At 38.6% G+C, this 60,948-nt stretch overlaps 2 pseudogenes; one reads left to right on the top strand and one right to left on the bottom strand.

Moving 5' to 3' along the window:
- The first annotated feature begins 9,207 nt into the window (after positions 1 to 9,207).
- Positions 9,208 to 20,837, top strand: LOC143271621 (vomeronasal type-2 receptor 116-like; annotated as a pseudogene).
- An 11,865-nt stretch (positions 20,838 to 32,702) lies between these two features.
- On the bottom strand, positions 32,703 to 47,660 carry LOC107400356 (vomeronasal type-2 receptor 116-like; annotated as a pseudogene).
- Between the last annotated feature and the right edge of the window lie 13,288 nt (positions 47,661 to 60,948).

Below are 60,948 nucleotides of genomic sequence, written 5' to 3'. Positions count from 1 at the left end.
CCTGCTTTGAAAAGGAAAATCTGTTTTCTCCAGTGGAGTCTCACTGAGTATATTATTAGACAAATTTTGGGTCCAGTTACATGCACAGGATTGGTTGAATAACACAAAATGGACAGAATGGTATTTTTGTAGACTTTTTTCATAATTTGCTTCCCTTGGTCTTCTTTGTGTATTTGTTTCTTTTTCATTTTTTGTATTTATTATTATATTTTAATTTATTTTTTTTTTATTTTACATTCCACCCAAAGTTTCTCCTCCATTCCCTATTTCTAGGTCCCCCCTCCTTTATCCTCCAACCTCACAACATCGAAATGAATCTTCCTTCACTGTTATTTTTTAGATACAGGCAGGAATCCCGTGGATATCAGTGAGTCCTGGTATATCAAGCTGCAGTGAGAGCAGGCACCCATTCTTCTACCAAAGTTGGATGTAGATGTAACAATCTTATTAAATAAGAAACACAGAGCCAAATGCAGAGTTAAAAGCCCAAGAGGTCAGAGCAGTAGCTAAGAACTGATACTAAAATCCCTTTCTTACCCTTCACTGCTGCTGCTGTCCTTCCCCTCAGCAAGAGACCTACTTCCTGTGTATCTGTCTTTTTATTGACTTTCTGTTGTGCTTCTCATTGGCTGTAAACCCAACCACATGACCTCCAAATCACTGCCTGTCGATACAGACCTTCAAGTCTTCTATGTTTGGTATGGAGATTAAAGATGTGTATCTTCATCCTGGCTGTGTCCTTGAACACACAGAGATCTGTCTGTATTGTGATCGGGATTAAAGGTGTGTGCCACCAAAGCCTGGCTCTTGCTATGGCTTGCTATTAGCTCTGAACCTGAGGCACCTTTATCTATTAACATACAAATAAAATCTCATTTCAGCACATGTAAAATATCACTGTATTTCCCCATTTCTATTTTAATGAAAGGAAAAAAGTTATAACTAATATAAGAAAAACTATATACAAAAATACAATAACTATATTCCATATATACAAGCAATAAATACCCCAACAATGTCTAGTCCATTTGCATTTGATAAATTCAGAGAAAATAATTCCATTATCTCTCCTATTTTGGTAAGTTCAAAATGTACCTGATTCACTTTCTATCCAAACTTATATTACTAATAGAAGTATCTTATAATGTCTTTCAAATTTATAAACTTACTCTTCAGTGAGTTTCATTTCTAAAATCCTTAACAAGGAAAACTGCAACTATCTAAACTGTAACTATAACTCCTTCAGAGACCTAAGAAGGAAATATTACCTAACAGAAATAAAAACAGGAAATGCATGCAAGCAGCTTCCAAAATAAAATGTGAGTTGACAGAAACAGGCAGCGGCCTGGACAGTTACCCAGGGTTTCTCCACAGCATTGGGGCATCAACTTCAGCCTATAGGCTTAGCGTATCTGACAGAGACTCATTTGTGAACCAGGATATACACAGGGTCAACAGTTTGACCTCACATTTGGTGAGAGCAGTCCATGTACCAGAACCACATAAATTCCAGTAGTGTCATGTCATGATTCATGATTCTAAATTCTGGAAATTGTTGATGTTTTTTGCATTCGGCTGTCCATTCTTGTTCTCTCTCTCTCTCTCTCTCTCTCTCTCTCTCTCTCTCTCTCTCTCTCTCTCTCTCTCTGTGTGTGTGTGTGTGGCTTTTTCTCAGCATCCCATTCTTCCCCACATCCCTCTATTAAATGTCAGTCTACTATTGAGAGGCATGAGTTTAGTTACTCTTCAAGAATAACTGTTTCAGCTGCTCTTCCACTGCACATCAGAAGTCATCAGTCCACTGCCTGTTCAGCTGCCTTAGAAGAAAAGGGCACTGTGCCTTTTCGGATTGCAAAGGCCACTTCAGGCATGGTGCCATATTGTCCTGGCCTCAGAAGATGCCTTTTGTTAAAGCCACAACCACACTTGTTTTGGCAAGAATCGGTACTCCTCTATTTTATGTCCTGTCTGTCCTGTTTGTCAGCAGTTGATTCGAGGATACTTTGTTGTTCAGTGGCTAACTTTTGCCACAATGAAAGTTAACTCCATATGCAGTTTCTTCAATGCCCATATTTTCTCTGAAGTAGGGTGGCCCTGCCAGGAGCCAACATGTCTCATAGTCAATAACAAAATAAGAAAAATTTTCTAAGTTACTAAAACATTTTAAATGCCATAATTTTTAGATCACTGAAGGGTTTGAAGATGACCTTTCTGTCTAAAATATATCCGTTTGATCTTGAAAACACACCTAATGTGACTACAAGTCCGATTGTATTGTATAACTACTAACTTTCATTTCTTTATATCCTAATAGTTGGTAATAATTAATATTCAAGGATCAGCAAATTGCATTACATTGTTAAATGAATGATATAAGTACAATATCTTGAACAAGATTGGAAATATACGTATAGCATTTTCTAACAATATCAATCTCAATATATATAATTTGTATTCAATATAAAAAAATCCAATCCAATGTAAAGTATTTAAAACTAGTAACTGTCCTTTTTTTAAAAAAATACAAGAATCTTAAATCTATTCTCTTTTGCTTCGTCCTATTCCTAACCTTTAACAAGAACTTGTATTCAACCTTCCTAAAAAAATGAAAATTATCCCATACCCAAAACCCATTTAAAGACCGAAAATCCATACCACCTCTTTGGGAATATGGGTGTCATAATCTAAAAATTGCTTCTTGCTGGATATGGGTGAAGATATCTTTATTCTGAAAAGAAAAAAATTTGGATTAATTGTCAAATTCTCATTAATGTTCTGTATGTAATCAATCCTTCCTAATTTGCACTTTTTGGGGTCTAATTTTTGTAGACCTATTTTATATCCTAAGTAATTAATAGAATCTCCTCTTTGTATCTTTACAGTTGCAATATGTAATCCCCAGCAAGGCAAAATTTTCTTTACTTCCTCAAACATTTTTTCTAAAGTATCTGTATTTGGGTCGGCTAGTAAAACATTATCCAAATAATGATAAATTATAGATTTAGAAAATTTTTTAACCTATCACTTCCAATGATTGTTGTAGAACATATTGTCACAGGGTTAGGCTGTTCAACATTCACTGTGGGAGGACCCTCCATTGATATCTCTTAACTGGTTGAGAATTATTACAAGTAGGCACTGTGAAAGCAAATCTTTCTCTGTCTTTTTCTTGTAAGGGTACTGAAAAGAAACAGTCTTTTAAAACAATAACTATGAGAGGCCATCCTTTTGGTAACAGAGTAGGCAAAGGCCTCCCAGATTGTAGAGAGCCCATAGGCTGAATTGATTTGTTAATTGCTCTAAGGTCTGTTACTATTCCCCATTTACCAGATTTCTTTTTAATAACAAATACAGGAGAATTCCAAGGGCTGGTTGATTCTTCAATATGCAGAGCATTTAACTGTTCTACCAGCTCTTCTAAAGCCTGGAGTTTCTCTGTTGTTAAATGGCATCGCTGAACCCATGCAGGCTTGTCTGTTAACCTTTTTAAAGGTAGAGCTGTTGGTGTGTCTGGAAGATCATCAGTTGTTGTGCTCTGTTCTTGTATAATATGGATGGCTGGTGACCACTCATTAGAACAATATCTTCTAACATTTCTCTCAAAAACATGTGCTAGTTTATGATTTGTTTCTGAGATTGGAGGGATGCTAATCTGAGTATTCCATTGTTGCAACAGGTCTCAACTCCACAGTTTCATAGCTATGGTAGCCACATATGGTTTTTATTTTCCTCTCTGTCCTTCTGGACCTATACATTTGAGCCATCTTGCACTTTTGTTTCACTTGTAATAATGTTCTACTCCCTAACAGCTGAACTTTTACCTCCTGAAGAGGCCAAGTTGAATGCCAAAATTTTGGTTCAGTTATGATCACATTAGCACCTGTGTGTAACAGACCAGGCAACAAAACACCATTTATTTTTATCATTAATTTTGGTCTTTGTTCATTTATGGAAGTTTGCCAAAAAAAATTTCTTCACGGTTTCTCCTGAATTTTCTGTTCTCTCTGTCTCAGTTGTTCCATACCCTGAGCAGGCTGGTTTATTCCAATAGGCATTGGGTTATTTAATTGCTCTGAGTAGGAATTTCCTCTATGACTGCAGGAAAGGTCTGAGCTGGATTTGCTGATGGGGTCTGCCTTAGGCCCCTCTGGGAGTTACCCGAAGCCTGAGGCTACGTATTACCTTGCATGTTCCTTGTTGATCTACATTCCTTGGTCCAGTGTTTTCCCTTACCACACCTTCTGCATAATCCAGAAGGAAGGGGAATGCTGTTGCCATTGTTACTTGAAGAAACATTGTTTCTAGGAATGCCTTGTTTACAGTCCCTTTTCAAATGTCCTTACTTTCCAAATCCAAAAGTTCTGACTTGCCTCAAACCTCTTGAAATTGCTTCTCCTATCCACATATCATCATTGTCATGAGCCTCAACATTAAACATATCCCTAATCCAATCTTCCAGGGGTGCAGACCTTGCCTTTAACAGCCTAATTATTCTCTTGCATGCTGTATTCGAGTTCTCAAAAGCCAAAAATTTTATTATTATCTAGCTAGCTTCTGAATTCATGACCATTCTCTTTTCTGCTGAAATTAGTCTTTGTAAGAAATCCATGAAGGACTCTTTTGGGCCCTGTATAACCATTTTAAATGACTCAGTTTTCTTTCTTGGTTTCTCAATTCTGTTCCATGCATTCAAGGCTGCCATTCAACATAGAATTAGGGTTTGGAGATCATATAAACATTTTGTTTGTATTGTGTCATTTTGGCTTTTTTCAACAAGCTGATCCTGAGAGATTTGATTACCTTTAGCCCTCCACTGATTTTCTATGTTTTTATCTACCTCTTTGAACCACATTTGCCAGTGCAGCTCTGCCCCGGATACCAGAACAGCATTTATCAACTCTCTCCAGTCCTGTGGTATAATCTTATTTTAAGTCGACTGGGAGTTTAACATTTGCTTTAAAATGGGGAATGCATGCAATAAGATAGTACTGCCTCCTTAAACCTTTGTAAATCTAACATTTCAATTGGAGACCAAATATTTTGTGTATTCACTTGACCAGGTAGCCGCTGTATGATTACCGGATAAATTAAGGGTGATTGTGTGAAAACAGGCTTTCTTTCTGTAACCTTATAATCCAATCCTGAAACAATTTCACTGTTAAGTTCTTCTGTCTGAATCTGAATTTCTCTATAATTCATTTTAACAGGTTTAACAGGATTTTCTAAAGCTTTTATCCTGGCACTTAAGTTGACTATTTTTTATACTAAAGTAAGAATAAGTAAAGTATTAATATGCATAGTCCCATCAGCATTAATTTTCTCATATAGTTGTTGTATTTTCAGACTGCCTAAAATGTTTTCAAACAAAGTCCAGTTTTCTTCCAATATACACATAAAACCCATATTTTTTAATTTGGAAAAAATTCACTTTTAAATAGTTTTTCCCTAAATCTATCTGATATCTTAATTGAATTATCAAGTATGCATAGAACTGTACAAATGTGAGGGAATTTCATACTAGCTACCTAGCATCTGCGGTGTGAATCCAGAGAGAGAGAGAGAGAGAGAGAGAGAGAGAGAGAGAGAGAGAGAGAAATGAATCAAGCAAAAAAGCATAGCCACGAGTTCTAGTAAAAGCTTAAATCCAACAACATGTTCCTGCTTGAACTGAGTTGAGCCTGGGCTCTGGCTTCCTTAAGCTCTGACCACATACTTCACGTTTCAGCCAAAAGCAACTCTATTTGCAATTGCATTCGAGTGCAGCTGGCTGGTAGCTCCAGCAGGCCTGACTAGTTTGTAGCACCAGCTGCTGGTAACCGCTTGTAGCTATGGTTGGTCTACTAGGCCGAGGTAGGCCCAGGCAGGGAGCTGGGCCCGCTGAGGTGGGAAACCAGGCAGCCAAGTTAAGCCAACCAAGTAGTTTTTAATAAATTCTTACCACATGGGTGCCAAATGTAGATGTAACAGTCTTATTAAATAAGATACACAGAGCCAAATGCAGAGTTAAAAGCCCAAGAGGTCAGAGCAGTAGATAAGAGCTGATGCTAAAATCTCTTTCTTACCCTTCACTGCTGCTGTTGTCCTTCCCCTCAGCAAGAGACCTACTTCCTGTGTATCTGTCTTTTTATTGACATTCTGTTGTGCTTCTCATTGGTTGTAAACCCAACCACATGACCTCCACATCACTGCCTGTCTATACAGACCTCCAGGTCTTCTATGGTTGGTATGGAGATTAAAGGTGTGTGTCTCCATGCTGGCTGTATCCTTGAACATACAGAGATCTGTCTGTATTTTGATCAGGATTAAAGGTGTGTGCCACCAATGCCTGGCTCTTGCTATGGCTTGCTATTAGCTCTGAACCTGAGGCAACTTTATCTATTAACATACAAATAAAATCACATTATAGTGTAGCTTGAGAATTTCTCTCAAACTCCCACAAAGTCACCGCAGCTCGACAGCCCACTTATAAAATAAACATGCAGACTCTTATATTATTTAAACTGTTTGCCCTAATGCTCAGGCTTCTAGCTATCCAGTTCTTACATCCTAAATTAATCCATTTCTATAAATCTATACCTTGCCCTGTGGCCTATGGCTTACAGGCATCTTCACATGCTGCTTGTCCTGTTGGTGGCTGGCAGTATCTCCTCCCACCTTCCTGTTCGCTCTATTCTCCTCTCAGTTATTCCCGCCTATACTTCCTGCCTGGCCACTGGCCAACCAGTGTTTTATTTATTGACCAATCAGAGCATTTGACATACAGACTATCCCACGGCAGTATAGGACAAATAAAATATCACCTTGGTTGGATCAGGAAGTCCAACAGGAGAAAGGGGTCCGAAAAGCAGGCATCAGAGTCAGAGACATCCTCCTGCTGTGTAATGAAGACCAATTTACACAACTGTAACAAACAGGCAGAGAGTCTAGGTCAATCCTATGTAGGCTCCCTGGTTGTCCTTTCAGTCTCTGTGAACTTCTCTGAGCCAAGGTTAGTTGATTCTGTGGGTTTTCTTGTTGTGCTCTTGACACCACTGGGTCTTACAATCCTTCCTCTTCCTCTTCTGCAGTATTCCCCACGCTGTGCTCAATGTTTGATTGTTACAATTTGTCCCACCTACAAGGTATGTTGGGGTACAGATGGTGCAGGAATTGTGCGAGTGACCAACAAATGACTGGCACAGCTGGAGACCCATTCCATGAGGGGAAATCCCCCATGAGGACCAGGACTAAGAATCAGGATATCCCAGAGACCTGGGATAGAACAAAACATGAATGGGAAAAAAAGCCAGTGAAATGATTTCTAATGATATTCCTCCATACTCATAAACTGATATCTAAACCTATTGTCATAAGAGACACTTCACATAGCAACTTATGGAAAGAGATGTCTATTTGGTTTTAGATGTTTATTTTAATTTTTATTTTTATGATTTTTTCTTTTTTTTCTTTACAGAACCAAGAACCAAATCCAAGGCCTTGCACTTTGCTAGGCAAGTGCTCTACTAATAAGCTGAATCCCTAAACCCCCTTGCGATGTTCTCTGCATTTTTCTCTGCTTTTTGGTTTTGTTTTTAAAGAATAATAGAGAAAAAAACAATATAAAGTAGGTAGGTAGTTGAGGAGGACCCAGGAGAAACTGTGAGAAGAGAAAAACATTATCAAAATACCCTCTGGGAAAAAATTCAATTTAAGAGTAGGCTATCCCCCCATATATAAAATGGAGAAGACATAGCCTACTCAAGAAATGCTAGTGGAAAATTTGCCAACCAGAGGTTGAAAAGAAGTATTTTCCAACCATTGTCTTGTTCCAAAATCAAGTCCAAATTGACCAAAATTTTTAGTGTAAGTCCAGAAAGCATGAATCTGATAAAGAAAACATCTAAATATATAGAATAACTCAGGAAATAAAACCATATTTTAACAAGTGTGATTGCGTAAAACTATTTTTTTTGCATTAAAAATGTTATTAGCATGTTAAGAAGCAGCCCACATAGATGGAAAAATATCTACTGGCTATACTAGACTGAAGAATATCTAGAATATAGAAAGTAGTAATAAACTGGGGCTGTAGACACAAGTCAAAAGTTAAGAGCACTTGCTGATCTTTCAAAGGATCTGAGTTCAGTTTCAACCACCCATATTGGCAGGCACCTCAAAACCACTTAAAATCCCAGCTCTGCAGGATCCAGCTTCCTCTTCTGGCCCCCATGAGAACTGCATTCTCAAGCTTCCTACAGATACACACACACACACACACACACACATATCATCTATCAAATGTGCATCCGGTACTCAAATTGCCAAGATGAAATTCTCTGTCAAAGTGGACAAGAACACATTTCTCATTTTTGTGACATCCACTCTCATCAACATTTTGGGTTTTTTTCAAGCTCTCAAGCATCTGCTGTTTTTCCAACCTTACAACACAGGGGAATTTGTCAAGCTATATCTGAAAATGCCATCGAATGCATGATAATCCTTGTATTAACTACAAAGCTTTCATCTATAGAGCCTTATCTGTACTAAATTCTGTGCCCTTATTTTCAGACTAGCACCTGAAAACTACCAGTTTGCTCTGCCTTTGGCTTTTGCAGTGGAAGAAATCAACAGGAATCTATATCTTCTACCAAATATGTCTCTCACATTTTACATCATCACTGACACAGATCATGATAAACAAGCATTTCAAAATTTTGTAGAATGGCGTATATTTCCCCTTAACTACATCTGTAAAGAAAAGAGGCCATGCTGTGTAATGATTACAGGACCAATGTTAGCACCATCCTTGAGCCTGGCACATTTTTCGCAGTTCTGCAAACATCCACAGGTGAGGTTGTTTGGGTGGGAAAGTATGGAATCTTTCTCATTGTTTGGCTAAGCGTGATGCTGAGGAGAGTATAAGGGGGGAGATTGGCTTCAAATTAATGTAAATCAAGTTCAACTGTAATTAATCAGCCACTCAATGGGACATTCCCAATTCATTGTTTGGGATATGGATGAGAAGAAGAATTAGTAGTCAAGGGGATATTCCTTGAACAAACTGTAGAAAGTGATTTTTTTCATGTTTCTAACAGTGTAGTATAACTGTAGTAATAGGGAAAAATTGCCCTTCCTGTCCTTTAAACTGGTGCTTCACACACCTCAGGGCTCTCATTGAGATTTCTGACATTGCTCTTCCTCATGCTGCTCCCTGTGTTTTATGTCCTTCAGCTCACCTATGGACCTTTCCATCCTATCCTGAGTGATCGTGAACAGTTTCCCAATCTGTATCAGATGGCCCCCAAGGACACAGCTCTGGCCCTGGCCATGGTCTCTTTGGTGCTTCATTTCAACTGGAACTGGGTTGGGCTGGCCATCTCAGATGATGACCAGGGTCTCCAATTTCTCTCAGATCTGAGAGGAGAGAGTGAAGTCCAAAGAGTCTGCTTAGCCTTTGTGATCGTGATCCCAGTCAACATGGAATTATACATGTCAAGACCTGAAGTGTATAACAACCAAATTGAGACATCATCCACAAATGTTGTTATCATTTATGGTGACACAGGCAGTACTCTAGCTGTGTGCTTTAGAATGTGGGTATCACAGGGCATACAGAGAATATGGGTCACCACCTCACAGTGGGATGTCACTACAAGTAAGAGAGACTTCACCCTTGACACATTCCATGGGACTCTTGCTTTTGAACACCACCATGCTGAGATTTCTGGTTTCAAAAATTTTGTTCAGACACTGAACCCTTCCAAATACACAGACATGTTCCTGGCAGGACTGGGGTGGGTGTACTTTAGCTGTGAAGCCTCAACTTCTAACTGTAAGACACTGGAGAACTGCTTATTGAACGTCTCACAAGAACGCTTAATGCTACAGAGTTTTGACATGGCCTTTAGTGATGATGCTTATGATATATACAATGCTGCGTATGGTATGGCCCATGCTCTCCATGAAATGGTTCTTCAACAAGTAGAAAAACAGCAAATCAACACTCTGAGAGAACTGGATTCTGACTGCTCACAGGTACTGTATCTTCCAATGGATGGTACTTGGTGTCATCAATGTTATAATCCTTAAAGGGTCTCTCACATGCTGAAACCAATATTTGTCATGTATGTGGTGTTTGTCATAAGGAATGTTGTGTATAAGTGTACTCATCTGATTCTGACACCACTGTAGGCTCTGGGGACCATATCCCTGATGATTCTCTGAGAGCTATATTACAGGAAATAGTGCTGATTCAGTTCAATATCTACTTGTGTACCTGTGTGTGTGATTATACTTGCGTCTGATTTCTGTATGTCTTTGTGTTTGTGTCTTTGTGAGTGTCTCAGTGCATTTCTGTGACTTTGTATGCATGTGTATAGATGTGCTGCTTTGCATGTATGAATATTTCTCTCCTGTGTTTGTTCGTGGCTGTGTATATGAGCATATATTTGTTGTGTGTGTCTCTTTGTGAATGTTTTTTTTTATCAATGTGTCTCTCTGTGTGTGTTTTTTATCTTTATGTGCCTATGTGTTTCTGTGTCTCTGTCAGTACTTGATTGCTTAGGTCTGTCTGTACATGTGTGTTACTGTATATGTTTGTGAATGAGTGTGTCTCTATTATGTGTGTGCCTCTGCATGGGTGTATGTGTGGAAGTGTTTGTGTGTGTGTGTGTGTGTGTGTGTGTGTCTGTATGGTGCATATTTATATTTGGTGTTTGTGTGTATTTCTGTGTCTATATTTGAGGGTTTCCTCTGAGAGAACTAAAATTCTAGGAACACAATGACTTTATTTATTCACATGCTTTCATTGAGTTTCTCCCTTGGGCACCTTCAATAAATTTACCTTAGGATGAAATAAGAACATATTTTCAGACCTAAAATAAGGTAATATAGATTGAAGAGTGTTGTCTATCTTTCAGCTTCACCAATTTCTGAAAAATATGTACTTTGTTAATCCTGCTGGAGATGTAATAAATATGAATCCGAAAGAAAAACTGCAAGCCGAGTATGGCATTTACCACATTTCTAATTTCCCACATTGTGTTGGATTTAAGGTGAAAATAGGAGAGTTTAAGCGATATTTTCCATATGGTCAACAGCTTCATTTATATGAAGATATGATAGAGTGGGCCACAGGAACTAGATAGGTGGGTCTGACCAAAATGTACTGTTGCACACCTCACAGTTTTCACCAGTGTCAAGAGGGCCATTTGGGTTTCCATGTGACTTAGTGAAATTAGATGGATGGTCGTGTAAAGACTCAATTTTAAACTTCTAGTTGGTGTTTCTAGTTTTTTAAAATATGATTTTTTAAATAAATTTTTTAAAATATAAGACACACATATTATATATTTTATTGTATCAGAAACTCTCTGATTTATAAACAAATATAAAACTAGATGACCAATGTTTGATATTATTCCCAGTAAAGTTATCAATATTCTCTTGGTACCATTCCGATTGCTGCCCATTGCCTTTCTTCTCTTCTGCTGAATCTATAATCTGCATGCTGAAAATACTGAAGCTAATTGTAAGAAAAGATTTTGATCTAGGAACAGTTATGCAAATCATTAATTTATATTCTATAATTTTATTCAAGCACTTTGACCAGGATGTCCTAAATTCCCCACTTCTCTAACAATATATCACATTTTCATGGTCCACCTTAGATCTTTTACTAATTATAACTTTTTTTAGACTATTTTTTGTATGTAGATGTTTTGCCTGTATATATCTGTGTTCCATTTGAGTATGAGGTATCTAAATATGCCCAGAGAGGAATTAAGATAACGAGGAACTGAATACAATTTGACCCTAAGTGTAGGAGTGGAGGATTGAACAGCAAGTGTGATAGATTGCTGAGCCACCTCTACTGTCCTGTATCATAAATTCTAAAGGAACCCCTCAATAGAAGATAATTTATTTGCACCTTAATTCTTGCATAACTCATTCAAACAAACAAATGAACAAACAAAATATTTGTATTGTTTCCTTATCAGTTTGGACAGGCGCTCATAGTCATAATAATTTGGCTTTGAGAAAATTTGTAAATAAAATATCACATTATGTGTCCCCAGATATATATAGGTATTGATTCTGATGTGTCTGGTTTCATAATATCTGAACTACATCGCCTACTACAATGTTGAGTTTGAAAGGGGTTTACATAGAAAGTGTGCAAAGTTAATCTGAAATGATATCTCAAGTTGCTCAGATAGAGTTAAATCAAGAGTTAATTTTTTATTTTTACAGTGATGAGAAACTTATGCTCAAAGAAGAAAGCAAATGGGTTAAAGTTTTAGCTACTGGCCTGTTCCCCTAGATCAGAGGACAGCAATGAAATCACAAGTCTGCTTCTATCAGGCCTAACTTGAACATTATAAAAACATCAACCAAAAGGATAGGGAGGACTAAAAACAACACAATATATATCGTATTCTAGATATGCAAATTTTAAGCAGAAATGGCACTTGCAAACAGTGAGGCAGCAGGAGAATCATAGGCTCACATGACAGTGAACTCAGTGACATACTAAACAAAGACTTCAAATAATAATTGTAAGAAAGTTGCAGAAATCAAAGAGCATAAAAATAACCTCTAAGGACAAACCAATTAGACCACGAACACTTGCAAATAATAAGAAACTGAGTGAAGATGTGACAAAAATTCAATAAAGGTACAATAAAAATGAAGAATTCATAATAACTTTCTGAAAATGAAAGACATAACAATTCAAATAACAGACTGTCTAAAACTTCTTACTAAGAGAATGTCTCAAGTAGAAGACAGGCTATTGGGACTTGAAACAAGACAGATAAATTTTAATTTAAACTCTGACAAAGATAAAACAATAAGGAAGGATGAAGAAAACACAAGAGACTTCGGGGACATCAGTAAAAGACCAAAATAAGAAAGCACAGGCACAAGAGGAGGACAACATGTTACAGGCATCATAGGTATTTCTCATAAAATGACAGCCAAAATTTTACCAAATGATGGGGAAATATGGCCACCCAGATACAGGAGGCAGTCAGAAGGCCTAACAGACAGGTTCAGAAAAGGAGAGTTTGAATTTTTAATATTACTTAAAATCTCAATTATGCGAAATGAAGAGGAATTTTAGGTTACAAGAGAAAAGGTCAATTTCATTGCAAGTCCCCATCATAACCACAGTAGCTTTATTCATAGACAGTTTAAAAGGAGAGAGTATCAATTATGTTTTTAAAACAGAGACAAAATTTCCAAGTTCAACTACTATACCCAGCAAAGCTATCCTTCTTAATTTTAGAAAGATAGCAAAACTTGTAATGGTGACTACAAATTGCAGGAATATATAGCTACTGGAACATCACTAAGGAAGACAATTCCACAGTGTCTTTACACTTCACACTTCTTCACACTGAATATTAAAATAAACAGTAGATGTCACAGGAATGTGTAGACTACACTAGATCACTAGACAGAAAAGCAAAGTTTTGAAATACATCAAAACTTACAAAAACACAAATTGACAATAATCACCAAATAGTTTTAATTAATAACTGAATTTGAAGAATCTCACTCTCTAATCAAAGGACACAGACAAGGAATTTTTTTTAAAAAAACAAAGAAACAAACAAACAATACTGTCTTGCTACTGCACTCATAAATAAGAATAGATTCTCTACAGTACAGGAAAAAGACCATTCTAGGTAAAGTGAGTCAGAAAGAAGAAAATTGCACTCTAATCAATGAACATGGATGAAGAAATTCTCAAGTAAATAGTGGCAAACAGGTCTCAACCGCACATCAAAAAGATCAGTCCCTATACACAAGATGACTTTATTAAAGGGATGTAAGGCTGGTTCAACATATGCAAATCAATCAAGTATAATATGTCACATAAATATATGCTAGGATAAAAATTGTAGGCTCATTGAAAAAGATGGAGAAAAGGTGTTGAACAATGTCCAGCATCCCTTTAGAGAAAGCAAACAAAGAAACATTAAAAAAATCCCTTGAAAAATTAAAAGGACATTTCTTGACAAAATAACTTTGTATAAGACAAAACATGGACAACATTGTACTATATGGAAAGAAACTCAAAGCATTCCCATTAAATTCAGAAAAGGAACCAAGTATGGTGGTGCTTTCCAGAATTAATGAGCAAATACATAAATAGATCAATAACATGACCAGAGGCCAATTAGACAGAGACAACTTCTCAATTTAGTTTCTCTTTTTTTCTTGTATCTCTGCTTTGTGTCAAGTTGACAAATCTAAGCTATACAATGGGTGGGTAGGGTGATCAGTTCAGGCATTCCAGTGGTCACACAACATATACTCCTAGGTCTTCCTGAACTTTTAGTAGTTCAGAAGCACCTCAATATTTCATCAATTTGTTCTCACATATTCATGTGTGGCCTTGTACAAAGTACTGAAAGAAATGTGTTCACTCAGGTTGTGTATAGAAAGAAAACTTGTTAACTTCTCAACATGATGTGATGCTATAACTATTAAAGGAGTAGTCAAACTCCTGGCCCAGCATCTGTCTGCTTTTCCTCAGATACCCTCTGCTGTGTGCAGTGTTGATTGTCACCCTGGATTCAGAAAATTCCAACAAGAAGGAATGGCAACCTGCTGTTTTGATTGCACCCCCTGCCCAGCAAATGAGATTTCCAATGAGACAGGTAAGTGTTGACTACAGGGAGAAATCCTTCAGACTGATTGACTTCTGCTATCCACACTGCACTTTCGAAGGGGCCTGGAATGGGGCTGCACTGCTCTGTGTTATTCACCACAGAAGACTACTGGGACATAGGTTCAAGCCAAATAAAGTCATCATTAGCTGGATGTCAACTACAGTTGATGTTCAGGAACCCAGTGTAGTACTGAGCCTTTCTCAGGGTGAGATTTGAAGCAAAAGAACCATGTTCTGGGTTGACATACTTCATTTACCAAGAACAGTGAGCCAAAAGTAGATCCATAGATGCTAAATAGCAAAGTTAGTACATTTTGAGACTTTCCCAGAGCTATAAGGGCTATGATGGATTAGGCCTTTGCTTCAGTTTGGCAGGTGGTGCTGCTAGGTGGTGAGTTTTATAGTCTGAGTGGTACTTCTATCATGGAGTCTGTTGAGCTAGGGCATGTCTGTGGACCTACTAAGTTCTGTGGCCCTTTTAGAGCACAAATAAAATCTACTCCTTTCCTAAGTTTGTTTTACAAGTATATGATCAATAATAATGTCCTTATAAATAACAACCTGTGCCTTCACATACACCTTTGACTCAGTGTAAAATAATTGCTGGTAGTATTTTGTAAAAGAAAGTGTTTTGAAAAATCAAACAGCCTTGTGAGGAATTCTACACTATATCTGTCCGATCATTATATACCTGCAAAGGTACATGTAGACTGGATTGTAGTCACAAATCTTTGTAAATTGTTGGTTATTCATTTATCCTCCTTGAGTGTATCTATGTGTTTCTGTGTGAGTTTATGAGCAGGAGATTGTGGAGGCCAAAATAGTGCATACAAGCCCCTTGAATTTGAGATATAGACAGGTGTAAGCTTGCACATGGATGCTGAGTCCAAACCCTTGTTCTCTGCAGAGCTGTAAGCACTCTTAACTGTTCAGTCATCTCCTGCCAATGAAGTCATGAATCCTACACAATTTGTTCTTGCCACTGCCCACAAATATTGTTGACAAAGAAATGTATTGAGTCATGTAGCAGGAATCTTAGAAGGTCTTATTAATAAAATCAAACCTGGAGCCAGATATGGTGGTGAATGCTGGAAGATCAGAGAAGCAGAACAAGCAACAGCTATCTCACCTTGCCAGTTCCTCAGCTGATCCTGTTTCCTCAGGCTGGAAGCCTCTTAGTCCTCGTCCAGAATTGGTCTCAGCTGAACTGGAGCTAAAAAAAAGCCTAAAAGCTTAACCAGCCAAATGCTTCTAGTTTCTGGTCTTCACGCCTTATATATCTTTAGGATTTCTGCCATCACTCCCTGGGATTAAAGGCTCACTTCTTGGGATTAAAGGTGTGTGTCACTATGCCTGGCTGTTTCCAATGTGGCCTTGAACTCACAGAGATCCAGAGGGATTTCTACCTCTGGAATGCTAGAATTAAAGGCATGTGTTCCACCATTTTCTAGCCTTTGAATCTAGTGGCTGTTCCGTTCTCTGACCCCAGGTAAGTTTATTAGGGTCCACAATATTTTGGGAACACAATACCACCACAGAGTCACCATATATTGGAATGGTAAATAAGTATTGTGTGGTGGTGGGCATGCTTTTTATACAGCATTAGATGAATTGCTAGTACTTTGTCTTGTCATTTAGCTGACAAGTGTGTAGGGAAGACAGCATGAAGATGTTAATTCAGGGTGGTAACATAAGGCTGCAATGGGAGCCTGCTAAGGAAACTTTGGGAGGATGCAAATGCTGTTACTTCCATGTGAGGCAGGTTCTCAGAGGGTTTTGAGACTGATGCCATTGTAGGTTGTGGTGACTAAAGAGTAGTAACTGTGGGTAAAATTACTAGAAACAGCTAAACACGAGGCAGCACTTGATTTCATATAAAAAATGGGGAAAAGTGTGGACACATGATGTAGAGAAAGACAGGTGTCCCTCTTAAGATTACTGTACACAGTAGCAATGAATGTCACAATAATATAGATAAAATAGTTTTTTTTTTTTGGTTTTTTGAGACAGGGTTTCTCTGTGTAGCTTTGCACCTTTCCTAGAACTCACTCTGTCGCCCAGGCTGGCCTTGAACCCCCAGAGATCCGCCTGCCTCTGGGATTAAAGGCGTGGGCCACCATCACCAAGCTGATAAAATAGTTTTGTAGGGAAAAGAAACAGTCACAATTTTCCAATGATAGTTTCGCATACACAATCCATATAAGTCAACTCGCTATTGGTTTGGAGATGGCCAAATTCAAAGGAGAGTCAATAATTGTTTTTGACTTTTATTGACAGTCATTGTGTATAATGCAAAGAACAGTTAAAAAAAACATTTAGGGCCGGGCGGTGGTGGCGCACGCCTTTAATCCCAGCACTCGGGAGGCAGAGGCAGGCGGATCTCTGTGAGTTCGAGGCCAGCCTGGGCTACCAAGTGAGTTCCAGGAAAGGCGCAAAGCTACACATAGAAACCCTGTCTTGAAAAACCAAAAAAAAAAAAAAAAAAAAAAAAAAAAAAAACATTTAGGGTGTTGGAGAGATGTCTCAGCGGTTAAGAACATGGGATGCTCTTCTAGAGGTCTTGTGTTCAATTTCCAGAAACCGCCCAGTGGCTCACAACTATCTGTAATGAGATTCGGTGCCCTCTTCTTGTGTGCAGGCATACACGCAGGCTGAGCACTGTATACATAATAAATAACTAATTTTTTTCAAAAAGACAATTTAGGATCAATGAGAAGAATTAGCATGTAAATCTCTTGCCACAAGTCTGATGACCTGAATTCATCGAAAGATGTCTATTGGAATGAGATGGAGCCAATTCCTACAAATGGCTTCTTGACAGCTTGTGCTTTACACACACACACACACACACACACACACACACACACACACACACACGTTTAAAAAACAGATTGTAATAAAATTAATTAAAGATAATCACTATAAAGGGCATTTATAATAATAAATACCAAAAAACCCAAAATCTTTATGTTTATGAATATTTGAATTAGGCATATGTAGAGGGTAGTAAGTCCATACAGGGCCAGGTCCATGTGACATCTACCTGAGGCATCTGATGCCTTTTGTACCAGAGTTACAGGTAGTAATATGGCACCTCACATATTCTTGGAACTGTACTTAGGCCTCCTGTAAGAGCAGACCATGTTCTTAACAGCTGAGCCATCTTTCCAGCCCCTTAAAGAACAACAAACCAAAAATGCAATCATAGCTGTCCATAAATGCTGGTTGGTTTTATTCATGGAATGACTTAAAATCCTGGAAGCACATCATTGCTCTCACTTATTATCCACAATTTAGCACAATTCCAATCATATTTCACTTACTTGCTGTGGTGGAAATGACAACTTATGAATGGGGTATTATTGCTCAATTCAAATATTCTGTATTACCACTCTCACTTGGGAGTTCTCATGTTGCCTTGTTCATGCTGTTTTACCAAAAACTCCTTCACCATTGAGTATATTAGTAGAACCCAGGTCTGTTGGATCCCACAGAGGTTTCCTAGTGATATCTGAGCTTGCTTTACCAGCATGGCTTCCTAAGAGGATGATTGGACCTCAGGCCTGGCTACTAGCTGTTTTGTAGGGTCTACCTTTAGTTGTATCTAGTAAGAAAGAGGTCTTTTGCCTCCTCCCTTGGCATTGATATAAAAAGCCCTTTGGAATAAAGTTCTGAGATAGTGGATTAGGATCTAGGCCCCTCTGAGGCTATCCTGTGTTTCTCTCTCTCTCTCTCTCTCTCTCTCTCTCTCTCTCTCTCTCTCTCTCTCTCTCTCTCTCCTCTATAATTCTATCTAAATCCTCTCATCCTTCACTCCCCAAAAACACCCAGGGGGAAAATGTGGGGGTGGGTCCTGACACAGGTTTCATATAGAAGGAAATTAGGGAAGTAAGCAAGTGTCCTGTGCTCACTAAGGTGGTGGTATAAGATACAAGACTACTCGGTGCTATGTATGTATTGAGTTTTCTACCTTAAGAGTAGGATTAATTCATTTTATAAACTATTTTCTATCCCTATTCCCTGATGAGGACACAACTAAGGGCATCATATTTAAATAATTTTTCTTGAGAATTTCATACATTATAAAACAACCCTCTCTAGTAAATGGAATAGAACAGCTCTGAACTATAGCTTACTTTTCCTGGGTTGGACTGACAGAATGATTGAATGCATTTGTACAAAAATCAGAGCCTTAAAAACAAGGATTTGGTGAGATTTTAAAATGGTGTTCCACTTTGGCAAAACAGTATGGTGGTTGGTCAAAATGCAAAACATTGTTACTCTGTTACTCAACAATTCTACCCTTAGGAATATATCCTCAAACTACTGAAAATGTGCACCTATGAAACATGTACATGAAGCTTTACAGCAGTGTGTTGCTAATAGTAAAAAAGTTAAAACAACTCAAATAGCTATCAAATACTGGAGAGAAATAAAATGTGGCTTATCCATACAATAGAATATTATTAAGACATAAAAATGAATGAGAAACTGACAGATTAAATGACTTTGGTGAACCTTCATAATTTCATTTGTAGATCTTTCCATTTCTAATTTATAAATACATTTGGGGTTATAAATTATAAATGTACTGTCTCCTGTCAACATTGTATACTTCTATTTGATGATTTCTGTGTCAAACATTATATGGAAATGTTTCCAAGTGTTTTCTGTATTAACTGTGAATGAATAGAACAAAATAAATTGCCTGTGATGGAAAAAAAAAACACCATCTCTCCTCATTCTATTTTCCACACATCACATGCAACAAAACTCTCAAACTCATGAGCTCTTTTTCATTTACTATTTTCAAACACTATTTTTCATTTACTGCTTTCACTTATGTATGCACTTGCACACACACACACACACACACACACACACACACACACACACACACACGATTCTACTTGCTATTGCTTGGCTACTCGTGTGTTTGGTGATGATCATATGGGAATAAAAAAACCTATAAAAGGTTTAATCCTGGATAAGACCAAGTCTCCATCTCTCTTGAGAGCATCACTTCTAATCCAGACAGAAAGATTCATATTATAGTGTATCAATAGGATCTGTGTTTGTCCTTGAAGAAGATAGGCATTATGATACGGATGCAATGCTCTTCAGAAAAGTCTCAACTACATCTTTATCAATAAAGTATGTGGATGTTTTAAAGATTTCAAAATACAGAATACACTGGTTTGGCCTGTCCATAAGGAATGCTGAAGTTGCACTAACAATACTTTTGCTTTCTGCATCAGATATGGATCAGTGTATGAAGTGTCCTGAGGACCAGTATGCCAATGCAGAGCAGACCCACTGCCTGTACAAAGATGTGACCTTTCTGGCCTTTGATGACCCCTTGGGGATGACTCTGTCCTGTATGGCCTTGGGTTTGTCTACATTCACCGTTCTGGTTCTTGGGATCTTTGTGAAGCACCAAGACACTCCCATTGTGAAGGCCAATAACCTCACTCTCAGCTACATCCTGCTCATCTCCCTCATCTTCTGCTTCCTCTGCTCCTTGCTCTTCATTGGCCATCCCAACTCAGCTACCTGTATCCTGCAGCAAATAACATATGGAGTTTCATTCACTGTGGCTGTTTCCACTGTGTTGGCCAAGACAATTACTGTGGTTTTGGCTTTCAAAGTCACTACTCCTGGACGAAGGATGAAGTGGTTCCTGGTGTCAGGGGCACCAACCTACATCATTCCCATCTGCATCATCATCCAAATTCTTCTCTGTGCATTCTGGCTGGGTGCATCTCCTCCCTCAGTTGAAATTGATACATACTCTGAGCATGGCCACATCATCATTGTGTGCAACAAGGGCTCAGTAACTGCTTTCTATTCTGTCTTAGGATACCTGGGCTCTCTGGCCCTGGGGAGTTTCATTGTGGCTTTCTTGGCCAGGAATCTCCCTGACACATTCAATGAAGCCAAATTATTGACATTCAGCATGCTGTTGTTCTGCAGTGTCTGGGTCACTTTTCTCCCTGTCTACCACAGCACCAAGGGCAAGGTCATGGTGGCTGTGGAGGGCTTCTCCATCTTAGCCTCCAGTGCTGGCTTGCTGGCATGCATCTTTGTCCCCAAGTGCTACATCATTTTGATAAGACCAGAGAGAAATTCTCTTCAAAAGTTAAGGGAGAAAACATTTTCCCGGACTCACATTTCATAAATTTTAACTGACAAATGTGATGTTGGTACAGGACCAACTATTAGGATACAATGCAAGATTATTCATTAGCTAATGACCGTCACTGTTTCTTCTAATGGTGTTGTTTATCAGTGTCATGTATGCTACTTTTATATTGTCTCCTATAACTTTCTTCTCAGCCACCAATTTCTACAGGACTTTGCTTTTGGACATTAGTGATGAGTGGAAGTGTTCTTTTTGTCTCTAAAATGTAATAAGATTTGAAATTAACTCAGAGGTTTCTTTTTGATAACTTAGTGAATGTAAGACTTTGACAGCAATTGATAATTGCCGAAATTTTAGGAAGTTTATGACCTCATGTTTGCAGATGAAGGCAACAAAATGCTACCCCTTGTAGTCAGAAAGAATACAGAATCCTGATGCATCTTTGGATTTAATGAGGTAGAACTTAGGAGTGACATGGATGTTTCAATAAACAGATATTGCAGAATATTGCAGAAACTGGAGAGATGTCTCAGCAGACTAAATCATGTACTGCTCTTGTAAAGTGTCAGAGTTCAATACACAGACATCATAAAATGTAGTTTACACCCCCTCACCCCCCTACCCACCCCCACCCCCGCCGTAACAGAATCTCCATGGGTCAATGTCCTGTTTGGACCTCCAAGGACTGTTATGCATACACACACACACACACACACACACACACACACACACACACAGAATCCAAAACTTTTCTATCACTAGAAAATAAAGAGATTTCTGTGGGATAATAATAAAATAAAACATACCAAGAAAAAACAAAACAATAACACATTAGATTGTACAAAACAAACAAAAAGAATGAAAGGAGCCCGAGAAAAGTCAGATAAATCTGAGACCCACTTGGTTGCACATTCTCAGTCCCATAAAAACTGTAAAGTGGCCGGGCGGTGGTGGCGCACGCCTTTAATCCCAGCACTCGGGAGGCAGAGCCAGGTGGATCTCTGTGAGTTCGAGGCCAGCCTGGACTACCAAGTGAGTTCCAGGAAAGGCGCAAAGCTACACAGAGAAACCCTGTCTCGAAAAACCAAAAAAAAAAAAAAAAAACCAAACAAACAAACAAAAAAAACTGTAAAGTGGTAGCCATTGTACATAGTCAAAGAAACTAGTAGGCTAAAATGAGAGAAGAAAAAAATTAGAAAAAAAATCAATATAAAACAAACAAAAAAGATTAAAACAACAAAGAAAAAAGGAAAACACCTTGACATGATATCGTGAGACAAGAAACATCCAAATATGCCACAGAGTTCATTTTCTGTTGGTCATGTACTGTTACACATGCATTCTACCCTGCCTCCTGAGGGCTTGGATTAAAGGTGAGCACTACCACCACCGAGGGCTCTTCTTAATCACCACTAATTTCTCAACTCAGCCAACCAGCATCCAGTATCTCAGTAAAACAAACGTTTCACTTTAGCAGAGGGCCTAGTTCAAAGAGGGTGGTGACATTCCTAGGCTGGTGGCCCTGAGTTCTATAAGAAAGCAGGCTGAATAAGGAAGTAAGCAGCACCTCACCATGGCCTCTGTCTCACTTCCTGTTTGATTTTGGTCCTGGCTTCCTGCAATGATGGATTCAAATGTGAAGGTGTATGCAAAATAAGCCTTTTTTTTCCAACTTGGTTTTTGGCCATGTTGTTTTATTGTAGCTATAGAAACTCTAAGACAAGATAGTACCAGGTGTCAGGTCTTGCTTTGACAGACCTGACCATGTTGTTTTGTAGGAGGACTATGGAGGGACTTTCAAATATTATGTAAGAAAATTTTTAGTGTTTACCTAATGGGAGCTGTTCCATACTAGCTAGGAATATAAGAATGTTGAGTGCAATGCAGAAGATGGGAGCATGGCTTGTGAAGTTTCAGAGGGAAGTTTAAAGACTCTATTGGAGCCATTTGTTATTTTATATTAAGATTCTGTGGCCCTGGTTATCTGGGGCTGAATAACCAGCTATGATTAACAAAATATTTGAACTGCTAAAGGGAAACCTTTGTTTTACTGACATACTGGATGCTGGTTGGTTGTAATTGAGGAAATAGTGGTGATTAAGAACAGCCGGGCGTTGGTGGCGCACGCCTTTAATCCCAGCACTCGGGAGGCAGAGCCAGGTGGATCTCTGTGAGTTCGAGGCCAGCCTGGACTACCAAGTGAGCTCCAGGAAAGGCGCAAAGCTACACAGAGAAACCCTGTCTCGAAAAACCAAAAAAAAAAAAAAAAAAAAAAAAAAAAAAAAAGAACAGCCCTCAGTGGTGGTAGTGCTTGCCTTTAATCCCAGCACAGAGGAGGCAGAGCTAGGCAGATTTCTGTGAGTTCAAGGGCAGCCTAGGCTATAGAATGAGTTCCAGGACAGGTATTAAAAGTACAATGAGAAACCATGTCTCAAAAAAAAGCCCAGCATTGCTGAGTTGAAATCTTCTGAGAAGTGGTTCCTGATGGCACACGGATGCTGTGTCCCAGAGGCAGTTGTATTTCATGCTGGCAGTCAAATTTGATAGTGTGAGAATCACCCAGGTGGTACTGGTTTTGAAGGCATGATTTGGCCATGGATTCCAGCTGAGACTTGGCACTGTGAGAAGCCAGGAGATTCCATTGGTGAAGGCAGAAGTACACTAGCAGTTGAAGGTCTAAAATTAAAGGAGTCACACAGAGAATTTGAGACTTGGAACCATGAAGAGAGTCCATGAGAGGCATTGATGAAAGTGCATCCACATTGCAGCAGAAGACCCATCATTGTGGTTGATGTGAGTACTGCGGGTTGACTGACAAGAACAGCAGCAGCTATAGAGTGGAGCCATCCTGAGCCTGGAAGGCAAGCTGTGTGTGCTGCAGATGATGGAGCTGAAGAAGTGCCCTAAGCCCTTTGGAGAAGCCCAGAAGATAGTAAGTGGATCCAGACATTGAAAATCGAACTCTTACATAGTTGGAGAGTGGATTTTATTTGTCAGAGAGAGACTTTGTTTTGTGCCTTTCCCTCTAGAAGTAAGGAATTATTTAACCTAATTTTTATTTTTTTAAGAGCCCACACTTGGGAGATTTCAAACTTTTAAAAACATTTTTGGCCTGGGCGGTGGTGGCACACGCCTTTAATCCCAGCACTCAGAAGGCAGAGCCAGGCGGATCTCTTGAGTTCGTGGCCAGCCTGGGCTACCAAGTGAGTTCCAGGAAGAGGCGCAAAGCTACACAGAGAAACCCTGTCTCGAAAAACAAAAAAAAATAAATAAAATTGTGAGCATGGGAGATCTGTCCCTGTTACACATCTGTCTTGAGGTGGTATCTTGGAGGAGAGTTGCCCTCCTCCCCCATGCCCATCAATATTGGGGACAAGTGATAGAGCTGTCTTTGTGGTCATAGAGTGGGAGAGCTATACCTGACCCTCACCAGTGCAATACTTGGGAGAGCAGCCCCTGTACCTCACCAGTGCAGCACAATGGATCCATATTTGTTAGTGCAGGTGTGTGTGAGCCAGTCCCGAAGTGGTAAGCATGGGAGAGTTGTCCCCTTTTGACATCAGGTAGACCAATCCTACAGTTTCACAGGCCCAGACCCAAGGATATGCCTTGACCTGTCCCACTATCCACCCCATCTATGATCTGCTGAAGCTTGTGAAGAGACTTGGTCTGTAGACCTAAAGTCTCAAGATTTCTAAAACACAGGTCAACAACAGGATATCCAGGAGGAGCCCTAGTGAGGGCCCAGCATTGATAAGATAGTGGAAACCAAAGGCCTCGAACCAGACCAATGACTCTTTGCAATGAACACTTGCAAGTAAAGATAAATGCACATAGGGGTTTACGGTGTGAATCATTGTCTCACATTGCAGCTTCCATGATGAGATTAAAAAAATTTCCCGTATTTTATTTTATTCCATTTCCCCTTTTCTCTTATAAACACACTTTTTTCCTCTTACACACACACACACACACACACACACACACACACACACACACACACACACACACACACAAGTATTTGAATGGAGCAGCCAACTGAACAAAGTGTATTTCCATGAGAATGAGGGAAGTACATCATGGGAAGATTCCTGGGGCTTTATAGACACATGAAGCATGCTCTTCTTCTATTGGGAACCCTGTGTGTATAAGAATGTGTGCCAGTCCCCATCTTTTTTATGGATTATTATTTACTCTTGTCTTCCTGACTGATCTGGCTCTCTCAGACATGGTTCACTAAGTCTTTGTTCACATACAGGCATCACACAGACCGGTTTTGAAGCTGAGTGCCAAGTATCTTCTGCTGATTCTATCTGGAGTCCAGGATATAGAGAAGCCTCCACCTCAATGGCTGCAAATGGCCTTCCTGGACTGTATGTCTTTCCCAGTCTGTAGGAGTTGAAGGAAATATGCACCAGTTAGCAAAAGGTGAAGGACTGTGAGGAAGTGACAAGATAAAGGCTGCTTGGATGTTTAGAGGTGAGTACAGAGTCAGTGGGAGTAGTTACATCTGGGCATTTGACACAGGGCATCATAATTCAAGAGAGGCTCCAGATGTTGTCTAAAAATTGGCTGTTCTGGTTGACATTTTATTTTATTTTATTTTTTTATTTTACAACACCATTCAGTTTCACATAATAGCCACAGATTCCCCTGTTCTCCCCCTCTCACCCCCCTCCCCCCAGCCCACCCTCCATTCCCACCTCTTCAAGATCAAGGTCTCCCCCGAGGACCAGGAATGACCTGATAGACTTAGTCCAGGCAGGTCCAGTACCCCCCTCCCAGACCGAGCCAAGCATCCCTGCATAAGTCCCAGGATTAAAACAACCAACTCATGCAATGAGCCTATGAACCGGCATCACCGCACAGCTGCCTCCCAAACAGATCAAGCCAAATGACTGGCTCAACCATTCAGAGGGCCTGATCCAGTTGGGGGCCCCTTAGCCTTTGGTTCATAGTTCATGTGCTTCCATTCATTTGGTTATTTGTCCCTGTACTTTATCCAACCTCGGCTTCAACAATTCTCACTCATATAAACCCTCCTCTTTCTCACAATTAGACTCCCAGTGCTCCACCAGGGGCCCAGCCGTGGATGTCTGCATCCAGATTCCTCAGTCCTTGGATGGGGCTTATGGCACAACTATCAGGGTGTTTGACCATCCCATCACCAGAGTAGGTCAGTTTCTGCCGTCTCTCAACCATTGCCAGCAGTCTTTTGCGGGGGTATCTTTGTGGATCTCCGTGGGCCTCCCTAGCTCTCTGCTTTCTCCCCTTCTCATGTGGTCTTCATTTACCATGGTCTTCTATTCCTTGTTCTCCCTCTCTTTTCTTGATCCAGCTAGGATCTCCCACTCTCTTTCCCTCGACCGTCGCCCTTCATTGTTCCCACTCATGACCAGGCTGTTCATGTAGATCTCATCAATTTCTCCATGTCTTTTTTGGGATTCCGTTTTCCAGGTAGTCTCACTGGTGATGTGAGTAGCAGTCCAATCATCCTTGTTCCACATCTAGCATCTTCCTATGAGTGAGTACATACCATATTTATCTTTCTGAATCTGGGTTCCCTCACTCAGGATGATTTTTTCTAGATCCATCCATTTGCCTGCAAACCATATGATGTCATTGTTTTTCTCTGCTGAGTAGTATTCCATTGTGTATATGTGCCACAATTTATTTATCCATTCTTCAGTTGAAGGGCATCTAAGTTGTTTCCAGATTTTGGTTATTACAAACAATGCTGATATGAACATAGCGGAGCAAGTGCTCTTGTGGTATGATTGAGCATTTCTTGGGCATATGCCCAGGAGTAGTATAGCTGGATCTTGGGGGAGATTGATTCCCAATTTTCTAAGAAAGTGCCATATTGATTTCCAAAGTGGTTGTACAAGCTTGCATTCCCACCAGCAGTGGAGGAGAGTTCCCCTAGTTCCACATCCTCTCCAGCATAAAGTGTCTTCAGTGTTTTTGATCTTAGCCACTCTGACAGGCGTAAGGTGGTATCTCAGAGTTGTTTTGATTTGCATTTCCCTGATGATTAGGGATGTTAAGCAATTCCTTAAATGTCTTTCAGCCATTTGAGTTTCCTCTGTTGAGAATTCTCTGTTTAGTTCTAAAGCCCATTTCTCAATTGGATTGTTGGTCGTTTTGATGTCTAATTTCTTGAGTTCCTTATATATTCTGGATATCAGTCCTCTATCACATGTGGGGTTGGTGAAGATCTTTTCCCATTCTATAGGCTGTTGCTTTGCCTGGTTGACCGTATCCTTTGCTCTACAAAAGCTTCTCAGTTTCAAGAGGTCCCATTGATTGATTGATTGTCTCAGTGTCTGCGCTACTGGTGTTATAAATAGGAAGTGATCTCCTATGGCAATGTGTTCAAGACTACTTCCTACTTTCTCTTCTAGCAGGTTCAGAGTAGCTGGATTTATGTTGAGGTCTTTGATGCACTTGGACTGAAGTTTTGTGCATGGTGACAGATATAGATCTATTTGCAGCCTTCTACACATTGATATCCAGTTATGCCAGCACCATTTGTTGAAGATGCTTTCTTTTTTCCATTGTATACTTTTGGCTTCTTTGTCAAAAATTATTTGTGCATAAGTGTGTGGGTTAATGTCACGGTCTTCAATCGATTCCATTCGTCCAATACCAAGCTGTTTTTATTACTGTAGCTCTATAGTAGAGCTTGAAGTCAGGGATTGTGATGCCTCCAGAAGTTGTTTTATTGTAGAGGTTTCTTTTAGCTATCCTGGGTTTTTTGTTATTCCATATGAAGTTGAGTATTATTCTTTCCAGGTCTGTGAAGAATTGTGTTGGTATTTTGATGGGGATTGCTTTGAATCTGTAAATTGCTTTTGGTAAGATTGCCATTTTTACTATGTTAACCCTGCCTATGCATGAGTATGGGAGATCTTTCCATTTTCTGACATCTTCTTCAATTTCTTTTTTCAGGGACTTAAAGTTCTTGTCATATAGGTCCTTCACTTGCTTGGTTAGTGTTACCCCAAGGTATTTTATGTCATTTTTGGCTATTGTAAATGGTGATGTATCTCTAATTGCCTTCTCAGCTTCTTTGTCCATTGTATATAGGAGGGCTACTGATTTTTTTGAGTTGATCTTGTATCCTGCTATGTTGCTGAAGGTGTTTATAAGCTTTATCAATTCCTGGGTGGAATCTTTGGGGTCACTCAAGTATACTATCATGTCATCTGCAAATAGGGAAGCTTGACTTCTTCCTTTTCAATTTGTATCCCCTTAATCTCCTTATGCTGTCTTATTGCTCTGGCCAGAACTTCAAGTACTATATTGAATAAGTATGGGGCGAGTGGACAGCCTTGCCTCGTTCCTGATTTTAGTGGAATTGCTTTGAGTTTCTCTCCATTTAATTTGATGTTGCCTGTTGGCTTGTTATATATTGCCTTTATTATGTTTAGGTATCTTCCCTGTATTCCTGATCGCTCCAAGACTTTTATCATGAAGGGGTTTTGGATTTAGTCAAATGCCTTTTCTGCATCTAGTGAGATGATCATGTGTTTTTTTTTTCTTTGAGTTTGTTTATATGGTGTATTACATTGATGGACTTTCATATGTTCAACTACCCTTGCATCCCTGGGATGAAGCCTACTTGATCATGGTGGATTATTGTTCTGATGTGTTCTTGGAGTCTGTTTGCCAGTATTTTTATTGAGTATTTTTGCATCAATGTTCATGAGGGAGATCGGTCTGTAGTTCTCTTTCTTTGTTGCATCCTTCTTTGGTTTAGGAATCAGGGTAATTGTAGCCTCATAGAAGGAGTATGGTAATGTTCCATCTGTTTCTATTATGTGGAACAATTTAGAGAGTATTGGTATTAACTCTTCTTTGAAGATCTGGTAGAATTCTGCACTGAAACCATCTGGTCCTGGGCTTTTTTTGGTTGGGAGTCTTTTAATGACTGTTTCTCTTTCCTTAGGGGTTATTGGGCTATTTAAATAGTTTATCTGGTCTTGATTTAATTTAGGTATGTGGTACCTATCCAGAAAAATGTCCATTTCTTTTAGGTTTTCCAGTTTTGTGGAGTAGAGGTTTTTGTAATATGACCTTATAATTCTCTGGATTTCTTCAATGTCTGTTGTTATGTCCCCCTTTTCATTTCTGATTTTGTTGATTTGGATTCTCTCTCTCTGTCTTTTGGTTAGTTTGGATAAGGGCTTGTCTATCTTGTTGATTTTCTCAAAGAACAAACTCTTTGTTTCAGTAATTTTTTGTACTATTCTCTTAGTTTGTAATTTATTAATTTCACCTCTCACTTTTATAATTTCCTGGTGTCTATTTTTCCTGGGAGACTTTGCTTCTTCTTGGTCTAGAGCTTTCAGGTGTGCTGTTAAGTCACTAGTGTGGGATTTCTCCAACTTCTTTATGTGGGCATTTAGTGCTAAGAATTTCCCTCTTAACACTGCTTTCATAGTGTCCCATAAATTTGGGAATGTGGTGTCTTCCTTTTCATTGATCTCTAGGAAGTCTTTAATTTCTTTCTTTATTTCTTCCTTAACCCATTGGTGATTCAGTTGAGCATTATTCAGTTTCCATGAGATTGTAGGTTTTCTGTAGTTTTTGTTGTTGTTGAAATCTAACTTTAAACCATGGTGGTCTGATAGAACACAGGAGGTTATTCTAATTGTTTTGTATCTGTTGAGATTTGTTTTGTGGCCAAGTATGTGGTCGATTTTAGAGAAAGTTCCATGGGGTGCTGAGAAGAAGGTACATTCTTTCTTGTTAGGATGGAATGTTCTGTAGATATCTATTAGGTCCAATTGGGTCATGACATCAGTTAAGTCCTTTATTTCTCTGTTAACTTTCGATTTGGGAGATCTGTCCAGTGGTGAAAATGGGGTGTTGAGATCTCCCACTATTAATGTGTGGGGTTTTATATGTGGTTTAAGCTTTAGTAATGTTTCTTTTACATATGTGGGTGCCCTTGTGTTTGGGGCATAAATGTTCAGAATTGAAACTTCATCTTGGTGGATCTTTCCTGTGATGAGTATGTAATGTCCTTCTTGATCTCTTTTGATTGATTTTAGTTTGAAGTCTATTTTGTTGGATATCAGGATGGCTACCCTTGCTTGTTTCTTAAGACCATTTGATTGGAAAGTCTTTTCCCAGTCTTTTATTCTTAGGTAGTGTCTGTCTTTGAATTTGAGATGTGTTTCTTGTATGCAGCAGAAAGATGGGTCCTGCTTTCATGTCCATTCCCTAAGTCTATGTCTTTTTATAGGTGAATTAAGTCCGTTGATATTAAGGGATATTAATGACCAGTGATTTTTTTCCTGTTATTTTTGGTGGTAATGTGTGTGTACTTCTCTTCTTTGGGGCTTACTGTTGTGGCTTTATCTATTACCTGTGTTTTCGAGTATGTATCTGACTTCCCTCGGTTGGAATTTTCCTTCTAGTGCTTTCTGTAGGGCTGGGTTTGTGGATAGGTTTTGTTTAAATCTGGCTTTGTTTTCGAGTGTCTTGTTCCTTCCGTCTATGATGATTGAAAATTTTGCTGGGTATATTATTCTGGGATGACATCCATGGTCTCTTAGTGTCTGCATTACATCTGTCCAGGTCCTTCTGGCTTTCAAAGTCTCCATTGAGAAATCAGGTGTTATTCTGATGGGTTTACCTTTATAGGTCACTTGGCCTTTTTCCTTGGCTGCTCTTAGTATTCTTTCTTTATTCTTTACATTTAGTTGTTTAATTATTATGTGTCGAGGGGACTTTTTTTGGAGGTCTAGTCTGTTTGGTGTTTTATAGGCTTCTTGTATCTTCATAGGCATTTCCTTCTTTAAGTTGGGAAAGTTTTCTTCTATGATTTTGTTGAATATATTTTCTGTGTCTTTGAGTTGGTATTCTTCACCTTCTTCTATCCCTATAATTCGTAGGTTTGGTCTTTTCATGGTGTCCCAAATTTCTTGGACATTTTGGTTCATGACTTTGTTGGCTTTAGTGTTTCCTTCGACTGATGAAACTATATCTTCTACTGTATCTTCAATGCCAGAAATCCTCTCTTCCATCTCTTGCATTCTGTTGGTTATACTTGCATCTGAAGTTCCCGATCTTTTACTCAGGTGTTCTATTTCCAGCATTCCCTCTGTTTGTGTCTTCTTTATTTTTTCAATTTCCCTTTTCAGGTCTTGGACTGTTTCCTTTGTTTGTTTCATTGCTTTTTCATGATTTTCTTTCAGTACTTTATTATTTTCTTCCAGTACTTTATTGTTTTCATGCAGGACTTTATTGTTTTCTTGCAGGACTTTATTGTTTTCTTGCAGGGCTTTAATGTTTTCTTCTAATTTGTTTGCCCTTTCCTCTAGTTGTTTACTGCATTCTTCCAATTTTCTTGTCTTTTCCTCTACAGAAGCCTCTATCTTCTTCATGAAGTTACTCATAAGTCTACTTTTTTCTGCTTCTTCCTATTTTTGATGTTCAGGTCTAGATGTTGGAGGCGGGCTAGGTTCTGGTGATGCTGTATTGCTCTTCATTTTGTTGTATGTACTTCTGCCTTGACGTCTGCCCCTCTCCTTGTGGTTCCTTCTTGGTCTTATCAGTGTACTTGTTTCAGAAAGAGCTGACAGATTCAGGAAGTCTCTCTCTCTTGTCCAAAAAGGAGTTCTCTTGTCCAAATGGGAACTCCCAGGCAGGATGGAAGCTCTTATCTGGACTAGAAGTCTCTGGTCCAGAAGGGAAGTCAGGAACAGGATGGGAGCTGGGGGCCGGTCTCTAAGTGTCAGAAGGTGGCTGGGGTCTTGGAGAGGTAGGTGTGGGGGCACGGCACGGAGATTGCAGGGGCTGGGGGGGCTTGGAAAAGGGGATCCCTCCCGGTGGGGCTAGAAGGGGACCTGCCTGGTGGCCAGAACCTGGGGCCAAGTTGGGCAGGTCTTCCCAGAGTGGCTGGTGCCCAGGGATGGGGTCCGGGTTGGGCGCGGATACTCACCTGTGGTCCAGATGGGAAGTCGGGGGCAGGATGGGAGCTGGGGGCCGGTCTCTAAGTCTCAGGAAGTGGCTGGGGTCTCGGGCAGGTAGGCGTGGGGCAGGGTGTGGAGATTGCAGGGGCTGTGGGGGGGTGGCTTGGAAAAGGGGATCCCTCCGGGTGGGGCTAAAAGGGGACCTGCCTGGTGGCCAGAACCTGGGGCCAAGTTGGGCAGGTCTTCCTGGAGTGGATGCTGCCCAGGGATGGGTTCCGGGTTGGGCGGGGATTCTCACCTCCGGTCCAGAAAGGAAGTCGCTGGTTGACATTTGGTATTGGGTTATAAAATGAGGTCCTGAGTTTGCAATAACTTAGTGTGTAGCTCATTATGTAGTGTTCTGGTACAGTATAATCTTTATGAAAAGTTACATCAAATGTGAATAATTTGAATTTCTTCAGAATAATACATATAAAAAAAGAACACATGACAAATCAGAGAATGGTTTGAGGGCTTCAGATACAAAACACTATATTGGCACAAATTTGTTGTAATGAATGTCAAATTTAAAAAATGTTTAATATTTACATGTATAACTCTTGAAACTATTCATCACCATATATAATTGATAGCAGAAATATTTTTTTGGAGTACTCTAGTGGTCAAATTAATAAAATATGTGAATGATCCAAGTGGAAAATTCCCAAATTAGCATTTCATCAGCAAGTGAAATCAATAACACAAAAGTAATAATGAATGTAAAAGGAAAACTCAAAATGCACACTATATTCCAACATGAATAAGAGGATGGATGCAAAATTCTTTTAGCCTAATATGATTACTTAAAGAAATAATAGCATATGGGATCAAATGCCAAATTATGACTTCTTATGTGAGTATTCAGAGAGTGAAGAATAATAATACATCAAAACTCTTTAATTTAAGAAATATGGGAGCTAGGTTTAAGTTTTGTTATTCAAGCATATGTTATAACCCTAATGTGATGAAGTGAGTTCCTTTCTGGTCTTAATAGTATGATGTAGCACTTGGGGGCAAAGATGATGCCTAAGAGTAATTTACTAGAAGCCAAGATAGAGAGGACTTCCATAGCCACCATGACCTTCCCCTTGGTGCTATGGTAGACAGGGAGGAAGCTGATCCACACACTGCAGAACACCAGCATGCTGAAAGCCAGGAACTTGGCTTCATTGAATGTGTCAGGCAGATTCCTGGACAAAAAAGCCATGAGGTAACTCCCTATAGCCAGTGTTCCCAGGTATCCCAGGATGCAGTAGAAGGCTATAGCTGAGCCTTTGTTGCAAATGATGATGATGTGTCCATGTTCTGAAAGGACATCTTTGTCAATAAATGGAGGAGAGGATGTCAGCCAGATTCCAGAGAGAACAACTTGTAGCAGTGTGCAGATTGCAAAGATGAAATAAGGGGCCCTTGCTAACAGCAGTCACCTCCTTATTCTCCCTGGAGTAGTAGTAATCTTGAAGGCTATAGGTACAGTGAGAGTTTTGGCCATCACAGTGGAAAGAGCCACAGTGAACAGAAGTCCAAATATGTTCTGCTGTAGGATACAGGTGACTGTGCTAGGATGGCCAATGTAAAGCAAGGGACAGAGAAAACAGAGGGTGAGAGTGATGAGCAGGATATAACTGAGATGCCGGTTATTGGCCTTGACAATAGGAGTGTCTCTGTGTTTCTGAAATACCCCAAGAACAACAGCTGTGAGTGAGGTGAAACCCAAGGATCTGACGCTGAATATCTTCCCCAAGGAGTCTCCATAGGCCAGAAATGTCACAGACTTATGTTGACAGTGGCTCTTCTCATTATTTGCATAGTGTGTTTCTGGACACTTCACACTCTGACCCACATCTGGCAGAAATGTAGGTGGTTATGAATGCATACTCAGGTTTCCCCTTTTAGTCTAAGCCACTTCCCTGCTCGAGAACATTGCAATGATATCTGAACCACCATGCTTTTTTTCACATACAAATACAGAAGAATTAAACTCAATTTGACTTCTACGTCATGCTGACATAAATTAAGCAGCACCAAAGCTTTCTCTGTTGTTACTCATATGGTATCCTCTCCTGGAGTGACACTGCTGTATCTGTTTTACAAGTCACTAGAGCACTGGTATACATCACATGAACCTAATTTCACTCTGTCATTGCCTCTTCATTAATACATCTCCATTCTTAAGAGGGCACAAGAGTTCAGTGCAATAGGGAGGATGTCCTTTGAAATCCTGCACTCCCTATCACATCCCACAAATTCCACAGAAAACTTCTGCTTTACTGGAGCCTATAGTATACTAGGAATCCCAGACACCAATCAGAAACCCAGAACACAATAGGCCACAGAGGTTATTGAAACCACAAAGGCCAGGTTGACATCCAAACTCCTTTTACTTTTTATTTTACAATACTATTCAGTTCTATATAATAGCCACAGATTCCCTTGTTCTCTCCCTTCATGCCCCCCTCCCCTTCCCGTCAGCCCACCCCCTATTCCCACTTCCTCCAGATCATGGTCTCCCCTGAGGCCTGGGATCGACCTGATAGACTCAGTCCAGGCAAGTACAGTCCCCTCCTCCCAGACTGAGCCAAGCATCCCTGCATAAGTCCCAGATTTCAAACAGTTAACTCATGCAACAAGCCCAGGACCTGGTACCACTGGCTAGATGCCTCCCAAACAGATCAATCTAATTGACTGTCTCACCTATTCAGAGGACCTAATCTAGTTGGGAGCCCCTCAGCCTTTGGTTCATCGTTCATGTTTTTCCATTCTTTTGTTATTTGTCCCTGTGCTTTATCCAACCTTGGTTTCAACAATTCTCGCACATATAAACCCTACTCTTTCTCACTAATTAGACTCCTGGCACTCCACCTGGGGCTTAGCCTTGGATGTCTGCATCCAGATTTCTCAGTCCTTGGATGGGGTTTCTGGCACAATTATTAGGGTGTTTGGCCATCCCATCACCAGAGTAGGTCAGTCCCGGCTGTCTCAAGATCATTGCCAGCAGTCTTTTGTGGGGGTATCTTTGTGGATTTCTGTGGGCCTCTTTAGCTATTGTTTCTTCCTTTCTCATGTGGTCTTCATATACCATGATCTCCTATTCTTTGTTCTCCCCCTCTTTTCTTGATCCAGCTGGGATCTCCTGCTCTCTTTCACTCGACCCTCGCCCTTCATTGCTCCCACTCATGTCCAGGCTGTACGTGTAGATCTCATCCATTTCTCTGTGTCTTTCTTTGGGTCCTGTTTTCCAGGTAGCCTCACTGGTGTTGTGAGTAGCAGTCCAGTCATCCTTGTTCCACATCTAGCATCCTCCTATGAGTGATTACATACCATATTTGTCTTTCTGAGTATGGGTTACCTCACTCAGGATGATTTTTTCTAGATCCTTCCATTTGCCTGCAAACCTCATGATGTCATTGTTTTTCTCTGCTGAGTAGTATTCCATTGTGTATCTCAACACCCAACTTTCACCACTGGACAGATCTCCCAAATCGAAACTTAACAGAGAAATAAAGGATCTAACTGATGTCAAGACCCAATTGGACCTAATAGATTTCTACAGAATATTCCATCCTAACAAGAAAGCAGTGTTAAGAGGGAAATTCATAGCACTAAGTGCCCACATAAAGAAGTTGGAGAAATCCCACTCTAGTGACTTAACAGCACACCTGAAAGCTATAGAACAAGAAGAGGCAAAGTCTGCCAGGAAGAATAGATGCCAGGAAATTATCTAAATGAGAGGTAAAATTAATAAATTAGAAACTAAGAGAAAAATACAAAAAACTAATGACACAAAGAGTTGGTTCTTTGAGAAAGGCATCCAAACTTCTTAATGGAGACTATAAATGCCAGAAGAGTCAGGAGAGATGTTATGTGGACTCTAAGAGAACATTGATGCAAGCCCAGACTACTATATCCAGCAAAATGGCCAATCACCATTGACAGAAAAAAACAGGTAATTCATGAAAAAGTCAAATTAAATCATATCTACCCACAATCCCAGGTCTCGAGAAGGTATGGGAAGCAAAATTCCAACCAAAACTCCAAGGAGGCTAACTATACCCATTAAAATATAGCAATATATAATCTCATACCAACAAAAACCAAAGAATGGAAACACACACACACACACACACACACACACACACACACACATCACCACCAACAAAATAACGGGAATTAATAACTATTGATCATTAATATTTTCTGATATTAATGGACTAAATTCCCCAATAAAAGACATAGGTAAGAGAGTGGATATGAAAACTGGATCAATCCTTTTGCTGCACACAAGAAACATATTTCTACACCAAATATAGACATTAGCTCTAAGTGAAGGTTGGAAAATGTTGCCTACATAAAAAGTGGAGAGATCTCATACCTGCAACTTAGCAGTATATCTGAGAGCTTTAGAACAAAAAGAAGCAAGAACATCCAGGAAGAGTAGATGGCAAGAAAATAATCAAATTGCAGCCTGAAATAAATAAATAGAAACAAAGAGAAGAATCCAGAGAATCAAAGAAACAGAGAGCTGGTTTTTGAGAAAATCAACAAGATAGACAAATCACTATCTAAACCATTTAAAAGGCAGAGAGAGAATACTCAAATTAACAATATCAGAAATGACAAGGGGAGGGCATAACAACAGACAGCAAAGAAATTCAAAGAATCATTAGGTCATACTTTAACAACCTGTACTCCACAAAATTGGAAAATCTGAGAGCAATGGATATTTTTCTTGATAGATTCAACTTAGCAAAAATAAATCATGATTAAACAAACAATTTAAAAAGATCTATAACCCTTAAGGAAATAGAAGCATTCATTAAAAGTCTCCCAAGCATAAAAAACCCAGTGCCAGATGGTTTAGCACAGAATTCTTCCAGAACTTTGAAGAAGAGATAATACTAACACATCTCACATTATACCTCAAATTAGAAACAGAAGGAAAATTGCTAAATTCATTTTCTGATGTCACGGTCACCCTGATATCCAAATCACAGAGTCAACAAAGAAAAAGAATAACAGACCAATTTTCCTTTTGAATTCAGGTGAAAATACAATAAAATTCTTGCAAATAGAATTCAAGGACATATCAAAAAATCATCAATCATGATCAAGTAGGCTTATTCTTAGAGATTAAGGAATCTTTCTACATATGCAAATCAATAAATATAATCATCATATAAACAAACTAAAAGGAAGAAAATTGTATATGATCATTGCATTGGATTCTGAAAAATACTTTGTCAAAATACAACACCCTTCATGAGAAAAGACTTGGAGAGATTACAGATACAAGGAACATACTTACTCATCACAAAGGGAATTTACTTCAAGTCTATAGCCAACATTTAAGTAAATGGAGAGAAACTAAAAGAAATTCCACTAAACTCAGGAACAAGACAAGTTGTGTACTTCCTCCAAAACTATTAAGTATATTACTTGAAGTTCTAGCTAGACGAATAAGACAACAGAAGGAGATAAAGGGCATACAAATTGAAAAGGAAAATTTGGAAGTATCATTATTTGCAGATGATATGACAGTATACATAATTGATGCCAAAATCCTGCCAGGGACCTCCTCGAGTTGATAAACCCTTCAGGATTGTGGCTGGGTACAAGTTTAATTAAAAAATTCAGTAGCTCTCCTCTTTACAAATTACCAAGTGTTTGAGAAAGAAATCAGGGAAATAACACCCTTCATTATAGCCATAAATTATATAAAATCTTTTGGGGAAACACTAACCTAGCAAGTGAAAGACTTGCATAACATAAACTTCAAGTTTTTGAAGAAAGAAATGAAGACTATCTGAGAAGATAGAAAGATTTCTCATGTTTATGTTTCAGTAGGTTCAACATAGGAAAACATAGCCATTTTACCAAAAGCAATCTACAGATTCAATGCAATCCATGTCAAAATTGCAACACATTCCCAGTCTTTACAGAGTTGAAAGGACAAGACTCAATTTCATATGGCTAAGCAAAAACCCAGGATAGCTTAAACAATCTTGTACAATAAAAGAACTGCTGGAGGTATCACCATCCTTGATTTAAAACTGTACTACAGAAGTATAGTAGTAAAACCCATAAAGTATGGGCATAAAAACAGATAGGTTGATCAACAGAATCTTATAGAAGACCCGGACATAAATGCACACTCCTATGGATACCAGAATTTTGATCAAGAAGCCAGAGAGACACAATGGAAAAAAGAAAAAAAACGTCCACAAATGGTAATTATCTCACTGGGATGTCTGCATGTAAAAGAATGCAAATAGATTTATAATCACCATCCTGCATAGAACTCCAGTCCAAATGATTCAGACCTCAACATAACAGCAGACTCACTGAAAAAAAAAAACAGAATTACTGAACTTAACAGAAGAGAAAGTGGGGAGTAGCCTTGAACCCACTGGCACAGGAGATGACTTCCTGAACAGAGCACCCATAACACAAACACTAAGATCAACAACTAATAGGTGGGATCTCATATAACTGAAAAGCTACTCTAAGGCAAGAGCACCATAAAAAGGAAAAAAATGCCAGTCTACAGATGGGAAAAGGTTTTCAACCAACTACACATCAAATAGAGCACTTATATCCAAATAATATAAAGAACTGAATAAATTAGACATCAACAAACCAAATAGTGAAATGAAGAGAGGAGGTCTGAAACTAAACAGAGAATTCTCAATAGAGGAAACCAAAATGGCTGAGAAACAATCAGAAGAATGTTTCACATTCTTAGCCATCATGGAAATGCAAATCAAAAAGATTTTTGAGATTCCATCTTACACTAGTCAGAATGGCTATGTTCAATCACACAAGTGACAATTATGCTAGTGAAGATATGTAGCAAAGGGAACACTCTTCCATGCTGGTGGGAGTAAAAATTTGTACAGCCACTATAAAATCAATATAGTGATTCCTCAGAAAATTGGGAACTGACCTACCTCAAGAACCAGATATAGCACTCTTGGGCATGAACCCAAAAGATGCTCCATCCTCACATAAAGAAACTTGCTCAACCCTGATCATAGCAATGATATTCATAATAGCTAGAAACTGGAAACCATTTAGATATATCTCAACCAAAGACTGAATAAGAAAATGTGGTATATTACACAATGGAGTATTATTCATCTGTTAGAAAAAAAGACATCATGAAATTTGTTGGTAAATGGACAGAACTAGGAAAACAACCATACTTTGTGTGGTAATCCAGAACCAGAAAGACAAACATGATATGTACTCACTTATAAGTGAACATTAGCTGTTAAGAATAATCACACTACAATCCCAGGACACACAGAGGCTAAGTAACAAGAAGAGTTCTAGAGGTGACAAATGGATCTTCCTGGGAAAGGGAAATGTAATTGATTTTTGTGGGTGTTCTGGGTGCAGGTGCAGATGAATATGGAGACTAAACCATGCATCTTATTTCACCAGGCTAGGCTCTCATTGTTGGGAATTGGACACCAATCCAGCAACCAAACTTTTCACGCACAACCTGCCCTGCCAACAAGCTGTGCTGGGGCAATGGTGGCCCAGAGCTTATGGGGTGGTCAATCTGTGACTGATCTGTCTTGAGGGCCAAGTCATGAGAAACAGCCCATGCTTGACACTGCCTGGATGGCCACGAACAAGAAGCTGAATTCTCAGAGTCGTAGAAGACAACCAAACACTACCGAAAAGAAAAAAAAAAAAAAAACGAAAGAATGAAAGAAAATTCAATCAAATGTTTTGTAATCATATTCTAATATAGTCATTGATTGGTGCCTAGCCCAATCATCATCAGGAAGACTTACTAGAGTAGCTGATGAGATTCAGAGACCCACAGCAAAACATTATAGGAAGTTCATTATACTACACAGAAGAGCAGGAGGAAGGATTTTAGGAGCCAGAGAGGTTGAAGTCACCAGGAGATCATGGCCCAAAGAATGACATAAGCAGGGAACATAGGGGCTCACAGAGATTGTAGCAGCAATCAGGGTTCCTCTGTGGGTCTGTGATAGGCCTTCTGAATACATGCTGAATTTATTTTAGCTTGAGATTTTTGTGGGACTCCTAACAGTTGGAAGTTGGGGTGTCCATGACTCTTTTGCCTGCACATGGAACACTTTCATCCTTCTGGGTTGCCTGGTCCAGCATTGATATGAGAGTTGATGCTCAGTCTGATTGCATCTTGTTATGTCAAGTTCAATTTATATCACTGGGAGGCCTGTCATTTTTGGCAGGGAACTGAAAAAACAGTGGATCTTGGGAAAGAAGGGGTGGTAGAGGCTGTGGCTGGGTCGAGGAAAGGGTGGGGAGGCTGTGCTCAGGATGTATTCTATAATATATAGAATTATCATAAAATTGAATTAAAGAAAAAATAAAAGTATGATATACTCACCAGTCTAGGGGTATAATGGAGAAAACTGCAGTTATTTGAATGAGAATGTTCCCCCACCACCGCTTACTTCACATGTTTTTATGGCTTGCCCCCAGTTTGTGAAGCTATTTGAAAAGGATTAGGAGATGTGGACCTTTTGAGAGAGGTCTGTTGCTGTGGAAAAATTTTAAGGATCTTGTCATCCACAGTGTGTCTTCTCTGTCTCCTACTTGGGGATCAATCTGTAAATTCTCAACTGTTCCTGTGGTCATGCTGTCTTAGTTAAATTTCTATTGCTGTGAAGAGACATCATAAACCAAGACAACTAATAAAATAAAGAATTTACCCTGCAGGCTCACAGTTCCAGATGGAGAACATGGCAAGCTGCATGAAGAAGGAATGGAGCTGGAAAAATAGTTGAGAGCTTACATCTGATCTATAGGTGTGATGAAGAGAGAGGGAGAAAGAGAGAGAGAGAAAGAGAGAGAGACAGAGAGAGACAGAGACAGAGACAGAGAGACAGAGAGACAGAGAGAGACAGAGACAGAAAATTGGGAATGACACAGGCTTTTGATACTCCATTCGAGCCCTCAGTGACAGACCTCCATCAATAAGGCCACATTTTGTAATACTTCCCAAATAGTTCCACAACTATAGACCAAGTATTCAAACACATGAGCCTATGGGGGCCTTTCTCATTCAACCAACCACACATGTCTCTGCTGTGCCTTCAAGGAGTCTTAACAGTCTGAAATTGAAAGCCAATTAAATGTCTTCTTTTATAAGTTGCTTCATCATAGTGCCTTTCCACAGCAACAGAGAAGAAACGGAGACAAAGCACACGGTGACATGAAGCATAGTTCACTGGTGTGAGAAGAGTGGTTTTCTGTAGACAGTCATGTCTACAGTGGTTCAAGAACAAAAACAGGTATGAATTTCAATATCAAGAGCATGTTATTTCAGTGGGAAAATGAATTGCAATCTGTTGTTTTCTAACAGTTGGAAGGAAGATGATTGTCTTTATAGATGTTAACTGATTGCAATTCACTTTACAGATATTTTTCATTTGCTTGGACATTGCAGATGTGGAGAGCTAAGATGTTTTCTGCATGATTGGCATGTACCTGTCTCATTGGAAATCTAATTCTCTGGGCATTGCTTGCAGTCAAAGCAACAGGCAGCCTCACCCTCTCAGTGGGTTTTCCTGAATCCAGGATGACAGCTATCACTGCATACAGACAGAGGAATCTGAGAATAATAAAATGAATGTTAGCAAAGGGTCATGTTTTATGGAATCTCTAATAGAGTGTTTTTGAGTATAGAACTGTAAATATTTATGAATGCAGATAGTGAGATTTTTGTTGCTAAAGTGAGTCATTCACAGGCCCATGTGGTAAATGCTTGACCCTAATAACATCACTTTGTTGGAAAATTGTTGAAAGATTATCAGATGAGGCATAAAAGTAAGAATTTATGTCCTTGGTAGCATGTCTTGGTGAAACTACAAACCTATTGTCTCTTGACTCTTGGATAAAAAGGCAAAAAGTGGTCTTCCACTGTAGTCATTCATCTTAGAACCATTGTGGAAACCAATCTAGGAGAACTATTGTGAAAGGTTTTCTACATTAGGTTCCTTGAGGTAGAAAAAAAACACTGTAAAGTGGGTGACCTCGAGTTATTGGTCCTTTTCTTAATGAATGCAAAGGAAGAAAGGATGATAACAGTATCATTCAGCTATCTCTGCATCCTGCCTGTTGATGCAATGTGAACAGCTATCTCTACCACCTTAAAACAAAACTTTCTGCCATGTATGAATATACCTTCAAATTGTGACCCAAGGAAAACCTCCAATACTATTTATTAAGTAGCCTTTTTGCAATAACAAGTCAAACAACTATCACTTCTAAATATTTCTGTCATTTTGTCTTTTCTTGACAGGGGCTTAGAAGCATCAGGCCAACTGACCATTGGCTGAAAACTTTCAAGATGGGATCAAAATAAATTTCTTTTCATATGATCTGTGATAATGACAAAAAATCCATATTAAATAAATGGTCAGATTGGAAAATAAATAGTTCATCCAGAAAAAAATGATACGGAGAGAATTCTTTATATTGGTGGTTATTATGTGTCTATAAATGGGTCTTGTGTGAACATAAATATGTTTTTTTTGAAATTTACATACAGGTCAAAAGAGTTAAGGAAGATGAAACTCACCTTTGTTAATCCTGTGGCCCACTGTATCATATAAGAAGATAAGGACAATTTCTGGCCCTCTGGAGCATTTGGAGAAAATGTTCCTACATTGGCATTTATCCCAAGACCTTTTGGGAAATTCCAAAAATTGAGATGTCATATTCTACATGTGATTGCATTTTCTGACCCAGAACCACCTGGTCTCCAGCATGGTTGATGAGTTTAGTGTTCTTTAGAAAAGGGTGAAGCTTTATCAATTCCTGGGTGGAATCTTTGGGGTCACTCAAATATGCTCTCATGTCATCTGCAAATAGGGAAAGCTTGACTTCTTCCTTTCCAATTTGTATCCCCTTAATCTCCTTATGTTGTCTTATTGCTCTGGCTAGAACTTCAAGTACTATATTGAATACATATGGGGAGAGTGGACAGCCTTGCCTCATTCCTGATTTTAGTGGAATTGCTTTGAATTTCTCTCCATTTAATTTGATGTTGGCTGTTGGCTTGCTGTAAATTGCCTTTATTATGTTTAGGTATGTTCCCTGTATTCCTGATCACTCCAAGACTTTTATCATGAAGGGGTGTTGGATTTTGTCAAATGCCTTTTCTGCATCTAGTGAGATGATCATGTGGTTTTTTTTCTTTGAGTTTGTTTATGTGGTATATTACATTGTCGGACTTTTGTATGTTGAACCAGCCTTGCATCTCTGGGATGAAGCCTACTTGATCAATGGTGGATAATTGTTCTGATGTGTTCTTGGAGTCTGTTTGCCAGTATTTTATTGAGTATTTTTGCATCAATGTTCATGAGGGAGATCAGTCTGTAGTTCTCTTTCTTTGTTGTATCCTTGTTTGGTTTGGGAACCAGGGTAATTGTAGCCTCATTGAAGGAGTTTGGTAATGTCCCTTCTGTTTCTATTATGTGGAACAATTTAGAGAGTATTGGTATTAACTCTTCTTTGAAGATCTGGTAGAATCCTGTCATGATGGGAGCAATGAAGGGTGACGGTCAAGGGAAAGAGAGCGGGAGATCCTAGCTGGATCAAGACAAGAGAGGGAGAACAAGGAATAGGAGACCATGGTAAATGAAGACCACATGAGAAGGGGAGGAAGCAGAGAGCTAGGGAGGCACATGGAGATCCACAAAGATACCCCCGCAAAAGACTGCTGGCAATGGTCGAAAGATGGACAGGACTGACCTACTCTGGTGATGGGATGGTCAAACACCCTGATAGTTGTGCCATAAACCCCATTCAAGGACTGAGGAATCTGGATGCAGACATCCACAGCTGGGGCCCTGGTGGAGCACTGGGAATCTAATTAGTGTGAAAGAGGAGGGTTTATATGAATGAGAATTGTTGAAGCCAAGGTTGGATAAAGCACAGGGACAAATAACCAAATTAATGGAAGCACGTGAACTATGAACCAAAGGCTGAGGGGCCCCCAACTAGATCAGGCCCTCTGAATGGGTGAGACAGTCATTTGGCTTGATCTGGTTGGGAGGCAGCTGTGCGGTGGTGCTGGGTCCTGGGCTTGTTGCATGAGTTGGCTGTTTGAATCCTGGGACTTATGCAGGGACACTTGGCTCGGTCTGGGAGGGGGGACTGGACCTGCCTGGACTGAGTCTATCAGGTCGATCCCTGTCCTCGGGGAAGACCTTGATCTGGAGGAGGTGGGAATAGGTGGTGGGCTGGGGGGAGGGGGAAGGGGGAGGGAGCGGGAGAGCAGGGGAATCTGTGGCTATTATGTGGAACTGAATGGTGTTGTAAAATTAAAAAAAAGGTGAAGCTGGAAGCGATACATGCTCTTATGCTAAATAAACTCAAGAGAGGTACAACAGAGGCAGAATCAGGTAACATCTCTTCTTGATTTTAATCGCTATTTGAAAAGCACCTTTAATACAGGTATCAGTCATATCAATCAAATTATACCCAAGGATAATGGAAACATCATTATGGTTTTAAAATATTCCAATTAGTTCCATTAGAAAACTTAGAACCAAGCACTCCTAAATGTACATGGAGAAAATTCCCACCTTCTTTTAAAATATAGTCATACCTGGGCCTGAAAGATGGCTCTGATTTAAGAGTACCGACTGATCTTAGAGAAGACTGTGGTTCAATTCCCAAAACCCACATGGCAGCTCACAACTGTCTGTAACTCCAGTTCCAGGGGACCTGACCCCCTTACCCAGACATACATGCATTAAAAACACTAATTTCATAAAATAAAATACATAAAAGAAAAAAGAAAATTTAGTCACATCCAACTAAGTTTTGAAAATATTTAGAGTTTCACTATGTAAAATAATGATTTCATGAGTGTTCATTTATGTAACATAAGCATTTTAGAAATATCCATGTCCATTGTGACAAGTCTGTCTCTGCCTTTTCTATTGTGTGAATTCTCTTGGGTTAATGGACTTTTTGTATTGAAAGTTTTATCTGTAAACATTGTATGACCCTTTGCAATACAACTACATATGGACGTAAAACAGATTCCTCCTTACACAGTCTTTCTTGAGGATTTTGAGAAAATAATCTAAACTATGTATTGTGTAGTTTTAGTGCATTTATAAACCCTTAGAGTGGCATCTTGCTGATGTTATAATACTACAGAAGTGACATTACCTGCCAGGGAAGAATACCATCTCTTTTCCTTTTCCACAAGTTTGAAATTGTACTTCATTGAGAGTCATCTCATGTAGACTGTGGGCCACAGCATACACTGCATTGTACACATTGTAACGTTCTTCACTCATGGTCATGTCAAATATGTTCCCTGGCAAGAATCCCAAGGATGCATTAGGCAGACAGTTATCCCCAATTGTACAATCTTTCCTCAAAAATGAGCAATTGAAAAATGAGTGCCACAATACATGAAGATAAATGTCTTGTGGGTATTTGTAAGGATTGGCTGTCTGGATAAAATCTGTAAAATTAATAATTTCCTTCTTATGGTGTGAAAAAATAAGGGTCCCATGCAGCACATCTAACAAGAAATAGTCATCAAATTTGGAATGACCCCATTGTGAATTCAGGACCTAGACTTTCCATGTGACTAATTTCTGCCTTATATTCATTATTAAGCTCAATAGAGAATCAGTGTCCCCATATATAATAATCATATTTGCTGATGATTCCAGAATCTGCACCTGATTTTTCGAGGATGTGGTCAGAAATGAACCCCTGATGGCTAGGATCATTTCCACAAATGCTATGCAGATTCCATTTTTCTCCAGCTAACTTCTCAAATCTGACAGAATCTTGGCACCTTTGTGATCATCTATGATGAATAGCCCAACCCAGTTCCAGTGGAAATGAAGACTCAAAGACACAATGCCAAGTGTCAGAGATGTGTCCTTGGGGGCCACCTGGTACAGGAAAGAAAACATTTTTGTTCACTGAGGGTAGTATCAAAAGGCCCAAAACTAATTAGGCTGTAGGGAGAAGCAATCAGAAGGAAGAACATTGTCATAAATATCAATACAGTTCTACAGCAATGGTTTGAAGCCTGTAGGATAATCCTTCTTTGAAGTTCAAATCTGTCTTGTTATGGGTTTATGAGAACATACAGTGATGGTCTTCTGTCAGCTCAGCAGCTGCACATGAATCTACTGATACTTAGTTACTGTCCTTAGCCCACCATCCCCAGAGTCAATTCCCCAACAGCCATGCAGGCTGCAGCCTAAAGGGGTTTCCAGTCCCCTGTCCTGGGTAGATGGTGGTTGCTCTATATAGATTTAAACTAAGTCTCTATCATATTATTTACCAACAAAGACTCAGAATCAGATATGAGGGTGGAAACCTGTTAGATCACAGAGACCAAAGAGCATCCAACTGACCTTCCTGTTTGACTGGAGACCCAGCAACAGACATGTCTCTCCATTCATCCCAAAGCAAAACAAAGAACCAAATTCCATGTCCCACACTACCCCTTCCTGTGCTGTCTCTCTATCTATATTCCTGGTTCATCAGAATGCTCTATGCCTAGTTCCATTCAACTATTTGTAGGCTCTGTCCCCTGAACCAGGTTTGATTTTACTTAATTAATGAATATATACTATGATGAGTCATATCCTGCAGGAATATCAGCAATGTTCAGAGGTTTAATAGTGGTGTGTCTGCTCCATCCTTCCTTCTGCTTTTCTGTATGCTAAGCTACAAAAATATACATGTGTCAACTGTGTCTGATTTATTTCCCTATCCATGAGGAGTTACTCAAGCTTGCCTCTTTTCCTCACAGACAGCTGAAATGTCACCAAGCAGAGCTGACATCATGTCTTCTCACATCACCTTCTCTCACCTGTGGAAATTTGCAAAGATCCAGCAGTGTCCCTATGTATTCAGATATTGCCCATGATGATCCTATAAGTACAGCAGCTGACATGCCTTCTTTTGCACATCTGTAGTTAGAGATGTAATATCCAGGGCCTGAAAGTGAGCCAAAAAGGTTTGCCAGAGTGTGCCTTTCACCATTTGGAACATTATAGATCTCAAATCCCAGGGATGTATTAGGTAAAGGGTAGGGATTACTGTTGATCTCCTCAATGGCAAATGTCATGGCCAAAATACATTGGTAGTTCCTTAACTTTAACCTGCACAGAAGGTAGAACAATATTTAGGAGGAAGACTTACACTCGACATATAACATATGTGCAAGCAAATTGAAAATAGATTTTTTTCATACAATATAATCTGATTACAGTTTCCTCTCCACTAACTTCTCCAGGATCTCCTCAATTTCCCTCTTGCTCAAATCTGTACCCTTTTTCCTCCCTCTTATTAGAAAACAAACAGGCATTGAAAACTAATGATACATTAAAATAAAAACAAACAAGCCAAAGTTTGATAAAATAAGCAAGCAAACAGAAAAAAAAAATCCAAAGAAAAGAGACAAGAAACACAATAGAAGAAAAGAAACACATTTTCATACACAGAAAATCATGAAAACAAGAAATCAGAAATAATCATTGTGCATAAATACATGTAATCTTAAAAATGTTACATCCACAAATGCCACTGAGTGTATTTCTTTATTTTCCATCTACTACTGGCCATGGGGCATTCCCTTAAGAATTGTTTGTATACCCAATTAGACTCCCTTGAAGGAAACTAGTTATTGTATTTGCAACTGGTTTTGGGATGGAGGCTTGTGAGAACTTGGGGTTGGCTTCTGAATTAAAGATGAGGGCTTGTGTCCACTTCCCCTCTCAGTGTTGGCAACCCACCTGTCTTTGTGGTACAGGCCTTGTGAATCCTTCCCAGTCTTTTGATTCATATGTACATCAGTCCTGCTATATTTAGAATGTCTTGTTTCCTCAGTGTCTTCCATTTTCTCTGACTTTTATAATCTTTCTACCTCCTCTTCTTTCAGGTTCCTTGACCCTGAGGGAAGGGACTTTTAAGAAGACATCCCATTTGGAAGTATGTGTTCCATGGATGGAGGGAACATCTTTGATGATAACTAAGTGTTCCAATCATCTATTAATATTGCAGAATATACTTAGGAGACATTACATTGCTGCATTTCTTAGCAAAACAATAGTATTTGGATTCCCCCTGGTTTTATGGCCTATCTTGTTTCAAGTTCTTGACAATCTGAGAAGTGTTTGTTTCCATCTCATGGAGTGAACCTAAAATCAAATCAGATATTGGTTGTTTAGTCCCACAATATTTTTTTTCATTTTTTTTATTATTTTATTTTACAACACTATTCAGTTCTACATAACAGCCACAGATTCCCTTGTTCTCCCCCTTCCTGCCTCCCTGCCCTTCCCCCCAGCCCACCCCCTATTCCCACTTCCTCCAGATCAAGGCCTTCCCCAAGGCCTGACAACCACCTGATAGACTCAGTCCAGGCAGGTCCAGTCCCCTCTGCCCAGACCGAGCCAAGCATCCCTGCATAAGTCCCAGGTTTCAAACAGCTAACTCATGCAACGAGCCCAGGACCTGGTACCACTGCCTAGATGCCTCCCAAACAGATCAAGCCAATCAACTGTCTCACCTATTCAGAGGGCCTTATCCAGTTGGGGGCCCCTCGGCCTTTGGTTCATAGTTAATGTGTTTCCATTCGTTTGTCTATTTGTCCCTGTGTTTTATCCAACCTTGGTTTCAACAATTCTCGCTCATATAAACCCTCCTCTTTTTCGCTAATTAGACTCGCGGCCCTCCATCCAGGGCCTAGCCTTGGATCACTGCATCCAGATTTTTCAGTCCTTGGATGGGGTTTCTGGCACAACTATTAGGGTGCTTGGCCATCGCATCACCAGAGTAGGTCAGTCCCGGCTGTCTCTAGGCCATTGCGAGCAGTCATTTGTGGGGGTATCTTTGTGGATTTCTGTGGGCCTCTTTAGCACTTTGTTTCTTCCTTTTCTCATGTGGTCTTCATTTACCATGGTATCCTATTCCTTGTTCTCCCTCTCTGTTCTTGATCCAGCTGGGATCTCCTGCTCTCTTTCCCTTGACCCTCGCCCTTCATTACTACCACTCATGTCCAGGCTATTCATGTAGTTCCCATCCATTTCTCCGTCATTGAGTGATCCCCGTGTTTTTCTTCAAAGACCTGGAAAGAACAATACTCAACTTCATATGGAAAAACAAAAAAACCCAGGATAGCCAAAAGAATCCTGTACAATAAAACAACCTCTGGAGGCATCAGAATCCCTGACTTCAAGCTCTACTATAGAGCTACAGTAATAAAAACAGTTTGGTATTGGCATAAAAACTGACACATGGATCAATGGAATCAAATTGAAGACCCTGACATTAACCCACACACCTATGAACATATAATTTTTGACAAAGAAGCCAAAAGTATACAATGGAAAGAAGAAAGCATCTTCAACAAATGGTGCTGGCATAACTGGATATCAATGTTTAGAAGGCTGCAAATAGATCCCTATCTGTCACTGTGCACAAAACGTAAGTCTAAGTGGATCAAGGACCTCAACATAAATCCAGCTACTCTGAACCTGCTAGAAGAGAAAGTAGGAAATAGTCTTGAACACATTGCCATAGGAGATCACTTCCTAAATATAACGTCAGTAGCACAGACACTGAGAGAAACAATCAATCAATGGGACCTCATGAAACTGAGAAGCTTTATAGAGCAAAGGATATAGTCAACAAGGCAAAGCGACAGCCTACAGAATGGGAAAAGGTCTTCACCAACCCCACATCTGACAGAGGACTGATATCCAGAATATATAAGGAACTCAAGAAATTAGACATCCAAATGACCAACAGTCCAATTAAGAAATGGGCTATAGAACTGAACAGAGAATTCTCAACAGAGGAAACTCAAATGGCTGAAAGACATGTAAAGAATTGCTCAACATCCCTAGTCATTAGGGAAATGCAAATCAAAACAACTCTGAGATACCACCTTACGCCTGTCAGAATGGCTAAGATCAAAATCACTGAAGACACTTTATGCTGGAGAGGATGTGGAACTAGGGGAACTCTCCTCCACTGCTGGTGGGAATGCAAGCTTGTACAACCACTTTGGAAATCAATATGGTGTTTCTTAGAAAATTCGGAATCAATCTCCCCCAAAGATACAGCTAGTCTCACAATCTTTGAGACATTTTGCACCAGTATATCTTGCAGACAGAACATCATTGCAGATTGGGGGGTCCATAGTTAGGTTGGTGTTTACCTCCATGCAATCTCCCTGTAGACTGCGTTCCAGTTCCATGAACCCTAGTGTATAGGCACAAAGGTTCTAGATCAGCACTAGCTCAACTTCTCCAAGTTCAATGAGTCCTGTAGTGTTGTCTTCAGTGTTGGGCCTTTATCATCTATTTGTGGAGAGTAACCAATAGCTTTGTCAGTAGACTGGGTTGTCTGGGAATTTCCGGGGGCCCGTTTTTCTAAAAACTCAATTAACCCATCCCCAAATGGAAGCTTTGTCTTGTGGTGAGTATTTAGCGCTTTCTCTCCCCTGTTTTTTGGTGGGTCCATTGAGATTTCTTTCATAGATGTATATATTTTAAGAAGCTGTTACTGTATTAAGTTTCTATATCACGTAAAAGGCTCTTTGTTTTATTTCTTTAGGGTTATGTAAAACCCTGAATGTAAACCTCCTGATAACTTGACTCCAAGAGGTATGCGAAGTTTCAGTTTCCTTATATCTGTGATAAATTTTATCCATGAGTTAGGACTAGGTCTTCAGATATCCTAGAATTCAACTTTCAATCTGCACAACCATGAAAATAAAATGATTCTTGGTCAAGCCACTAGTTAACAAGACATTGTTTAATTCAGGAACTTCCAGGCCATTCACCCATCTGAATATCAGTTGACATTTCTAAAACAATTCATTTTTTATGTGTTTTGTGTGATACATGTATATATTTCTCTGAGGTGTGAATGCATGCACAGGATGCAAGACAGAGAAAACTTCAAATGAGAGTTGTGATCTTCATCTGTATTTAATAACACGTCTTTTTGTGGCACATAAACTTGGATTTTTCCTACTTCTACCTCTTATTTCTCCAAAAGCAACAGGTTTTACAAATCTACACATCAATGACTACTCACCCATTTTGCTTTTATAATCTGCAAAAGTAAATTCAGTTCTTATATTTGCACTGCAATCACGTTACCTTCTGATCTATTTACTCATTCACTTAATATTAGTCTCTAGTGAGCAAAATAACCTGCACACTGTAGCAACCAAATTTCTACACACATGGAAGAATATTATGACATTTCACAAATATTATATTCTGAAAGTTTTGTTTCATTAAGTTTATATTGTATACATAGTTCTTTGATTTGTGGGCCAAAGTTCATTCCCTGTTGACATACTTTTAGTAATTCCTATAAATGCAACATTATTTTCTTCATATTGTTGGGTTATATAGAAGAGGAGATGAATAACACCTTATATTCACATGATAAGAAAACAGAGTATTCTATTTGTGCCTGTTTTCTCATAAAACTTCATCATGCAATGATGTTGGAATTTTTTCAGACCTTACTCCATTTAACCAGATGATTCCTTTTTTCCCTGTCATTTAGTCTGTTTAAATGGTGGATTGCATTGACTGATTTAGAGGTGTTGAACCAGACCTGCATCTATTGGATGAGGCCAATATGATTATGGTGTATAATCATTTTTGTGTGTTCTTCAGGTCAGTTTTAAAGCATTTTATTTGTTTCTATGTTCATGAGTGGTTGCCCTCTAAAATTTCTACATTTTATAGTAAGGTGCTTGTATGTTTTTGAAATCAGGGTAATACCACCTTCCCAAAGCAAATGTTATTTCTTTTTCTATTTTCTGTAATAAGTGACAAATATTAATTTTAGCTCTTCTTTGAAGGCTTGGTAGAATTGTGCACTGACTTTCTCTGACTTTTAATTTTTTTAAATTATGATATTTTTAAGTTAATGTTTTAATCTTTTTGGACGTTTTAAGTCTATTTGAACTATTAACTTCATTGGTATTTCATGTGTTTTAATCTTTTTGGACGTTTTAAGTCTATTTGAACTATTAACTTCATTGGTATTTCATGTGTATATCTTCAAATGCATTTATTTCTTTAGTTTTTTCTCAATTTAGATGAATATGTGTTTCATAACATATCCTTATAATTATCTGAATTTCCTCAATGTCCGTTGTAATCCCTCCTCTTCCATCTCTAATTTTATTAATTTGAATTCTCTATCTTCTTCTTTTGTTGATTTGACTAACATGCTAGTGATCTTAGTATTGGCTTCATTCATTTTTCTATTCAATTTTTAATTTCTTTTTGACATGGATTCACAGTTTCATAAACTTTCCTCTTGTGACAGCTCTTCTTGTGTTCCACAGGTCTTGATATGTTATTATTTCATTTCCATTCAAGGCTAGGAATGTCAATGTCCTTCTATATTTCTTCCTTCGGTCAGTTATTGTTCAGTTTGATGTAACTTAGCATCCATAAATTTGTGTTCTTTCTTTTTTGTTGTTTATATCTTGATTTCGTCCATAGCAGTCTGATAGCTTGAAGGATGGGCTTTAAATTTTCCTGTACATTAGAGACTTGCTTTTATCCTAATATGTAGTCTGTTTTAGAGAAAATACTATGGGCTGCAGAGAAGAATGCATATTCTTTAGTTTTTGGTTGGAATGTTCTATAGATATATGTTAATTCTAGTTGATTATGCAGAACTGCAAATATAAAGTTCCACAAAAGAAACTTCCTATGTTATAAAACAGTAGTGACCGTTAATATACAGAACCAAGAAATAATATGGAAAGCTCCAAATGAGAATGACAAAATCATATTCAAAGAGGGACCCAACAGAGTAGCAACAGATTCTTTCAGTAGATACTAGAAAGCTAGACTATATTGGGCTGATAGTCTACAAGTTATGGCACAGCTACAGTGCTCCCCCAGACTACTATACCCAGCAAAGTATTAATCATAATGAAAGAGATAGGTAAACTTTTCATGATAAAAAGTGATTGAAGAAAATTAGGACCACTAGACAAATTTTGCAAAAGGCAAATGAGGGAATAGTTAGGTCTGAAGCAAAGGATAAACTTATTCAAGATGACAGAGGGAACAATAAGCAATTCCAGAACTTGTTACTGAATAATAAGTCTGAATAATAAACCTCTAATGAAATATCTAAAAATACAAACAAAATTCCAGGAATTAATATATACCGTTCAATAATTACTTTTAATATTTATGGTCACATAATATTAATTAAGAGAGAAGATAAAGAGTTTGAGTCAGAAAACAATGCCCAGGTTTATGCTGTCTCCAAGAAACATAATTCACAACTAATAATAGCCCCCAAATTAGAGTAAAAGGATTAAAAAAGACTTCCATGCAAATGTAACTAAAAACTATGGCTGGAGAGAGTAGGGATATAAGGAACATACTTCAACATAATAAAGTCAAATTATAGCAAGCCTATAGCCAACATGAATTTAAATAGAGAGTAATTTAAAGCAGTTCTGCTAAAATCAGATACTAGAAATGCTGTTTGCTCTCTCCATCTCTATTCAATATAGTACTTGAAGTTCTAGGTGTAACAATAAGACATCTGAATGAGATTAAGGGGCTATAAATTGGAAAGGAAGTATTCAATGTATCACCATTTGAAAATAATCAGATAATATACATAACTGACCACAAAAATTCTATCAGGGAACTCCAACCCCTGATAAACCCCTACAGAAATGTGGGTGGATACAAGACTAACCAAAAAATTGAGTAGCCCTCCAATATACAAGGACAAATGGACTGTGAAAGTAATCAGAGAAATAACACCCTTCAAAATATCCACAAATAATATACAATATCTTGGGGTAACTCCAACTAAGCAACCAAGCATTTGAAAGACTTGTATGATAAAAACTTCAAATCTTTGAAGAAAAAAATTTAAGAAGATACCAGAAGTTGGAAAGATCTCCCATAGTCATAATTTGGTAGGCTCAACATAGTAAAAATGGCCATTTTACCAAGAACACTCTGCAGATTCAATACAATCCCCATCAAAACTCCTAGACAATTCTTTACAAAACTTGAAAGAATAATATTCTATTTTATATGAAAAAAACTGGATAGCTAAAACAATCCTGTAAAATGAAAGAACTTCCAAAGGTATCACTATCCCTGATTTCTCACTGTACTGTGAGCTGGAGTAATAAAATCTACATAGTGTTTGCATAAAAACAGATAGAATGATCAATGGAGTATAATTGAAGACCCAGACATAAATCCACACACTTTTGGACATGTGATATTTGATGAAGAATCCAGAGAGACAAAAGACAAAAAGAAAGCATCTTCAGCTAAGGTGCTGGTTTAACTATATGTCTGCATGTAGAAAATTCCAGATTGATTGACATTTATTGCCATGAATAAAATTCAAGTCCATGTGTATCAAAGACCTCAAAATAAAACCAGAGAACTTGAACCTAAGAGAACTGAAAGTGGGGAGTAGCCTTGAATGCATTAGGCATAGGAGATGACTACCTGAACAGTACATCAATAGTTAGTCCTGGCACTAAGACCAACAATTAATAAATGGGACATTATAGAACCAAAAAGCTTTTGTAATGCTAAGAACACCATCAATAGGACAAGACTGCAAACAACAGAATGGGGAAAAGTTTTCACCAACTCTACTTCAAATAGAGGGTTAATATCCAAAATATATAAAGATCTGATGAAACTAGACATCAACAACCAAATAATCAAGTGAAAAGATGAAGTACAAATCTAAACAGAGAATTCTCAATAGGAGAAACCAAAATGGCTGAGCAACACTTAAAGAAATGTTCAACATCCTTAGCCATCAGGGAAATGTAAATCAAAATTACTTTGAAATTGAATTTTATACCATTCAGAATGGCTAAGATAATAACAGAAGTGACAGCTTATGCTGTTGAGTGTTTGGAGCATGGGGGAACACTTCTTCATTGCTGATGGTAATGCAAATTTATACAATCACTATTGAAATCAATATGGCAGTTCCAAAGAAAATTGAGAATTGGTCTACCTCATGTCCCAGTTATCCCACTCTTGTGGATATACCCAAAGGATACTCCACCCTACTACAAATACACATATTCAACCACATTCATAGGTTCTTTATTCATAATAGCCAGAAGCTGAAACCAATATAGATTCCCCTCAATCAAAGAATGGATAAAGAAAATTTGGTATATTTACATAGTGGAGTATATTCAACTGTTAGAAAAAAATGGCATCATGAAATTTACAGACAAATGGATGCAACTAGTAAAAGTAACACTTATGATGTAACATGGACCCAGAGAGACAAACATGATATGTACTCACTTATAGGTGTATGTTAGTTGCTAAGTAAATGGTAATCATGCTACAATTCACAGACCCAGAAAGGCTACGTAATAAGGAGGGCTCTAAGAAGGACACATGGATCTCCCTGGGAATGGGAAATGGAATAGATTTTCTGGGTGGAGAGAGGGTGAGGATGGCGCAAGGCGGTGGACATGGAAACAGGAGAGATCAGGTTGTGGGGAGGGATAAAGGAAGAGATTATTTGGAGAGATGACTGGAATTGGGTTGCATTTTGTGTGGTCAACCTAGTCCAGTAGATGTTTCTAAGATTTTATGAAGGTGACCCTAGGGAAGAACTCCTAAAAATGGAAGATATGGGTTCTGAACCATCCATCTTCTGTACAAAGGCAAGCCTTCCATTGGTGGGACTAGAACACCAACCCAGGCACAAAACTTTTGATCAGTAATTTGTCCTCCCTTCAAGATATGTTAGGGCAGTGGAGTCACAGAATTTGTGGGATTGGCCAACTACTTACTTGTCTAATTTGAGGCCCAAGGCATGAGAGGAAGCCCATGCCTTACACAGCCTAGATGACTAGGAATGGGAGGCTGGATAGACCAGAGACTTAGGCTAGAAAAAAATCAGTAAAATGATTCTTAATGATATTTTGCAATACTCATAAATGGTATAGCTTGTGCTGTAAGCTGCAGGAAAATGTAATGTAATTCAGCTACTATCACAAAAGATACGACTTGGAAAAGTCAAAGACTTATCCAAAGTTCAAGCCATGGCTTCAGAAATCTTGGTAATATTTCAGCTTTTGTATATGTATTAGCTGGTTCCTAATTTGATTTTCTTGTGTGCTTCCAAGAATGCCTAACAGTGTATTTATCTAAAATGACTCTCAATCATCCAAGGCCAAATGAAACAACACCTGTCTCCTAGGTCAGATAGATAGCTTTATCTCTTATGCAATTTAGGAAGAGACCCTCCTTTATTATACAACTTTACTAGTAGACCCCTAACTTCTTAACCAACCACTCCTAGGAACACAGACTGAGCACATAGATTCCTTTTTTATATACTAACTGATCATTAGCACTCAGTTGACCTCCTGTTTTACCACTCCCATTCTGCATTTTAAAAGTAAGCCCAACTTTCACTGCCTGAGGAAAATTCTTGTCTACATTTATGACCCTGTAACAATTCAAGCCTTGTGATCTTGCTCTGCCAGTGAATTTCTAATGCTTGGGTTTATAACTGGATTCCTGAGAGGCTTAGAGAGAACTGAGAGTGTCAGAGAACTGAGAAGGAGAAAGAGGATTTTGACAAGAGAACTTGAGGATGAGACAGAGAAAAGAGAACAGAAGAACTATATGGGGAAGAACTGGAGAGGAATGAACTATATTGGGAAGAACTCCATTACAGGGATAGAAGAGAGTACAGGAGGAACAAGATGGTAGATGAAGAAGAGTCAGATTGGGAAGAACAAAATGAGGAAAAACAAGATGAGAAAGAAGGACATGGGAGAGGAGCTAAAGATGGGAAGGAACTAGATGGATGAGAATCTAGATGGGGCAGAACTAAGATGAGAGAATTAAGATAGAACTTAGAGGGGACAGCAAATAAATGTAGATAGAAATCAGGCAAGAAAGGAGCTAGGCAAGAGAGCTGAATAGAAGCTACTTAGAGAGAGAACTGACACAGAATAATAAAGTTTATGGACTAAGGATTTTTATGTACAAAGATTCATCTTATCCTCAATGATTAAATTACTAGCTGGTTGTAGATTTTCCCAGGCCCTGGGAGTGGACTATTGAGGGGCTGGGTGCGCTTAATTTCCCAATAGCCTCACCCAGTCATCATCAGGGCATCCTTTGATGGCAGCTAATGGGAGCAGATGCTCAGACTCCTAACCAAACATTAGGCAGAAAGAAAGCCCAAATTGAAGATCTCCATTGGGTCCATCCTCTTGGAGTTTGGGAGGGACCTTTCCCTCCTACTGGGTTGGAGTAGGAGCCAAAGAGGCCAAGTCACTAGGAGAACAAGGTCTACAGAATCAACTAAGCAGGGCTCATAAAGACTCACAGAGACTGAAGCAGCAATCACAGAGTCTAAACAGGTCTGTGCTAGGTCCTCTGCATGTATGCTATTGTTGTTAGTTTGCTGTTTTTAGGGGACCTCTAACAGTGGGAGTGTGGGTGTCTTTGACTCTTTCATTTGCTCTTGGGACCTTTCCCTCATACTGGATTGTGTCTCCCAGAGTTGTTATGAGAGTTTATGCCTAGTGTTACTGTATCTTGTTATGCCCTTTTGGGCTGATATGCCTGGGAGGCCTGCTCTTTTCTCAAGGCAAATGGAGGAGGAGTGGATTTGGGGGAGAAGGAAAGATGGGGACTGGGAGGAGTGAGGGAGGGAAAATTGCAGTCAGGATGTACGAACAACAAGAAAATAAGAATAAAACCTCAAGAAATATAAGCAGACATAACTGTCCTATTTAGAAGACAGTGAAGTGTTCTTGTATTCATTAAAGGAAAAAATCCAACAAAAGAGTATTACATTGCTAATCACATATACATGAAATACAGGAGTCCCCAACTTCACTAATGAAAGTGTTGAAGATTTAAAAGCACAGATCAACCCCAGCACAGAGATGGTGAGTCATTTTAATGCCCCACTTTCAAAAACAGACAGGCAATTTAAAAAAATTAAATAGAGAAGTTCTGTAGTTAAGTGACTTCATAAGTCAGTTTTAACTCTACATTTCACACACTCTTTGGACTTATAAACCTCTAAATAGAGGACATGTTTATAGAAAGTACTGTTTGTCCACTATGCATACAGAAGCCTTCAACAAACCACCCACATGAAACAATACTTTCAAAGTATCTTCAAAATATGAGCATTCTGTCACAGAAACCTATTTTCTAACAACCAAGGGAATATGAGACTCAAAAATTTTTGCAGAAAATTTTAATACAAAATATATTATTTTGAAAGCTTTTCTTAAATTCATGTACAGAGTCCATATGATTTAAATAAGGACTTCTTTATGTTTATATTCACTATGTACACAATAATGCAAAACTAAATGGGGCAATGGTTCTCCATCTCATTGTGACACACAGCTTAGAGCTTGGCATTTTGTTCTCCTGGGAACCAAGACACAAACACATTGTGGGCAACTCAAGAGGGGTATATATCTTCCCCAAATATTATTACATAGGAATTTTTCACTAAAAGTTATTTACAAAACATGTTGCTTTACTAGTTCTACTAATAAAGTAAGAGAGCACTAAAAGAGTACTCATTATATGTATTTGCATGTTCCAGAATTTTGTATGTAGATCATGCTTGCCTTGCAAACATAGGTTTACCTGCTTGGGCCTCACAAATGCTCAGATTAATGGCATGCACCACCATGATGGCAAGTAAAAGGGTTGTTTCTGATAAAACATGGCTTGTTAGAAAATGGACAATTAATATGATAAAATTGAGATGAAAGACACGTTAAATTCCATAGTTTAATCAATGCAAACTTTTATATATTATGAATTATCCTCTACCCTCTAAATAGATACCAATATCATGATGATAAATGAACATGTATAAATATTAATGATAACTATGACAATTCAAAACTTAAAGAAAATAGTTTTAGAGCAAAGCAGGAAAGCTGTGCAATTTCTGAAAAATAGTTTTCAAAACTGATAAATATATGTTGTACAGCTAAAAGTTTGTGTTATTTTACATCATCAGTATGACATAATATAAATATTAAAATAAACATTACATTGTGAAAATGGTTCCAAACAGCCAGTGAGCAGATATTTATGTTTTTTAATTAAAAAGCTATAAATTGAAAAATATCTGCAGTAAAATAGAATAAAAATCTTAAAATCTGACTTCATATTCTTCTAATACATAAATTGTTTCAAGTTATTCACATACAAATGCACACATAACTGAGACAATACAACTTGAACATTTTAAGTCAGCCATGTTTTTAAGTTAGTGTTAAGGTAAAGCACTCCAATACAGTGGGAAACTGTGATTATTACTTTGCAGGGAAATTAACCACCATGCATAAAGATTCTATTAGTGTACATCAACATGTGCTTATGTAGCGTAATCTGTTTAATCATATGGTAGACATGTATTGTACCTATTAGACATTATTCAGTACCTATTAACTATTCACTTACTATCTTCTTAATTTTGACAAGAAAGTAAAATTCAATTAGAACATTAGACTACACAAAATTAGTGTCATATAACATAATGCTAGCTGTACGACATATGGTGTTCTGTAGTTATGGTAATTAAGAAAATATTTGTATTCAGCCACAGTGAGGAAATTTAATTGGAGAATGACAGTATAATTCCTCTATCAAATTATACACATAGTTTCTCACAGCTATGTAAAAAATTTTATCAAAAGCACGAAAGCACTTGTGAGACTTGAAGTGCATATGCTTGCATGTGTCTCATTCTCTATGAAAGTGTAAATTGAAAATGCTTTGTCTAATCAAATATGTTAATTGCTTATAGATTTTATGAGTTTATTTTAGTTTCTTTTTGATTTCATAAGATATCAAATCACATTGACACAGTACTCTCTTCTTGTACATATTAGATAAGCCAGCCACAGAGAGCTCATGTAATTACATGTGTGATCTTTGCAGGTGTGGGATTGCTGCTGTAGAACCTGAAGAGGGACTCAGGCTGATGCACAGTGGTGCTTGAGCTTCTGAGATGTTTGTCTTCTTGCAACTATTCCATTGTGTTTTTGAGTCTATGTTTACTGGGTATATTTGCCTGTACTTTTTGTTGTTGTTTTGGGTATTAGAATGATACAGATCTTGTTGAAGAAGTTTGGGTAGTGTTTCTTCTTTTTTTATATTTTGAATTTTAATAAGTACAGACTGTAGAACTACTTTGAATGTCTGGTAGGATTCTCCTATAAATCTATCTGGCCCTCGATTCTCATTAGTTGGAAAGGCTTTTCTTACTGTTTCAATCTCTTCATTTGCTATGGTCCGTTTTGGTTGTTGATTTTTTTTTCTAAGTTGAAATTTTGTGGTTTGACTAAATCTAGAAATTCATCCATTTTTTATGTTTCCAAGCTTATGGAATGAGGTTTGAAAAATATTCCCTTCAGCTGAGAGATACTCTTCTTACACCTGTCAGAATGGCTCAGATCAAAAAGAGTCATGATAGCTTATATTGGAGATGATGTGGAACAAGGGGAACACTCCTCTACTGTTGGATTTACTCTTCTTTCCTCTATAATTCAGCATAGATGTGACAATTGTTAAAGTGATCAAATGTTGACCATATTTTTAATTAACATATATAAATATTACTGAGACTCCTACAATATGAAACTTGAAGTTGGTGAAACCATTTCAAAATAAATTTAAAGTATTGGATTTTCCTGAAAAATATTAGTTTTGAGACATAATTATCAATAATATTTTAAGTAGATTGATAATAGCACCAGACTATAAACTTGTCAGTAGGAAAGAATTATGTATTGGAAAACTTCCTGTATGAATTTTAAGTTATTGTTGCTTCATAACATTTCCACTCAATAACAGGAGAGATGCGATGTACTTCTTAATTTTCTAATTAACATTAGTGAAGGTTAAAGCACTATATAATTTGATATTAACTAACCTTTTGATTTTCAGGAAATATCAACTCCCTGTGAGCCCTTATTAGTACTGAAGAATGGTGTTATAGTATAATAAACATTATCTTTCTCTATAATGTTGACTGGGGACACATGACTAGAAAGAATAAGAAATAAATGATTTTGTACAAGTAAAAGTTCACATTATTTTACATCT

This window comes from Peromyscus maniculatus, chromosome 1 (assembly GCF_049852395.1).
Source record: "Peromyscus maniculatus bairdii isolate BWxNUB_F1_BW_parent chromosome 1, HU_Pman_BW_mat_3.1, whole genome shotgun sequence".
NCBI classification, from domain to species: domain Eukaryota; kingdom Metazoa; phylum Chordata; class Mammalia; order Rodentia; family Cricetidae; genus Peromyscus; species Peromyscus maniculatus.
Note: the sequence above shows the minus strand (reverse complement) of the source record. Positions and strands in the feature narration are given on the sequence as shown.